At 42.2% G+C, this 58,338-nt stretch overlaps 3 protein-coding genes across 3 annotated transcripts; 1 reads left to right on the top strand and 2 right to left on the bottom strand.

Moving 5' to 3' along the window:
• Positions 1–7,241: 7,241 nt before the first annotated feature.
• On the top strand, positions 7,242–22,193 carry PPEF2 (protein phosphatase with EF-hand domain 2; the record flags this gene model as incomplete). Its single annotated transcript, XM_079534098.1, has 15 exons — positions 7,242–7,302; positions 9,914–10,041; positions 11,264–11,321; positions 12,419–12,594; positions 13,656–13,770; positions 14,186–14,232; positions 14,689–14,973; positions 15,065–15,214; positions 16,023–16,358; positions 17,695–17,880; positions 18,526–18,668; positions 19,328–19,434; positions 20,650–20,813; positions 21,395–21,482; positions 22,012–22,193. The coding sequence occupies 15 exons, from the start codon at positions 7,242–7,244 to the stop codon at positions 22,191–22,193; spliced, it is 2,226 nt and encodes a 741-aa protein (XP_079390224.1).
• Positions 22,194–24,027: 1,834 nt separating this feature from the next.
• Positions 24,028–35,333, bottom strand: NUP54 (nucleoporin 54; the record flags this gene model as incomplete). Its single annotated transcript, XM_079535135.1, is given in 13 exon segments — positions 24,028–24,175; positions 24,497–24,607; positions 24,805–24,924; positions 25,268–25,375; positions 25,882–25,975; positions 26,294–26,348; positions 27,427–27,623; positions 28,192–28,379; positions 31,224–31,445; positions 32,135–32,280; positions 32,410–32,493; positions 34,734–34,895; positions 35,282–35,333. Coding segments are annotated over 13 exon segments (1,668 nt in total). The 3' UTR covers positions 24,028–24,046.
• Positions 35,334–36,813: 1,480 nt separating this feature from the next.
• On the bottom strand, positions 36,814–56,625 carry SCARB2 (scavenger receptor class B member 2; the record flags this gene model as incomplete). Its single annotated transcript, XM_079534978.1, has 12 exons — positions 36,814–36,852; positions 38,537–38,695; positions 39,348–39,399; positions 40,776–40,849; positions 42,176–42,294; positions 42,854–43,032; positions 43,961–44,080; positions 44,822–44,913; positions 45,657–45,845; positions 47,266–47,413; positions 50,317–50,474; positions 56,509–56,625. 12 exons carry the CDS (start codon positions 56,623–56,625, stop codon positions 36,814–36,816), a joined length of 1,446 nt encoding a protein of 481 aa, XP_079391104.1.
• Between the last annotated feature and the right edge of the window lie 1,713 nt (positions 56,626–58,338).

Genomic DNA, 58,338 nt, shown 5'->3' with positions numbered 1-58,338 from the left:
AGTGTAGGAGTGAACATAGTGAAATAAAAATACGCAGCTGATTGCTTGATTTATGGAAACCTGTGGTGTTACTGCTAATGTCATCTATATCTGACTTGTATGGAGTCTGTGGTCATTAGCCCAGCGGCATCACTCAGTGCCCACAGTGAGCTGACATGGGTGCTGCGGAAGCTGGCAGACCAACAGGGTTGCTGCAGATCCTGAGACTGTCTCAGCCTTTGGCCATCCTGTCCTAATGTGCTCTGTAGACCTTGCTCAGCACAAAAATTACTGCATCAGTGCAAAGGAACGTGACTCTCCACAGTGTGAATACCGCTGCAGGTATCTTTCCTCTTCAGCTGCAGTTCTCCAGTGCACAGGCTCTTCAGCTGTTATTTCTGGGCTTCTGAAAGGTGTCTGAGAGTCATGTAGTCACATGGAGGTTCCCAAGTGATTTGAAGAGTACTTGTTCTCTAGTAGTAGGTAAGATGTTGGATCGTAGAGATTTTCAGTCTGTATAAGGAATAATTTTTTGGTGTAATGTAAGGAAATGGGGCTAGAAGGAGTAGCTGTATGCATAGCCATAGGCTACTGAGCGTTTACTTATCAGAAATTGGGAGTTGTTTAAAGAGATGTGCTGATAAAGACTTTTGCCCCCTAATAGATGAGAGAAGCTTGTGATGGAATAGCAAGTGAGTTTAAGAAACGGTGTCATCAATGGAAACTTGACAACTCACTTTTTCTGGTGCAGACAGGTTTATTTCATTCTGGTTATGCTATGACTGCATACTATGAATTCAGGCACTTCCTGCAAACATCCAGAAATACAGAAGGATTTAGAGAGTTGAGACCGATGGATGCCTACATAAAGCTATTGGGGTACTGGATAAAATTGTGGTAAATACCTGCAAGAATTTTAGCTAGGAGACATTCCTGAATATGTGCACTGTCATTTGCAGTGGTTGTACTCCAGTTATGCAAACTATTCCTGAGAGAGCATTCTGGAGATGCGGTCCCCTTTATCTCCTTGTACTGAGTCTGGCTGAGTGTCATAACCTACTTACCTGCATCCTCTACTTCTGCCTGGATAAATGCGTGCCAGCTTTGCCTTGACCCAGTTAGTACAGCGATGTTAGCAATTGTATACCAGAACTGATAAAAGCTGAAAAACAGATGTTTCCCGGAGGAAGATGTAAATAACAGAGGCCAGGATATCTCCAAGATATCGAGATGGCAGTGCTTTAATTCACAGAGCAGTCCCTGACTCCTCGTTCCAGCAGGTTTTCGTTATGTAACTGCCACCCACAAGCAAAGACGAAATGATCCTCACAGGTATAATTTTGCATAGTCTTCTTGACCTCAGCAGTGTTAGGCTGATTACCTTCTGGTGATGGCATGCTGGGATTCTCAGTGATTTATAAAATGATACCAATGTATTTGTTTAAATGTATACAAACAGATCAGAGTGTATAAATATTTGGGATCTGTGAATTTTCAGCAAAAGTTGTCCACTCCTGTTCATGTCTATCAGTTGTTCAGAAGTTGCTCAGGCTCACCCACAGAGCATGTTATTGGAGGAAAAAAAAAAACAAAAAAACAAGTGGAGTACAGGAGGCTAGATTTGGAGAAATGCAGTTTTACTTCTGTTCCTTTTGCTCTTTTAAAATATTTTCTGGAAGATTTGTATTGCGTTTTATCACTGCATAGATGTCCAGGCATCCTGACTGCCAACAAAATGAAGCTTTACTGAAAGTATTTATTTACTGATTCCTCCAATCAGAAAGATTTACATAACTAGTTGAATTATATGCTAAAAAGATGAACAGTAAGTTTACAAGCCAGATGATTTAACCCATTAAATGTTTTGGGCTCTTTGTGTAAGAAGTGAAATCTTTTATAAAGAATGCAGAGAGACTGATTCTTATTTTATAGCTTAAAAAAAAAAAAGCCAACAATGGTGGCTATGTAAGAAAACATTAAATGTAGCACTGGTTATTTCTGGTGGGTTTTGGTTCTTTGTGAGATCTGCTTGGTTTGTTCTTTAAAAGAAAGGAACACTTGTAGTTACTGGAATTGCTCACTGCTCATCCTTGTCTGACATTTCATCTGCTTTGTGAGCTGGCTTTTTAGAGAATGGGAAGTAAAACAGCTTTTCTGCTTTCTCAAGACCAGTTTTATGTCAGAATTGATAAGTAATAAATAAAAACTAAGTGGCATTACCCTTGCTTCCTCTGTTCTTTCATTTCTGCAGCCCAGGCTCCTTAGTTATAAAGCACCAAAGACTTTTCGGCTCAACATGGAGAACAGGTGAAATGTTTATTTCTTTTTCTTTGAGAAATCTGCACTTAACAAAAAGCATCTTGAAAGTGTGTAAGAGCTCATTCTTTAAAATGAGAGAGGCCAACCTACCGTCTTTCTCATTCCTAATCCTCCTCAGTAATCCTAATCCATTTCAGACCTGTAACCTTTCTTAAGCATCACATGGGAGAACATTCTTAAGGCTGCTCAGAACAACTGCAGTAAATAAATCGAAGGATCTGCACTCCCTGCAAAACAACACGTGTTTTATTCTGCAGCTCTTGAAGGCAATGGCAGTTTCTTCTGCATGCCTAAGGGAACAATTTAATTATTCAGATATCTGAGGAGGAGTTTCTGAATCTGTAATCAAGTACTGATCACTTTGTTACTGAATGGAGATTATATAAGCAGGAGGAAAAAAAAAAGTGGAGAGCAAGCTGCTTTTGTGCGTATTTTAGCAAGTCCTTAAGCTAGCAATTGGTGGCAAGGTAAGTTGTATTTTTCTTTTCTCTGTAACAGGGTTTTTTGTTCAGAAGTAGTCACTCGGCACCCATAGTTTGAGGTGAAATGTCCTTTTATATGTCAGGGTGTATAAATCTATGGTTGGGACTTTCTAAGTTCTCCTTTTTGGCTTTGCTATAACTGTGCAGGTGCAGAGTTCAGCGCATATATAAAATAAATTGTTTCACCATCATGTTTCCAGCTATGAGCAGCGCCAAGACCGATGTACACGTGGGACGTGAGTATTTAATCTAGGAGAGAAAGGAAGGATCATCACTTTCTCTAGTGCTAGTGAGCATTTTATTCTTGTGAAAATTATTCGACTTTATTTATTTATTTCGTTGGTGGCTTCTAAGTGTCATGTTGATAAATTTTGTTTCACATCTTTCTTTCGCTGTTTTCTTCCTAGCAAACTCTAAGTGAGCGCATTTTGTTTTCTTGTTGCCTTCCAGATTCTATTTACCTCTTCCCTCAGTCACCCAAATGTCTGTAAAATGTAGTAGTGGGGACTCAGTTGTGCATGGGATATGAAAAACGTGTAGTCTTAGTTAGGAAACGTGCTGCTTTGATGTTAGCTCCATGTGCTCCTTATCAGGAGGCTTTTGATTCACGGGGGAGGAGCCCCAAATTCTGCACAGATCTGTAGTCTGGACAAGCTCAGTGCTGTTACAGTGCATAGAATTTGATTCAAAATGATGTCACTTGCATTGGCTTTAAAATGATTAAATTAATACTTGCAAAAAACCCACTTGCAATAGGCTTTTGTTGTTGCTGTTTTGGACTGGTAATTTGTTCACGTTTTGTTTGTGGGGTTCTTTGGTAGTTTTTTTCTTTAATTGAGACACGAGGATTTATGCAAGTTTTCCTTTATTTGCTTTTATGTGTTATTATATCATAGGGTAGTATTAAGTCATCAGCTTGTGTTGCAAAATCAAATATATTATCCCATGGCTTGGGAAATGCATGCGGAGTACAGCTGTTAGGTAGTTCTGCCTTTCCAGTGCTGACCCAGGTGAATGGGAAACATGCATGCCTCTTTGCATCTGATCTTCTGCTGTTCTGTTAGTTGTCTATATCCATATGCAGCTTTTCAGTCCATACGTTTTTTAATGTTTTAGTTCTGATGTAACTGCATACGTGAGGGCTCACCACCTGTTTTACTTAGCGTGTGTTTATTAGAGGATGCTCTATGCAGCACTGCATCCCAGGGGAGAGTCACAAGCTGAAGGCAAATGAATGTATTGCAGCTTCTCAAAAGAAATGCAGGAAGCCTGTTTCAGAAGAATTCTAAGTGCACCAGATAAAACCTCAGCATCTCCGCATGAGGGGAACAACAGGAAGAACAAGACAAGGAATAGGGAGCCAACTGTCTCACATATGCATCGTTTTATCTCAAATACATACATAATCTATATTTGAGGCAATGCCACTGTCATTGGGTATTTCAGCCTGCATTTTATGGGTCAACTTTTCTTTGAAACAGTTTTAGGTATAGGAAGGATGTATTTCACTGTGGGGTGGATGAGGAAAGATCACAGGTGCTGAGCAGTTGGGTTGACTTCATTTCTTCCTCACTCCTCCCACCCCTGAAGCAGGTTTCATTTCTTTGGATTCTCTGATTTATTGCATTGCACTCTTTTGCTCAGGTTGGGGCCCTCAGAAGAGTCTGAGACAACAAAGTCAAAAAGTGGCTGGCTGCAGGAATTGCTTGGGAGAGACCTTATAAACAAATAAGAGAACTAGGTAGGAGCACACTACAGGTGCTCCTAATACTCGATCATCCCTCTGTTTGGATGGCCAGAACTTATCCTTAAAGTAGGACTGTGCAATAGCAAATGGTTGAGTTGGTTGTCTGGTTTTGCTGGAAAGGGAGGAAATAAGGAAGAGTTTTATTTTGTGTCTCCAACAGTGATCTCAAATTCAAGGTCATATTTGATCAAAACAGATACGTGGTACCCCTGAACACACTGTAGGTATTTACTTAAAATGTGTTTGTTGTTTTTGTTTTTTTGTTTTTTTGTTTGTTTTTAACTGATCTGGCAGAGTTCTAGCTCCTGAAAAAGGAATTTTTCTCATGCTGGTATTTTTAAAGGTATCTTTAAAGCATCCACCTTCCTTTGAGGCTGGCAGTGTCAGGTCCCTGAGGTGCAGCTAGGCACACAGGTTGTGTTGTCCTGCCCTGTGGAGGAACAGTTGGCTGCACTAGCTGTCTTTCTGGGCTTTTTTTTTTTGGAACAGGCCTGAATCGGCTCCTGTGAATTAATTGCTCCCATTTAGTAGGCAGAGCATGTCCTCTGGTGTCATCTCATCTAAAAGGAACCCGTGCTGGGCTGTTTCAGATCACCCTGCCGCATATACCAGAATGCAGTGAGTAGAGATGGTTGGAGATGTCTCTAGAATGAACCATTCTTTTGAGCTGTTAGAGGATATAGCTCATAATTGTTGAAATCTTCAGATGTGTCTCTTTGGGAAGGCATTTTTGTTTGAATATCCATACGGGAATTGTAAGTCTACACATAGAAATTCTGAGCTTGAAAATCTGTTTGTTCTGAAGTGGGATGTGCCATATAGGAGGAGACAAGGAATGGCCTTAATTGCTTGAGCTTTGGATTTTTTTGTGTGCGCAATTGTCTGCTTAAGTAGTTAGTAGTCTGAAAAGCTGTTAGAGTAACTGTGTTATGGAACGTAAATACCGTGAAGCATCAGATGTATTTGGGCATAATTTGCAATGATTTCAGGCCACTTATGGCATTGATATTAAATAATAACGTTAAAGTAGAGTGAGTGATATTTTATTAGCAACATTGTGAAGTATTCTCCTGTTGCATCATCTGTACATCATGAAGTTGTGCAGTTCAGCATTCTGGGCAGGACAGAAAACTTCAGCGTTTTATCCATCTAGAAACTTTCTGTGCTGACATTTAGTTCAGTATGGATCATCTCCCTGAGCAAGGAGTGCACATGTACCTTACACAACACCGGATGTGTCCCTTCAATCAGTGTTTCTGCCCATCTGTGTAGCTATTTTGAGAGGAAAGATGTGGGCTGGGTAGAAAGAGAGCAACTAGGCAAAAGGGCTGCAAGAAGTGAGAAAAGGAGAAGGGATTCTCCCTTCTCTACTGGGAAGAAGTGCCTCTACAGTCCTACTGTTCTGGCCCTTCAGAAGCCTTTGAGATGTGGTCTCCTGCTAGCACCAGACCTAGCATTGATCAAGGTAATTTTTTCCTTCCTTTCCTTTCTCGGCTTTCTCCCCTGTACCCAGTTCTGGGTTAAAAAGCAAACAAATACAACAAACAAAACAAAAAAAAAAAGCACCAAAACTTTAAAATTCTTTGTGATACAGCCTGGAACTACTGTAAATAGTAGCACATGCAGTTTTATTTTTCCTATTTTCCCCTCCTCCCAGAGGAAATGTCTGACAGTGGAAGGCACCCTGACTGTCCTCAGTGAGAGGTTTCAGAATTTTGACCTGTTCTTGAAACAGGATCCTTTTGCTCTGAACAGAGCAAGCAGTGAGGTTAACACAAGTCTGGCTGTCCTGTCCCTTGATGCTGGCCAGGATCTGAGCAGTTGATGGCATCGTACGCCCCCGCACTCAAGCAGATCCGCGAGGTGAAGAAAAGCAGTTTTTATTTAACAAAGCTGATTATTTTCTTATGATAGCTAATTGTTATTTTAGACTTATCCCCCCCTCGTGCTGTGGAACTGCAAATAGATTTAAATACCATATGTGTGTTCATCCCTCATAACAAGAGTTATCCTTCACAGAAGGATTTATGCATGAATCTTTGCAGATACTGAAGAGCTGCCAAATCAACTTATTTACCAGATCAGTATAAAAAAATATTTTTCTATGTGCTGTACAATATGCAGTCATGGAGTATTTTAGCACTTTTTGCCTTATTCAAGTGCTTTAGCTGTGCATGCGTGAGGGAAGAGGTATCATTAGGATTCAGAGCTGACGTCTGTTCTCAGAGCTCAATCATGCTGATTTTCTGGTAGCATTCGAAATGGGGGTTCACATCAAAGGCAACCATATTGCTAAGAGTTTAGAAACCTAAAATTAAACATGTGGAACATTGTGTGAATACACAAATGCCTGATTTATCCATCTACTGTACAATTACAGTAACTAGATGTGTAACACACAAGAAGTGTCAGAATTACTCCTATTCATACAGCTGACTTGAAATTTGAAACAGTAAGACGGGAATCCTTGCGTCAGATGGTCTAAAAGACAACCAAGTAGCTGGAAATACATGTTAGCAGAAAAGATACTTTGGTACAAGACAGGACATCCGCTTGTTGATCTTAATAAGTGTTAATATATTTAATTATAGACTCAGCACTGTGGGACATGTTACAGCAGTTTGGATTCTGATCAAATGCTTTCCTGCACCTCTTGCGTGGTTTTGGTGATACTGGGCCAGACTGTGGCATTCTAGGAGTACCAGTTGGAAAACATGGGATCTGGTATTTCTGTAAATGCCAACTACAAGTACTCTCTACAGAAGTCTGAAAATGGTGAGTGATTCTTTGAAATGTAACCTTTCCCTGTCTGTTCCTGCACATGCTGCTGGAAGGTTGTGGTGGGATGTGTTTCATTTCCAGATTCTCATTTTTCTCAATAGTCCTGAGAGGAGGTTATGTCTTTTGGACATTCCTGTGATGAGGAATTTCAGATGTCATGCAGAAAGCCCACACTAGGCTTGAGGAAACATCAGCTGTTCAGATAAACAATACAAATCTGACCAGAAAGGAAGCAGCAAAAAGCCTTTCTGTTGGAACTAACATCAGACAAACCAATCAATTTCTGGCTAATGCGTGTGTGTTGTAACCTCATGTGCTGTCAGGGTGATAGATGATGATAGCACACTGCTCCTTTTGCTGGACCTGCCACTTAAAGACTATATTCGGGTGCAGAACTGATAAAGCAGCAACATTATCTCTAGCTATCTGCCTTTATTTCTGCAGTGTCTTATAAAGAAATCATACTCTGCTGGCACTTGCCATGCAGGAGACGTGGCAAGATTATTCTGGTACACAATTGCTTTGGTTATAAATGGTTTCAGAGAAAGAAGACAGTATTTGTTGACAGTTGATTTGTGAACTTTAGTGCTAGCATAAACAGGCATAATTGAGTTCAAGTGCTGCCACTTTGGCATGCTTTTCAGTTTACATGATGAGGTATGATTCCGTTTACTACTTGGATCCTCATAAAATAGATTGTATTATTTCAAAGAATATGTTTTTTGTTTATACACGTGGAGTCTTGACTACCAGTTTCTGCTCGGGATTCACTTGAAGGACACCTGACTCCTGCTGCAGTATTTGGATACTGTATCCTCTGTTAAGGGAATGTAACCTGTTTAGAAGTTAGGTATTTTAGAGTGATTGTGACTATGGCTTTGGCTGCATGCCAGCCAAATTGCTGCAGAGAGAGTAAGGCAGCTGGTGTGGAGGCTGCTACAAAGGAGGCTTGAAGAGGTAGCACTGGGGGAGCGCAATCTACAGAAAAAACAGTCAGCCTTTTTTCGTTTCCTCAGAGCCCAGCAGATCAGAAGGCACTTTTTCAGCCCAGGCAAAAACTAACACAAGTTATTCTTGAATTAAGGCTAACCAAATCTTACTTCCTTGTCCATGCCTACACTGTGACTCAGTTCCTCATCTGCACAACAGCAACAGCTCCTTCCTTGCCATGTTTTGCACCTCCTAATGGTTTTACAGTAGTATAAACTAGAAGGATTCTTACATTCAATACGTAAGCCATCAGAATATCTTCAGGTAAAGGTCAAGAAGTGTTTCACGCTGAAGTACATAGGAAATTAATAATACAAGATAATTAATTGAATGTGTTGTCTGTGTCTCTTACCAGAACTTAGAAGCCTCTGGGGCAAGGGTGAGAGGTATCAGTCAAGATTTTCCACCCCGTGCACCCCATTGCTCTTCCTGCTCTGGTGAACACAGCACTGCTCTCACAGACCATGTGCCAAGGGAATGCAAGTTTCTGCAGCTGTGCTAACTGTAGTGTCTGTTTGATTTTGGGGCCAGCCTCTAGGCAGAGCAGTTGTCCTTCCCCTAGCTGAAGCTTGATACAAAGAAGCTCTGTTAGGAAATGCTTTAAATGCAGGGCTCTAAATGAGAACAAGAAGGGACACAGAGCCTGATAAAAAGAGGTGCCAACTAGTAAAAGGCAATGTAAAGTAACCAGACAGTTCAAATAGTGGTAAGACCAGCTAAGGTAGATATAAGTGCTCCTAGAGAAGTACAATGTTTGGCTGCAGAATTCAGAGAAGTAAATCGGAAATTGTACCAGTGTACTTTGCTTTAAAGCACACACCCCAACTGAAATGATCTTGTAATGAAAATTGCTGGAACTGGAGACGTGCAGAGGAATTATGTGTTAAACACCAGGTAGTATGGCCATCGTTTGGACGGAAGAGCCTGGTGACAGTGTTGGCTGTGGATTGAACCATGAAACCACTTGGAAACCCCTGGCCTTTCATTCCTTCTGTCATTAAGCAGATGAAGAGCTGGTTTTCCCCTTTCTCTTTATTTTACTCCAAGATAATGAAACATTAACATTTAGACTAACACAGATCACTTCCTGATGTTCGACCACAAATGCAGAAGCTGAGGTACTTATTTGGCTTAAAGGAAGGGGGGAAAAATTTTTTTTTAGTTTTAAGGTTATGGAAAGGGACTCAGTGTCTTGTTTTATTCTCCAACATTTTGCATGGTCTCAGTCAAGTGCCTGGCCCAAAGCCTAGACTGTAAGGAGGGATATGAAAATGATGACAGTAGATAGAAGGGATTCATCTGTCTGTTGACGCTGAAGGATGTATACAGACATGCAGGCAACAGTAAATTGTTAACATGCTGAAGATCTGGTATTGATAGAAGTACTTCAGAGATCTCTGGGCAGGGTGAGATCACCTCTCGAAATAGAGTGAAAAGATGTGGGTGTTCTGTTATACTTAATGTTTAGGCATCAGAACACCTTTTCTGAAAACTTCCTCCTGGAAGAGAAAGATCTCTCTTCAGCTGTAAAGGTCAGGAAAGGAGCATAGCAGGGTGGTATCTCAGCTGGTGCAGCAACTGAAGCTCAGCAGGTTGCTCTGGTTTTGTTCCCTAGCTTTCAAGGCAGCTGTTCTGATCCAAAGGTGGTATCGGCGCTATGTTGCTCGCCTGGAAATGCGCCGACGGTGCACTTGGAGAATCTTTCAATCCATTGAGTATGCCTGTGAGCAGGATCAGATCAAGGTAAGGTGACAAAGAAAGGAGTACACGGGGAAAATTCTCTCTCCGTGAGGATGAGCCAATGACAAACTTTTTGTAAGGCAGGAATAGGCAGCTTCTTCCTGTGTGAGTGTGCAACACGTAGAATATCACAATTTCTAGGACACTGTAACCTATGAATCAGGAAAAACTTCTTTACAGAAAGGGTTGTTAAGCACCGGAATAGGATCCCCATGGAGGTGGTTGAGTCACCATCCCTGAATGTGTTTAAAAACCCTTTGGATGTGGTGCTCAGGGACATAATTTAGTGGAGGGTTGATAGGGTAGTATGGTTAGGTTGTGGTTGGACTTGATGATCTTCAAGGTCTTTTCCAATCTGAGCAATTCTGTGATTCTATAGATGGAAAGAAAAAAAAAACATTTTCCTGAGGGTCTGCAGGAACTGCTTCTGTAAAAGTAGCTAGAGGTGAATGGAGCAGTCTGGGGAGGAAAGAACATCATGTATTAGGGAGGTAAAGTAATCTCCATGCATCAAGAATTTTACAACTTTGCATTAAATGTGGAGGGGGTTGTTATTTGTGGATATGGAATATTATTTGTTTGGGTTTTGGTTTTTATTTAGTAAACTCTGTCTCATATGGAACTAATTCTCTCTTCCCTCTTAGGGGAACGTTCCTGGCCTGCCATTATTAGTCATTCTGGTAGGCAGGGCCTCCTCTCTGAATTCTCTGCCATGAGGATGCTGGCTTTGCCACTCGTTTCTGGCTGCTGGCTGATAGCCCTGCAAGTGCTTCAGGGCTGAGTTTCCTGCCTCCTTTTTACGTAAAGATTTCCTACCTGGTTGTGTGATATAACCCTAAGAAATTAGCCTTGAAACAAGCCCTAAGGAGCATTTAAAATCACAAGCCCTTTCCTGAGTCTGAATACAAGAGCCAATCCTCATTGGATTGCTTCGTTTAATTTTATTTAACATTCTCTTCTATCACTGCCTTTCTGCCAAGCAGGGAGAGAGCTTAGGGGTGTTCTTCCATGTGTATGGCTGAAGGGAAAGCTACTACTATTACTTCATTATAAGAAAAACAATACAGAACACATATAGCTTGATTTGTTGTACATGCCAGACAACATGAGAAGGGCAAGGATGATACTTGCAAAAAGAAGATGATGTTAATGTGCCACTCTGTAGAATTTCCAGTGAGCGCTGGGGATATTCCAGAGCAAATTATGATGAGCTTTCTTCTTGCAGCTTCACAACTTCTTCAGTTACCTCATGGACAACTTCACACCAAGCAGCAGTAAAGAAAGTAAGTTTGTATGTGTCTTTTGGAGATCGGGCACCAGCAGCTCAGAAGACTGCACCCTGTCCAGTGCTGCCCTTGGGAAGAGCAAGGCGGGGGGAGAGGGGGCAAGGCATCAGGAAACTGCAGAGTGAATTATATGGAGGTTGTCAGAGCTGTGCAAGGGATGTGGAGCTTCCTATTCCTTAGGAGCTGGAAGGGGGAATAAAACCTTTGTGTGTTTTCTAAGAACAATATTAAAAATCTGCCTTCTTAAAGTAAACCGTGGTAGCCAACGCTTTGCAGAATCCATTTCCGAAGGTACAGAGAAGCTATATCTAGGGAACTGTGCTCCAGAGTATCAACGTTACTTACATTTAGGCTCTCATTGTCTGGGGAAAGAAGTGCTGTTGCAACTAGTACAGTATCTTTCTGAATCTGCAGTGAGCATTACATGTAATTTCCTAATGCTGAGAACTTCCTAAGGAACTTATGTCTGAAATCTGATGGTGCCATGTCAGAATTAGCTATTTATGTAACCTGCTGAAGCACTCATTCCTTCCTTTCAAGCTGGCACCCTTTTTTCTCGGAGTCACCCGATATGTCTTAAAGCAAAGCCCTGACAAGGAAGGGACATATTTTTTTTTCAGTGTCTGTACAAAACGGCACAATAGTGCCCCACTGCTTGAGATGGGCTGTGACATCTTATGGCAATGAAAAAAAACCCATACATACTTATACAAATTTGGGACAATGCTGAGCATGTGAGTGGGTGCAGGCTTAGAAAAACAGTGTGACATGAAACAGCTCATTATACAGTTGTGCTTGCCATTGGAAATACCACTTCATGTAACCATGGCAACCAGTACCCACGTTTTTGTAGAAACTGGTGTAGCTGCCAGCACTGTTTGATGCATAGCATACTTGACTGAACCTTGACCCTGTAGCCCCTTCCTCACTGCAAATTCTGTGGTGTCAGACCAGGAGCTAGCCTCTGCTGCTGCACTAGCCTGAGCAACAGCTTGTCTTTATCAAAATACAAGAATGGCGTATTGAGCCAAATTAACTTTTCCTCATCTCTTTCATTTTAAATAAACAATGAAACCAACCAATCTGCCATCCAGGGGATTTTATCAGTCGCATGTTCATAAGTGGAGAAAGCTTCAAAGAGGCAGAGCTGGAGAAGTACTGTGACTATGAATCCATGGAGGTGCCAGACTCCTACACTGGACCCCGTCTCTCTTTCCCACTCCTTCCTGACCATGCGACTGCCTTGCTGGAAGCTTTCAAACAAAAACAAGTAAGGATGCTGAAAGGAACCACGCTTTCCCCTTTTGCATACAGAGGTGTGGGACAGCTGATTTGTGTTTGGACTGCCCAGCAGCTAAGCTAATTTGAACACAGCAGCTGGCAGGCAGCTAAACCAAGGGTTAGAAATGATCTGGTGGGTATTTTACAGTGCAACTTTTCCTTTCAGAAATACCGTTCTAACAAACTGCAAAATCTTTGTAGGTACGTACCACTGATAACCTTTAGCTTCATTTTAATGGAAAAAAAAACCCACAGTAGTCCATGTTGAAACATTTTCTCCTTTTTTTTTTTTTTTTTTTTTTCCAATGCTTTTATTTGTTTAAAAAAAAAAAAAAAAGTATAGGGTGGCCCAGGTGGAAAGAATTAATAAAAATTGGTTTTTGCTGTGCGTATTTGATTCATGAGATAAAAGTATACATGAAATGGGGAAAGAAAAAAGTCTAAAACTGTTTGGACTGTTTGTTTGTTTGTTTTACACAGAAGTCCAGTACCAATTCAGCAATTGTAACAAGAGAAACCCTTGTATAACTGCAGTGTTCTGTTCCCATCCCTCAGACAATGTGCTGAACAGCAAAATGTGTCAAAGCCTCCCTTACCCAAACAAAACAAGACTTCTAAAAACAAATTCTCTAAAGCCTGTTAAATGCTTTTTCAATGGCCTCCAGCAAACATACTTGTGCAGATCACATGGCAAAACCCGACTTAATGTGAAGAAAGCAAAGAAAAATTTAGAAGATAGCAGCTTCTTACCTGTGATACCAGTCTGGAATTTCTGCTGCTCCAGTGGATGGTGCTGCCTAGTGGATTGCATCCATCACAGGGTGTGAGGGCTTTTGGATATTGTTGCCACCTTTGCTGATGCCAAGGTGAAGCTGCTTTTGCCTGGAATTTGTGTTGTTTTGTTTGCAAGCTGTGACTGTTGTCACAGTGAAAGTTGCATGAGTCTCCCATCCAGGCTATTGCAGAGGGCCCTTGGGGCCTTTGCAGACAGCTGTTACTGTTTGGAAGTCACTGATTTCCTGCTTTAATTCCTTCACTTTCTCCTAGTAGCAGCTCCATGCTCGCTATGTCTTAAACCTTCTACATGAGACCAGGAAGCACCTCAAGCAATTGCCAAACATCAGTCACGTCTCCACCTGCTACAGTGAGGAGGTCACCGTGTGTGGTACGTCTGAGTGGGAAAGCACTGCGCAGTCTTTGGGGAAGAATTCTTGGTGCAAGGGATGGCAAACATATGATTTGGTACCATATGACTGTGGAACATAAATGCAGTCTGCATGTAAAATGTTGCGTTGAGAGGCAGCTGCAGCTTTCTCTGAACTATCTGGGTTTACCATACCATGCTGTATTTGATCTACAGCTTAGACTCTCCTGAACCCTGTAGGCAGCAAGATTCCGTTATGGCCTGGTTTCAGCTTGGATTGGAACAGGAACCTTGAACCTTATGCCAAACCTTGAACTTCCTCCAGTATTTTAGCGGTCATTAATTTATAGAGGAGATACTTTATAGGAAGTTATTTATCTGTATATTTTTCAGTTAAAGGTAAACACATTGTGACTTGTCTTTTTGTGCCTGTTAGGAGACTTGCATGGCCAGCTGGATGACTTGTTCCTCATATTTTATAAGGTAAGCACCTTGTTTGGTGCGGGAGAGGCTGGCCAGACATTATGAGAGCTATCACATGGATCATGCTAAGAAGCATTTGCAAGTTGGGCCCTTAAGATCTAATTCTCCAGGTCAATTTAAATGGCTTTACATAGCTAAAGCTCATTCCTTCACTTACTTTTAAATCTGTGAGAACTGTTGGAACATGCAAATACATTTGGGAAGTGCCAGTGAATGGTTTTTTGGTTTTTTTTTTTTTCTTCTTAAAGTCCTAATACCAATGGCACCGCCTTCTGACTCCCTGTTTTCACTTTTCAGTGCATTTGCCACTGGGAGCCTAGAGGATAAAAATAAGTTAGGCTCTGTTCTATAAGGTAACTTGGGGCAGGAGTAAGAGGGCATGCAGCTGGTGGGAAGGTATATGAGGATCATGGGGAAACCTTTCTTGTAACATAATACCTGTCCTTACTTTTACAGAATGGCCTTCCTTCTCCTTCCAAGTCCTATGTGTTCAATGGGGACTTTGTAGATAGGGGCAAACAGTCCCTTGAGATCCTCATCATCCTCTTTACCTTCCTTTTGATATATCCAAAAGAGGTTCATCTCAATCGTGGGAACCATGAAGACCACATGGTCAACTTACGGTATGAGTTCCTTGTGGGGCTAATGACAATGTCAAGGGTATTGCTGCAAAATCCCACTCAACTTCTGTTCTGTTCCTGCAGGTATGGTTTCACAAAGGAAGTCATGCAGAAATATAAGGTAGGCATGTGTTCGTGTCTTCTGCAGCAAGTGAAATGTGGACATTGAAGGCCTGAGGCTTCATCTTTGCTTTTCTGCCTTGTCCTCCTAGTTGCATGGGAAGAAAATCTTGAAGATGATTCAGAATGTGTTCTGCTGGCTACCTCTGGCCACCCTGATTGATCAGAAAGTCCTTGTTATACATGGGGGTGTCTCTGATACTACTGATTTGGACATGCTTGAGAAAATCCAAAGGAACAAAGTATGTTTTATTTCCTGGATGTTGCAAGAGCAATCTGTGTTGCTGATTTGTGGTTTGAGAGCTTACACCTATGTGTAAACTTGGCTGTTGACAAGAGAAATGTAAAGGATGGTCTTCGTAGTCAAAAAGCGTGTTTGTGTACGGTCTTGGAGGGCACTGATTTCATTTAATAGAATGTGTGCAGGAGATATGAAGGGAAGAAGTGTTACTGACTTCTGGAAGCTGAGAGTATGGTAGCCAGGTAAACGGTGGACAGTTACATTGTTACATGGGTGTGGTGGTATTGACAGTAATAACACAGCAATGACAGGATCTTGTCATCCCATAGGTCATTAGTCTTTTTTTTTCTTTTTCTAAGCACCATATTTCCAGAGGGATTGTGAGAAGTCATTTAATTTATCTGTGTTAAATGCGCTAGCTGAGAAAATACTACTTCCCTTCTCTAAATATAATGGCAAGCACTTGTATTAGTGATTTGTCTTTCCTTCATTCTTCTGTCTTGTTCCAAGTGCAGATTAACTCCATGCAATCTATCTTTTATGAAATTTCTGAGCAGTGTAAAGTCGATGAAGAAGAGATGAATCCATATTCAGGCTGTGTTTGTGGCCCCAGCTTTAAGCCAAGAATGGTACATCTGAGCAAGTAGACTAATAACCTCCTACAATTAATCTCCATTTCATAGCAGCAAAACTAAATGAAGCTTAGTGGCCTTGGTGGCTTGACAGATTTCTGTTTGAAGGTGTTAGAGCTAGAGATCCAGCTTTCCAAGCCATTTAACTATCTGTGCTTTCTCTCCTTCCTCTTGCAGTTTATTTCTGTATTGAGAGGGAAGAAAAGAAAAGAGTCAAACAGAAATGTGGAAATAAAGGAGATAAATGGGGAGAGCCAAGCAAAGCCTGATTCAGCAGGGAATGAGACAACGTCCAGCTTACCCTCACAGCCCCGACCAGCCCAGGCTCCCAGCATGGCCAACAGGGTGGAGTTCTCCAGGTGGGTCCGGCAGACAGTGCAGGAGCAAATCGAGTGGTGCCGCAAGTTGGTGGACATCAGCGATTCAGAGGAGGAGGAGCTCACTTGCTCCAGTTTGGTCTCCTTAACAGATTTGGATGGGCCGTGCTGGACTCGGCAAGAGGAGTGGAAGCAGGTGAGTGGTATAAGCAGGGCTCTGCTTTTGGTGCCTTCCACAGCTTTGTTCTCTGTTCCTTTGAGGAATCTTGCTATAAAATGTGTGGGTCAATGCACAGACCTCTTTGCAAAGAGATTTTTGCTGCTCTGCAAAGTAGAGTTAAGGAGCAAGTCAGTGCTGAAGTGCCATCAGAAGAGCTAATGGATTTTCTGACCAACTGCTCTGTTCTCTGCTCACTGGGGACATTTTGGTGGATTGTTGTACTATTTCCAGCCCATCCTATGGCATAAATCACTAGCAAGTGAAGAGCTGTGCATGAGATTCCTGTAGAATGCAGGCTGTGTGACTGGTGCTAGCTGCTGTTCTGCCATTGCCTTTCTCCTAGCCCTGCACGTCAGCTTCTCCACTGGGTTTTTGGCTGTCTGCACTCCAGGCTCTGTTCCAGCATTTGTACCTAGCACAGCACTCCCCTGTTGTATAAATCAAACTGTTCAGGCACAGAGTGGGGTGAAAGGTTTTTGTGATTCACTGCGGGGGAGATAAATGATAGGCAAGACTGATGATAGAGCCCAGTGCTTGTATCACTTGTAGTGTGTGCATGGGATATTTGAGGCCAGTGCTATGCGTGAACATGTCATTTGCTGACAAGGGAGTTGTGACCTTGGATACTAAGAACAGACTGATTCTCTGGTTTTATCCAAGCTGTACGTTGAGTACGTTGCTCTCAGAGCCTGGGAACTTGATTTCCGCTTTCTGTTGGACCAGACTGTTTGGGAGACTCTTTTGCGTGCTATGAAACCATTGTTCCTCACCACACATCGCAGATGACATCCTGGTATTACACACCTTATCAGCGTAAAGCTGTATATTCAGGTCAGGGTTAAAGAGATTAAACTTTAATCCACGTAGTGGTCACTGAGTCAGCACTTACAGTAGTGGAGGCTGCTGAACATCCAGACTGGCGTGCAAAGGAGTTTAGTACTAAGCTCACTCTTGGTCTGGAGATCTGCTGGGTCCTGGGACATGTTTTGGGCTGCAGGAAGACAGAAAAGTCTCCTTGAAATCCAGCAAGAGCAAAGGGAAAGCTTGAATCAGGCCGAATTCGTGGATCTCTCTCTTCCTCAGGTACTTTTGGTGTGGCTGCAGCTCTGGGTTAACAGTATCATCACTTCTGTGGTGGCTCAGGGCTGTGACAGTCTTGCAGAGCAATATGGAGATTCAGCTGTGATTCAGGAAAGATCTCTGCAATATGGTAGCAGCAGCAGTCCCAGCAGGGATGCAGAGATGGCACTGTATTTGCTTAGTAAATGTCAATGGGTACACATCATTCAGTGAACTGTTCTGATTATTTCAGATTTTAGACATCCTCTGGAGTGACCCCATGCCTCAGGAGGGCTGCAGAGAAAATACGGTGCGAGGTGGCGGCTGCTATTTTGGGCCTGATGTGACAGGGAAGATCCTTGAGAAGTACAACCTGCAGTTCCTCATCCGCTCCCATGAGTGCAAGCAAGATGGCTATGAGTTCTGTCACAACCGGAAGGTTGGTGAGGGGGTGGTGGAAGGATGCTGGGGTTTCCATCCTGCTGTTGTCTCTGTTCTTCATTTCTTCCAGTGTTGTAGGTTGTTGGCTTGGTTTTGTTTTAGTTTTTTTTTTTTTTTTCGAAGTATATATAAAATGATTGAGCAGCCATATTAGGAGTTACTGAAATATGCTACTAGCTGAGTACTTAGTTTGGGGCAGTCAGAAACAGTTTCTCTGTTGCGGAGAACCGTTACACAGGTAAAGCACATTTCTCCGATGTGAGAAAAGACCTGAATTCATTTGTGCAACTGCCTGCAATTAAAGCAGTTTCTGAAAATTAAATACAAAAGAAGTGATAATAAGCTGCTGCCCTAAAGTTTTGCTTTTGGAAGTCAGAGCGACTTCAGTGGCCTCAGCTGAACTGCAGTGGAAGGTGGAAATTTGTGGGGAGAGGGTAGAGAAGCTGCAGAAGCTCAGTATGCGGCGAGGTCGATGTAAGGCTGTTATCACCCCTGAGGAACTCTCACCTCACTCTTTGCTTTCCCTGTGAAAATGTTTCTTTCATCATCTGTTGATTTCAGACAGGATTAATGCACTGTTTTCATGATACCTATATACGTATAACAGAGGATGTACATTCTGACTGTAAATACCTTTCTTTAGGTACTGACCATATTTTCAGCCTCAAACTATTACGAGATTGGCAGCAACAGGGGAGCCTATGTGAAGCTGGGGCCAGACCTGGTGCCCCATTTTGTTCAGTACCAAGCAAACAAGACAGCCCACACCCTCACCATGACTCAAAGGCAAGGCTTTTGTTAATAAGAATTCACCAAGTCAAAATTCCCAAAGGGAAAACTTTGGGAGCTTTCAGAAAGTTTGGTTCCAAAGCTAAACTTTCATAGCTGGACGTTCTAAATCATAGCCCTAAGGGAGGTTCACAAGGGACAAGGAGGAAGCAATTAAGGAAGGTCAAAATAGGTACTGGCTGCTGATTTTCCAGCTTTTCTTTCCAATGTCATGTTTTAACTTTTGACCTTCCTGAAGTTCCTTTCCACTTTGTTACTTCACAAAATTGCACAGCTGCTAAAAGTATATGTAGACTGGTGTGACAGAACAACTGAAACAAAAATACATAAACAGAAACAGGTGTACCACAGTACCAACTGTGGAAGTTTGCTACGATAGGTTGTTTTTCCCTGGACTTGTACTAATTGCTGACAGCTTATATAGGCAAGGACAGGTTTCTGTTGCTTTGGCAGGGGTTTACTGCATCAGCTGTGGGAAATACTGCTCTAGGTATGCAGTGCCTTGTTACGAACACTGCAGAGAAGCAGTAGCTGTGTAGGGCTGTTGTGTGAGGGTGTGAGCAATCCATGGACGTGCCAGAGGAGTGGGATGTGCAGCTTCCCTTGCACTTCATGGCACGTCCTTAAAATGCTTCTTTCTTCTCTGCATGCTTCAGAATCAGCAGAGTAGAGGAGTCAGCCTTCCGAGCCCTGCGGGAAAAGCTGTTTGCTCACACCTCTGCCCTCATCAGTGCATTCAAGCTGTACGATAAAGACAATACAGGTAAATCAGCCATGAGACACTGAGTTAATTCTCTGGTGGGATGAAGTGGAAGAGGTTAAGGTGAGTGCATGTCTGGTTGGGAGATTCTTCACTGACAGCTGTCAGTGACTATCACAGGCTATGTCAGACCTTGCAACAATATTGGTCCCATTTGCTGTTATTCACTCTCTCTTCTGCTTTAATGCCTTATTGTTATGAGGGGGTGTTGGAAGAGAAGCGAGAGATGATGAGCTTAATGTGTAGCAGTTCAAACTTGGTGCAAGGAGAACCTTTTGCACCAGGAGTACTGAGAAAGCACTGTAAAAATGACCTGGAACACATCTGTCACTTGGCTGAGTGGTTTCTAAGCCTCTGCAATCCTAAAGTCTAAAATCTCTTTGAAGTGGAAATTGAGGAATCCCTTTTGTGCCAGCTACCGCTGTCAGTCTTAAGGAGAGAGCTGTGAGTTCATAATACTCAGGCTGCTTTTGCACCAGCCAGGAGAATCAACCAAGCTGAGCGGATCTGTCTGTATGTGCCTTGGGGGAAACAGGGACATGGCAGTCAGCAGAACAGCCTTCCTGTTGGGTATTCCTTCCCAGGCTGTGAAATTGTTCCCACAAGTCCAGTTTAACTCTTAGAGCAACTGCTAAACTGGGAGCTTTTCTACATTCCTGGGTTACTGAGGAACTACTCATGTAGTTGTGCAGGCCACAAGTTGCAGGAAAGGACTGGATACAGGTCACAGATTTGCAATGAAATACACAAAATTAAGTGTTCAGAGGTTTGCAGCTCCACACCCTAATTTGTTGCAATAGTCAAAAGCTTGCTGAGGCTGGTGGGAGCAGAAAGCACTCGTACTGTGCAGTGGCTGCTGTAGGCAGATGTCTGTAAAACTGTGTAAGGCCTTTACATGAACTGAAGTGCTCACAGGTGCCATGGAGAAATGGAGCTGTCTCTGTCAGCAGCGCAGTAGGCTGGGTAAGCATGCTGTTGTAGGTTTTTTGCTTTGGTGGCAGGGAGAGCATTAACTGCTTTTGCTGTGTTACTGCTTCATGACCCTACTAGCTAGCAGGGCACCTTGAGCGTTCTGTTTGGTGCCAACTGTGTTGCAGTTTAGCATAATAGATCTTCTGGGGTTGGTTTCTAGCCTGGCCACATATAGCACCTGGGAGTGACAGTCCTTACATGTTTTCAGCCACTGGTTTCAGTGGTCCCCATGGCTTTCCCCTACAGGAAGGATCACGCTGAGCAACTGGGCAACAGCAGTGGAGTCAGTCTTGCACCTGGGACTGCCGTGGCGGATGTTGAGACCACAGCTGGTGCGCAGCACAGCAGATGGCATGCTGGAGTACAAGTCCTGGCTTGATGATTTGGCCATGGAGCAGAGGAGCCAAGAGGTAAGGCCTCACCCCCTTCTGTCAAAGCAGAGCAGCTCACAAAACCTCAGTGCATTGGGCCAAGCATGGCAGGAAAGGCTAGGAGAGTGGATAGTTCCTGTATAATCCAAAAGCATAATGAAGTCAACAAAGCACTTGCATGAATTTGAGTATTCTAGAGGTGCTTGTTCCATTGTAGAAATGGATGATATGTATGAGATAAAAGCCCAGAGCTAGTTTTGGATACAGGTTTTTGAATAGGAAAACTGTACTCCATTCTGTGATTCACAGCCTTCCTGATTGCACTCAGCAGAAACAACTGCAATGGTTATAGCTTGAGTCCCTTTCTCCTCTGTTGACTTGAGAAAGTGGTACAGTTGGAAGTGACAGGTTGATGGTGTGCTTTAATTCAGAGCTGCATAGAAGGCTGAGACATCATGAACTCATTTCATAACATATACACAGTGCAAAGTGCACTGCTGGCAAACTCCCAAGAGCCATAAACATTTTTAATTATGTGAAGATTTGCAGCTAGTGATCGGAGCAGAAATACAGACCTATTGAAAAGGGTAGAATGAGCATGACAATATGTTGTCTTTCAGCACATCCAGTCGAGCTTGCTGGAAGTTATCTATCGAAACAGATCCAACCTGGAGACCATATTCAGGATCATAGATAGAGATCATTCAGGTAAGGAGGTGTATAAGGTGTGTTGGGCACTGCGTTACATTCCATTCTACTTTTGGTCTTCCTTTAGTATCTACTAAAGGATTCTGATTGAACAGTAAAGGGCATGTATCTTCCTTCTTGTATCAGCCTCAAGAGCTTCTATATTATCAATGCATATGTCCACAAATGAGGCGTTTCAAAGGAATTGTGCAGCTGATTTTCTTTTTCCGGAGGAGTTCAGCAGAAAAAATGGTTATGAGAGCAATGATAATAATACAGCGTCTCTGGGTTCTGAGTTATCTGCTCATGAGCAGTTATCTCCACCAAATCACATTAGGGAGGAGAACGGACAAGTCTTTCTCTTGTTCCCACACATCGTTTTATGTCTCTTTGCCACTTTTATTTTGTAGTTTATCCATTGTTCCCTGTGCTAGGAACTTTAGCTGCAGAATCTGAAAGTCACTTCCTTCCTTTAGGGTAGCAGGCAATGAATCTGAGCAGGTGCTGGCAAGCCTTGTACTGATGCAGCTGTGCCTCTTCTGCCTCACAGGTCTCATCTCATTTGAGGAGTTCCACCAAACCTGGAAGCTGTTCAGCTCCCACATGAACATTGAACTCACAGACGATGGCATCAATGACTTAGTTCGCAGCATTGATTTCAATAAAGATGGAAACATTGACTTCAACGAGTTCCTAGAAGCCTTCCGCCTTGTCAAACAGTCCCAGCAGTGAGAACCCAGGGAAGGTCATCACATCCAATGCCTTGTCTGCAAAGCCAGGACTGCTTCCTACCTAACTGCAGAGCGTGCCCGCAGCTACAAACCAGAGGAAGGGAAGGCAGGTTCCTGATGCTCTTCATTGAAGACTGGGACCACCCAGCCAACAGCTGTGATCCATTTGGGGAAGGTAATGATAAAATAGATAAGTTATACCTCAGTTATGAGTGCATTGTAAAAGGAACTGTGTTATAAATAGAAAACTCTGCTCAAGGGGAGAGGCAAGTTAATTTCTCTCATCAATGCATGTCATGACATTTTACAAGTCTATTCAAGTTGAGTAAAATTAAAGTAAAGGTATTTCTTGGAGGGACTGCTTTACTAGCTAGCAATTGCTAGAGCACAGTCTTCCTTAATAATAAACTTTTTTCTAGATGCCTTGTTCAAAGCTGTTCATCATGCCTTCTCTAGATTTTCAGTTCTACTATAAACAGTACTATTTCTGTGACAACATCTATTTCTCCCATTGTTCCTTTGCTTCAGTAAGATATATCTACTAAAATACGCAGTGGAGCAATGCACAGAAAAAATAAACTGCCATCATCTCATATTTACTGAACAGTCTCTCCCACACGCTCTTAAATCTGCCAAGGGTACCCTTTTGATACTAACTACTCCCCAGCTAAAGCAATGCTGCTTTATGCTTGATGTTGTTCAATTTTTGAAGCATGATGCAACTGCAGCTTAAAAACCAATGGGAGAGCATTTAAATTTTTAAATAAAGTGTAAAGGAAACACAAACTCTCTTTCTCTCATACCTGCAGCAGAATCATTCTAGCAGGGGTGCTATGGCCTTGATAATCAACTTCTTGGGCTAATGAACAAAATTCTATTTCTAAGGTGAATTCTAAATGTGCTGTACAACCTTCTCCTTTAGGGAATTAGGTATTTTTGTTTCAGTTATTTTCTGTGGCTTGAGGCAACTTGAGGACAGAAAAGGCGGTTCTCCAGTGCCTCTAGTACCACTCTGCAGTACTTGGTACCAGGTAGGATCTAAGGGTATTGGATTTTAGTTTGGGGACTGAAGCTGTTAAGGAGTGCTGTGGCATCAAACTGAATAGCTCGTTACGTGCAGTGCCTAGAGGAAGTGAAATGCATTAACTTGAATTTGTTGGAAGCTTCACAGCTTTACTGCCATAGCTGAAAAGAAGCCAACGTCATGCACACTTATTACAAAGTCAGACTGAATTTATTATTTTCCAGAAATTCAAAATAAAAAAAAAAAGCAGAAGACAATATCTAGACACTGTTTTTAGCTGAGGGGCAGAAAAGCACTGTAAAATTCATATATGTAAACAGTCCAAAGGAAGGGCATACCCTGGAAATGCCCCAAAGAACTACCAGCATTACAAAGACCAACATAGTTCAGACATTTCTGTAAAGATTTAGATTAGCTCTTTACATAACATTACTCAGCTGTTTTGACAAAAACATGGAAGCAGCTAAGCTTCCACAAACCAAGTCACAAGTGGAACAATTCCCTCAGCACTGCACTTCTAAGACAACTCTGCTGTAATTAAAGAAAAAAAAATGTACAATAGTACATATTGTTTTATAGTAAAACAGTATCTGAACAGATTCAGTTTTCTTTCTTTCTTTAAAGCGTATACAGCTTTACAAAATATAAACCTTCCAAAGGTCAAATTCAAAAGCTTAGAAGAGGCTTTGCAAATTCTAAAAAAAAATAACAGCCAATACACCATTGCTCCTGAAAGATGCACATTTTATTTTACCTCACCAGTTTTGGCCTTGGAAGGTGAATGATAAACTCGAATAACATTCCATGTGAGCCCAGCAGAATCCTGCTCGTCAACTGAAGAAACCTCCTCTCATGGGAATGCTCTCATTCAACTCATGTTCTATCAGTTTGATGTCCTCCAAGTCATCTTTTATAATGCTAATTAGGTGACTCAGGCCTTCTTGCTGCTGCTTCAGATGCTGCAGGTAGTTTAAAAACCAGTGTGAGTGTTGTTTAACTTCACAGAGTTTAAGTCAGATTTCTCAAAGTAGTCATATCTAGAAGCCTTAGCACATCAAAAAACACAGCAAATTACTTTGTAAAGAAGAAAAAACAACACTTTCAGCACTAACAGCTTAATTCTAGCTTTATACGACCTTGAAGCATTGCAGTTGAAAACAGGAAAAAGGAGTTTACCATCAAACAGCCACAAAATTCTAAATACATCTCCCAAATTATTGCCTCGCTGGCATAAATTAGGAAATGGAAAGTATCTCAGCAGTCAACCAGGTAATACATACTTGCTTTATTTCCCTTAAGAGGTCTGAATCTATGTAATAACGCTCTTCAGCCCTCACTGCTCCAAAGTGGTTTTGCATCCTGATTTGGGACATGAGCTCATTCAGTCTGCCCTATGAAAAGAGAAGAGAGAGACTTGAACTAAATACTACTTATTTATACAGAATCATAGAATCCTTAGAGTTGGAAGGAATCTTTAAAGGTCCCTTACATCTGTCAGAGCACATGCATGGTTTGGAAAACTTTACATGTAGAGGAAAAGAACAGGGTCATCGGTCAAGTTCTGGGCAAAAATCTTTCCACTACTTACTCTGAACTGTGTTGGCGCGTTAAGTTCACACTGAATTATATCTAACTGTACACGAAGCTGTTCTTCATCTGCCTGAATGGCATAGCCACTTTTCCTTTGGATCTCTTGTTTTATTAACACCTGCAAAAGAAGCCTTTGAGGTTTGTTAGAGAATACTTTGCTCATCTCTTTCTCTACCAGCCCACCCCTCTCTCTTTCTGTTCTTCCACCGGTAACTCGCTCATGAGATTTATTCTGTCATTCCTTCTGCTGCTTTAAGACTTCACAGTAGTCCCACAGCTTCTGAATAAGCTTTCCCTGACAGCTCTGCACGTTAATTCCATTTACAGGAAGACAGAATTTCATTTTCAATATCGGCCGTGCACATGACTGCACAGGTCATCTGGGACCCCATCCCCTGTTGGTTTGCTTTCTGACACCTAACTGGTTGTCAGAATGAGTCACTTAACAATGCCCGTGTTACCTGTAACGTTCTGTGAGAAAGAGCCATCAGTTTCCTTTTGTATTGTGCAATTTTTGCCATAGTTGTAGTCTGGTTTTTCTGCAACTCACTGATATCTTCTGATATTATCTGCAGAGGATACAAATTACTTTGAAGTTGTATAAGTTTATGAAAACAGACCACAGTAGTCCTAATTTGAAACCAGCTTGAAAATAGTACTCAGTTCAGCAACTGAAGGTCCTTGCAAAAGATGCTTTCAGTAAGTTTTTTGCTGGGCCGCTGCTGTTTGTTTTCATCTGCAAGTGGGATTTCCAGAAGGCATGAAAAATATGGCTATCCAAATTAAAAGTCTGAGTCAATGCAACTTAATTCAGCCATTTTGAAAAATCCAAGTTTGATTTAGCCTATAACAACACAGTAAACTTGAGCCAGAAAAACCAAAACCCAAAACGTACTTTTGGCCAAAGTATATAATTAAGTAATGTATTATGGAATAGTGAGGTGGAAAAAAAAGTCACCACAATCCAATGCATGTTGTTCTACCTTCAGTTTTTTTAGCATACAGAAGAAATGCTCATTTTATAACAAATCCTTCAGCAGTAGCAAGTAACCATGATAAAACTAAGACAACTTACATCTAAGCGAGTTTGATGCTGTTTGGTCATCTGATCTTGGACCTTCAATCTTCTCAACAATTCCTTGAAACCCACCATGGGCACAGGAATAAGCCTATAAGTAAGTAAGTATTTAATACAAACGTGTTGTAAGAAATAATTAATGATTACAAGTGATCTTGGCTGTTGATAAATTAAGATTTAAAAAAAAAAAAAAAAAAGCAAAAGAAAGTTCTTCATCCTCACTCTTCTTTAAGCACCTGGAACTAGGGCAGCCATTTCTAGTTAACTTCATTTCTTCAAATTATATTAGCACTGGACAAAGTTGTCCTATAAGGGGTTTCTTACCAGTTACTGGAAGACTACTACACTATATTCTGCTTTTCTCCCCTCTTTCTAGGTACTTTTATAATAGTCAGACTATCAGACTTACTTGTCAGGATCAGGATTATCAACTTTGGCTTGCTCCCAAATAATAGGATCAACACCTAAAAAAAATAAATAAAATTATCTGACTAGATAATGTAAATAATGTATCTTACAGCTGTTAAACAGGTAAAATATTAGGAAATACACAAACCCCAAGAAGTATGCTTAATGACAGTTGTACAAACTAAGGTTAATCAAACAAGGGTAGCTCTTAAAATCTTGGTCTTGGGCTGGGTGCCAAAAGGCACGCTCCTGCTGGCCTTAAAGGGCAGGGAAGCAACGATCAACAATTGATCCAAGCAGACAGTCATGCTTAAACAAGAAAAATTCCTTATTATTTCTGTAAACAAAGACTAACAAACTGTGCCCAACCACCATCCTTATGACACATCTCCAACGGTGAAGACCATCTTGCAACACAATGCCCCCTTCCTTAGCGCTGCAGCAATGAAACTCTGCTGCTCATCCCCACCTGCAGCTTGGCTGTTCTGCCCAAGTACTTGCAATCCAGGTGTAACAACTGCTGTGTTTCAACACTGGTCCTAGCAAACACACTACACAGAACCTGTCACGTACCATGCACTGCTTTCCCTACCCACCAGAGGGAGTTCACTGCAAGTGCCACACATAACATTTCATTGATATGGAGCATATACTAAGATTATCTTGAGCAGCAAGCTAAAATACTCATTTACTATCTGTAGCCATGTGACATACAGATATGGGCTAAGAGACACCACTTTCACCACTCAAAAAAAAAAAAGCCAACAACCGAGGAAGCAAAAAAAAGGACCTGATTATTCTGACATATAGCTTTTTAAAACAAACAGCAGAAAACAACTTCCATCAGACAAGTCAAAGTAAGTGACAGTGGCAGCCAAAATCACATATAGTCCATGGCTGTGTGGCATACCACTGAAAAATTAAGCTTTTGCACAACTGTTTTAGCAGACTAGGTTGCACTTCAGCAGCTAAGCTAGCTTGTAATTAGAACAGGTCAGCACACCAGAATGCCTTCAAAACACCTGCAGCTTTAAACGGTGTTTTCCAGTGGGCTGACACCCGCATTTTTCCCAGAGAACCAATAAGCCCCTGGCAGAGGCCTGACCGTGCCCTGAGGAGCCCCCGACCACATACCAGCAGGGGGGTTTTGAAGGAGCTGTTTGACTTGGGCTGGGGAGAGCTCTGTTCTGGCCATGGAGAAGCTGACCCCCAGCTGCTGCAGGGATGATTTTATGTTGGCTTGTTCAAAGTGGGCGTAGAGGGTGGTTGCTGGAACTCTCCTTGAAGTGCCATTGGGTGAACGCTCAACAACATAAATGATCACTTCTGTCCTGAGCAAGACAAACACATACTGTGAGACAAAGAAACAGCGTAGAGAGGCTAACTCAATGGAGAACAAACCTGAATTGAAGTTTGCTTTTCCATGTTGATGGTTAACTTTAGCTAACTGAGATATCAAGTAGAAATAAATCTAGGGTTTAACACAGCGCAGCAGAAAATAGCCTACAGGCACTGTAAATAGTCTACAAAATATGGTACCCCCAGTTTTAACAGCCATACTACACAGTGACACTAGTACTGCGTTAAGAATAATGCAGTAGTAATGAAACAGTAGCAAAGTAACAAGCAGAAATATCGGAGTCATCTGAAAAGCTTATTTCCTGAACTGAGCTGAGGGTTCTCAGCTGTGCACTCCAGAAAAAACAAGCCACATACATAAGAAAGATAAATGGGCTTAATGCCTGAAGTAAAACAAGATGCAGTGAGACCAAGTTAAAGAGATCTAAAAATTACTAAGAGTGGAAGAACCACTATCACTTGGCACTCAGATTAGGTGCCATCCCTTTTTATAACGTGCAACCCTGAAGAAAAAAATCAAACTGTGTCAAGTTCACATACTGGTCATCTGGCATCGTTTTAACACCTTCTACGTTGACAGTAAGAGTCTGGTTTCCTCCAAGAATTTTGTGTAGTGATTCCACAAGCTGCTGCTGCTGGCTTCGAATATCTACTTCTTTTCTGTTGAAGACCAAGACCACAAGGCCATCTTCATCTTTGTTGTTGGGCATTAAACTGTAACCCACAGCCTGCAAATGAACAGACAAACAAACAAAAATACATTACTCAGCAAAACACATCATGTGGCATGAAGGGGAGGGACTAAATCAAGATAAACCCCTCAATTGGTTCCAAATGCAAGTCACAACATATTTACATATGCAAAGGCATAATATCAATCTCTCTATGTAAGTATCCTCATGAGGCCACTGGTAGAATACCTTTCAAAAAAGAAAAAACAAAAACCAGAATTTTCAAGAAAAGAGTTTCTAAGCGTCCATTCCTCATTTTCAGTAAACCAGAACTATGCACTGGGAGATGGCAGCTTCAAGAAAATTCACTAGAGAATTCTAAAAAAGCTTTACATTTCCAGATGTCTAAATAAAAATAGTTACTGACATGCCTAATTGAAAGCCAGCCACAAATCTTCATGGATTTCTTAACATTTCTAATCCTGTTGACCCAGTTTGCCTGGCAGTATAAGTCAAAACAAAAAGATGAAATATTCCTGTTAACTAATACACGCACCAAGTAAGGTTTTTGGGCAAGAATTTAGGATAGCCAGTTTTCCTTACTTTGTTAATTGTCATTTGTTAATTTGCACACTTGCCTGTAAAATTTATCCTGTGATAAAGCTGTAGTAAGGTTAGATGTTTTAATCCAGCATCACAGTCTAATAGCAGAATCCTTTCTGCTATCTGTGTTAAGTACTGTGCAGTCTCCCCAATAACAAAAAAAACACTGTTGGGCTCCAAAATTAACTCCTCACACTTGTATGGAAGACCTAAGCTGATAACTCATTGCAAAGGACAACTCATTATAAAGGGATAGGCATGTTTCATTTCATCTTGCCTCAGAATCGCTGCACCAACCTATTGTCAGTGACATGCTGTGACAAAGGCTGCTTTTTAAGGCCTCATCAGCGCATGTGGATGACTTGTATCTTTCCAAACGTGCAAGTCAAGCTGAAGAGAGAAACAAGCGGGGGGTGTGTGCCAAAGCCTGCTCTCTGTTTGCAGAGGGTTGTTTCCCACAAGGGTGAGCCTTACAGAACTTGGCTGGGCTGCTGTGGCAGGGAGCACAATAGCCACAGCTAAGGAACAATTCAGAACAATAGGGACAAAATCTCATGTTTTTAAAGAAGGGACCTCCACGTTACTGGAGCTACATTTTTCCTTGATGTAAGCCCTTTATTTCTTCTGCTACCTCAAAAGAGAAACATACTATCACCTACTTTAAAAAAAAAAAAAAAAAAAAAAAAAAAAGCATCCATTTCATTTCCTTAGTTCTGAACAAAGCCAGCCTGTGGGAAGAGACTCAACAACACAAGAAAGACTAAAGCCCATTATACACCAAGGTAAAGTACTAAGCAGTACCATGTTTTACTACGCAAACTAGTACTAAGACCACATATATGCCACTCCTCCAACAGGTCTGTCTAAAAATAAATAAATAAATAAATAAAGATTCCTTTTCAGGATTTCTCTACAAAATTAAATATTTTCAGGCTGGCACGGTTGTTTTGTTTTGCCTTGTTTTTTTCTTTGTCATGGCTGTTCACATGACAAGCTTTATACCATACCTTAAAAGCACACTTTTCTTGGTTAGAAGTAGTTCTTATTTGTTCCAAAACAGGAATTATGCACAAATGAACTCCTCAGCACCCATGGAGCCCTTCCAGCAACATTTCATTCCTGTCAGATGCCCAGCGTGTACAGAGGTGAAAAGCCAAAGGAGCTTTGCTCCAAGGCCTATACTAACAACTTAACTACTTTTTTGTAGGCATCTGCCACGGCCAGCAGACAACTGATTTCTCAGCATTTCACATAAGGCATGGGAGTTCACGATGGCAGTGCCAATTCTCACATCACAAGAGTAAATGCAGTATGTGGCATTCCATGTCTAAGTTGAAATGAGAATTTCCTTATTTTAGAAAACAGAACTCCAAGATTACCAGTTTGGTATCACATAATTTATACTTTGCTGTTCTTTGAAAACTCATAAAGCTTTAAAGCTGCTTTAGGTGATGACTTCCAAGAAAGTAGGCTTTCATGTGCTCCATCATCGAAATGCTCAAGATAACAGCTAAAAAGAAACCAATGCATGAGAAATCAAATGGTTGTTAGGCATACACTGAGCTGACACAAATATTTTATTAAAATGTCACAACATGAACACCAAAACTGACCATTAACCTACACTCAGGTTAGAAAGTTTGCCCTTCAATGGATCGCCTTGGGAAAAGAGTATCACCATGCCTGGCCTGACCCAAATCCACAAGTCCAAAGCTTAGCAAGAAAGCTTAGCAAGAAAGTCAGCAGGCACAAGATTTGTGGAGGATCAAGATATGCAGGCTAGTATATTTAAGGCTGATATACAAAGCTGATACATTTAAGACAGTGTGCACTGACCAGGCTCTTAGTTGGTTTTAATAAAGGAGACAAAAACCCCAAACACCCTGGAGTTTCTGTTCCAGATACTGAAAGATGTGAAGATCATTTTTAATAGTTTCTGTAATACTGTAACCTAAACAAATGCATGTTAAAATTAATTCCTGGAGATCTGATCCACACACACTAATCTAAGTGCTGTCATAGAAGAGGTAAGTTTCATAATCACTGAATGTTTCATGAGCCACATATGCACTTCCTATCTAGAATCTCAGCAATATCTGGACTTTTAGCATCTGTACACCTTCAGACCTCTTTATATTAATACATGCATCAGCAGTGCAAAAATTATCCGGAAAAATGCTTTCATATTACCCTTTGCAGAAATAAAATTAATTTGATATTTGTGAGCTATTCAGACAAGGAATCAGCCAGCAGAGTAATCACTTCAGAACCGTTTGTGAGCAGGTGAAAAACTCATACCTTAAATCTGCAAAATGGGTTTTCCTGTGTGAACTCCACTGGAGCGATGTTATTGCTGAAGTACCCCTTGCCCGTTCCCCAGAAGGCCTGCAGCTGGTTCCATTTTGCCAAGATGGCATCTCTCTCATCTCCCAAGAGTGTCGGAGCTGAGAGAGCACTGGCAGTATTGATGAGCTGGTTTGACTGGGCAGGTGTCTGAGCAGGCTGGCTGAACAAACCGCCTCCTAATGCTGCATTGGACGGAGAAACAAATGAATTCCTTTACCAACAAAGACAGGCATGCTTGCTAATACATGCTGTCTGTGTATCATTGGCACTACTTCTTTTCACATTTTCAGAATTAAAATAAACACACAATAAGCATAAATCAGTGGCAGTGCTTTATGCAAGCACCTTTTTACACCCAATCTTCATCAGTAAAAGAAGTTCCTGTCAGCTGAGTTAAGAGACTTACTCTTTCGTATTTAAATAAGACAAATACATTCACACGTATACATGATCTGGTACCCTGAATGTCTTAATGCAAAAGGTAGCTTTGCTGTTATAAATTCAGCAGGCTCAGAGCTTGCAGTCATTCATAATCCAACTTGTTTAAATTGAACAGTTTCCCTCCTCCTTCTAACAAGGCCATGGCTGCTTGACATAATTTCTGAACCCACTCTCTCCCACCACTAACTCTAAGTGGCAAATACTGTCACCAGAAACTTGTCTAAGCTCATTCAAGGAAAGGGCAAGGGCTGAAAACGTAGGTATTTCAAAAGACAGATCTCTGAGAAGCCTCCATTCAGCCTAAGTTCAAGTGTAACAGGCTCCCTTTATGGAACACTTCAGTCTTACCACTCAAGCTCCAGTTGCCCTCTAAGTCTTTCTTTGGCAGCCAAAGCATAAATGAATAGAAGGCTGTACTTACAGGTCTGCTGCTGCTGCTGCTGCTGCTGGGTACCGAAGCCTCCAAAGCCTAACCCAGTTCCCAACCCAGTACCCAAGCCAGTACCAGTTCCTGTCCCAAAACTAGTACCAAATCCAAAGCCTTTGTTCTGGGAAGCACCAAACAGTCCTGGGAAAATAAGCAAAGAATTATTGAGAACAGGATAAAAATCCACGTGAGCTGCAAAACATTAATTATTATGAAGGGCTAATGCTACACTTCATTCTAAAGTGAATACTTTCAGATTTGTGCTCTTACCGCTGGTGCCTGTGTTGGTGGGAGCAGAAAAACTAAATGCTGGCGCTGCAGTGGTAGTGGTTGTCCCAAATCCTCCAAACGCACCTAATGAACAAAGTTTGCAGGTAAGGCAGGCTGTGTGCTGTGAGTGGCAGCTGTGCACAAGATGACAAGTAACTGCATATTTCAATGGGTGTTATGAGATGCAGACAGATGCTTTATGTGTTATTTTACAAGCATGTGGTTTTCTGGACACTGACCATGGGGACCAAGTTCATTATCCAAGGGAATGGGAAATAACACAAACCAGAAAGCCAATACATCCACGGTATGTCAAGAATGCAAACAGAAAAGCAGCAGTAACAAATGCCCTGTTACTTGTGGCAGACGCAACTTGCAATAATTTTTCTTAGAGTGGTTGGAAATATTCCTAAAAATTAATATGGTGGCTCAGCATTTAATAAGCAATCATGTTTCATGAGCTTTTTTGACATTTATAAAATCCTAGGAGCAAAAAGAAAAGCAGCTGAAGTCTGAGACCAGGGTGCACACAATCACTGCACCCACACAAAAATGCTGCCAGAGCAATGATTTCTTTCTCACACAAGTAAAATTATGAAATGTCTTTTTTCCCCAAGGCTGCTTTTCCCATCATCTGGAAGTTTCCCCATCAACCCTCACTTTGAGGTTCAACTGTCATCCAGAGAAGAACACACTGAGCCTGTTGGCTTCCCACAGGTTTTCAAGAAAACCAGCTGCTGGCTAGCAGGAGGAAACCCAAGCACAGGCCCAAGCCCCACCATGCCTCCCAAAATCTTTGCATTTGTCCTTCTGACCACGCCATCTCTTTGCACTCTCTTTGCTGCAGTGGTGCTAACACACCATCTGACCCAATGTGCAGCATGTGAACAGCCCCATGTTTCAAATCCTCTGTGTTTCTGACAGATTTTACATATGTTCAAATGGAGATAGACAGTTCAGTACATACAATGCATCAAAACAAAGCAACGCTGCCAGTGCTTATTCACATGTCCATAGCAAAAAAAAAAGTCAGTTTAGACCTACTGCACTTACCGTCTTGTATATACATACAAAATAAAGAGATCAAATCAAAGCTGACGTGCAGCCACATTTTCTTTTAATTTAGCAAACAACATAACTAATTACAAGAGCTGCTCCCTGAAACTTTCAGGTTTCAGTCCTATCAGCAAGTGAGCAACCCTAGCAGGAATACCATCAGATGACACAATTTTTAGATAGATTCCTATTCACAGCAATTCAGCATCCTTTCTTAGAGAAGGACCTAGAAGTGCAAACTACTAAACTAAATAATGTATCCAAATTCTCTTGGATTAGTTTCAATTCAGCTCAAGAAATAGTCCAGTAGCACTCATACCAAATTAAAAACCAAACCAGATCCCTTGAAGTCACAAAACAGGCAGGAGTATTCTAACACAGGGAGTGACGATGCTGTGGAATGAATATAACTCCTATACGAGCAGCGGCAACGAGAACCAAGGGATAATCCTATATGGGAAAAAGCATGAAAAATCCATGCAGTTGAATGCGTTTTTTTTTTTTGTTTTTTTTTTTTGTTTTTTTTTTTTTTTTTTTACAGAATGGAAAAGACATAACTTGAAATTTATCAGCTGGTCACTCAGAATTGATAAGCCTACATGGGGACACAAAGGGTTTTCTCAACAAGCAGTCAGTGCACACCCTGCTGGACAAAACCCTCCCAGAGAATCACTTTGCAGGGACGTGCACCACGTCAAGAGGCAGAACAGTTTTAGGAATGGACATAACAGTGAGGGCTGTTCATTTTTATGCTGATCGTATAAAATTTGTTTCTCCACAGAAACAATTGAAGTGCAGCACATTCACGGTAACCAACAGAAGGCCGATGAGGAGACATGGAGAGAATGAAAACCATGACTGCAGCAGTCCAAGAATCTTACGTGAGGAAACAAGGCATTAGGGATCAGCCCTGCAATAGTTCTGATGGCCCAGACTTAAAGGCAGAACCAATGTTTCAGTTCTGCTGTGTGAGCAAAACTCAATTTTGGACTGGGTAAGGTTAGCAGGGTACCACGATTCATCTCCAGTTCAGTGTCTAATCAGGCATGCAGCCATTTTTCCTTAACAGCTATTTCTGGAGAATTTAGTAGGAAAAAAAATCCCTTACAATTATATGGCTCTACAACTCATTTCACCTCCAGAGCTTTTAAACCTCCAGTCTTCACAGGATATGAAGAAAGTTCAGCACAGATTCTGAGTCACAAACGCAATTCTTGGACCTCTGCTATTAACATTTATTACAGAACAAGTATTTGTGCAATATCTACCTGCACTTGCCAGACTGTTACCAAAATTGAATGGTGGAGTTGAGGTAGTAGAAACACCGAAATTCCCAATATTAAAATTCACTGCGGGATTAGCAGCTAATCCGAAACCCCCAAAATTAAACCCACCGGCGGTGGAGTTTGTGGTTTCAAGCCCACCAAATCCTGACAAGCATGAAGCAGAAAGAGAGCAAGGCAGCGTTAGTTCTGGGAGAAAGGCAGGTTCAGAAGTAACAGCTGACATACTGTTTTGGCACCAGAGACGAGGCAGGCTGGTTAATAACGAGAGTAAGGTATTAACTGGCACCAAGCGCGAATTACTAAGCACCTAAAAGCAAGGTTTAAGCCCGTTCTCCCCAAGTTACTAGTGGGATGGCGTTCCGAGCCGCAGGGCACGGGAAGCCCAGGGACGCCCAGCAGCACGCCGACGGGACTCGCTCCAGCCGCACTCACAGCCGCGGCTCCGGCGGCCCTTCACGGCTTCTCCTCCACCGCCTCTCCCTCAGCGGCCGCCGCGCCCCTCCGTTCCCACCCGGAGGCCCCGCACTCACCGCTGGGGTTGGAGGCCCCGGCGCCCGCCGCCGCCCCGAAGTTGAAGGCCATGAGGGGGCCGCAGCGGCGGGAGGCGTGCCCGCAGCCCTTACCGCCGCGAACAAACCGGCAGCGCTTCCGGTCCCAGCCCCACAGCCCTTCCGGCTGTTGCGGGACGCCGGGCCCCGTCCGCGCCGTCATGCGCCGCCAGGCGGCCTGGAGGTACTACTGCGGGCCGGGGGGCGGAGGGAGGCTGCCGTCGCGGCCCCACTTGCTGGAGGCGTTTCGCTAGCTGAAGCGCTAACGTTCTCTTAGAACTTTCTCGAAACTCGGAGATGACTTCGCTGGCAGCGAGCACGCTTATTAATGCGGATCGTACTAACGGCAAGCATTGTCAGCCGTCCCAGTTGGAACCAAACTTGAACAAGGCACCAGCGAGGCAAAAAAATGTCAACAGAGCAAACCAATGGAGAAAACCAAACAAATCCCACAATACTTCTAAATACTTTTAAACTTCTATTTAGAAGAAAATAATAAATTTTAAAATGTGTTTCATTATCTAGATCTAATTGAAATGCACCTCAATTAGAATACTCCATCAGGAGAAAAAAATCCCACTTTTGTGACTTTTTAAAAGCAAGCTTCCACTTGGCAAGTAAAAAACACGTAGAGCTTTTCCAGGCCCCATACGTAGCTCAGTCTGGAGGTTTTTAACTCGAACAACAGATGTCATTGACAAACCGACACACACAGAAAGCACAGTGCTGGTGGCTGTGATACCACCCGTGAGAAAAAGCACACCACTGACGTACCTTCCACCATCACAGTGCATGTTTGGTTTGTTTTCTCTTTTAAGGGAAAAGAACCCCCCAGACTTCAAGGATACCCCCTAAAGGCAATGGGATCAGAGCAGAGTCAGAACAGTTACAAGATCAGAATGGAAAAGCACTTCCAATCGTTGGCTTCTTTCTACCCGCTAACGAGAGATACTTAACGAATTTCACTCAGTGGTTTGGATGAGTTGTACAGATCCGTTTGTGAAAGGACCCATGACTTTAATAACAAACAGTCAGTGCAAACCCGTAGTAAGCAGCGCGCGGTACTTTACAGAAAAGACAACAGTGAGGCTACAGGAAACCGACAGGTGTGTGAGTGACACAGGAACCTGCTGCATCTCTACAAGGGTTCTTTGCAGCCCATGCTCCTAAGGCCATTTGCAAGTGTTACCCGTCGTTTCTATAACGAATCAGGCCATTTTATTTTCACCGATAAAGTGGTTATGATCGTCTCTGAGTGTCAGTGTAGGTACAAGAGAGCGCAGGGCTGAAAAAAGCAGGATCTCGAGCAGTTTTAAAATGTAGTTTTGTAGTTGTAACTTAGCTGCTAAGAAAAGTCTCCTCCCCTGATGACAGTGCGGATTCTCTTCCATCTTTGAACATTACACTTGACACGACTGTTTATCCACAGTGGACAACACTGGGTAGTGGTAGCTGGTATTAGGTAAGCTCTAATGATTTATTCTCCAAGCTCACATATTTAAGAAGATCTACTACTATGTCCTGATGAGCGGGGACCTTTCTTCTTCAGTGCTCTGAAAGAAAAAAGTTGCAACAAAGGAAAATTAAATGTGGCACATTAGAGCGCTTCCGTGGTGGGGAAGCTAAATTTCTTAAACTCCAAAGAGGAAAGGAAAAAGCTCTTGGCTCCTACTTCTAAGTGCAGATTTACTAAAGGAACCCTCACTGTGCAGGCAAGGTGCTGGAGGGTGGATGGCAGCTTTGGCAGGTACCGGCACTGGGACGATGCAAAGAGATTTCCCTGTGCCTGTGCAGAGGCAGAAGGGGATCAGGGTGAGTGGAGGAAAAGGGCCAGGATGCACTCCACTTAGGGTGCTGCATTCTCCAGATGACATGGGCATTCAGCCTACTGACATCATGCCTGGACAACGGAGATTGCTCAGGCTCCCTGTAGTACCTTCCACATGACAGAAGACCATAGTCACCCTGCATCACAAAGATAGCTCTGATTGGCAGAATCATTTTTACGTTTGCAGGAAAAGCAATAAAAGCAATATAGAGAAAATACAAAAAGTACGTGTACCTCTGTCATTTTATTCACTGTGAAGAGATGTTCAGGAACAGCCAAGAGGGCTGGTATGGAGCCATACATGTAGTGAAGGGCAGGAATGCTTGCGACAGGGCCCTCAGGCAATGGTATGGTTTTGATTTTCTACCCGAGTTTGCCTGTGACACAGTAGGCTCAAAAGCCCAAAGGAAAAAGGACTGGGCTCTCATGAAAAGGAACCTGAACTGTGGTCCTGAGAGCCCCTGGTGATGCAATGCTTCCTGGGTACCCAGAGGCATACAAGACTGAAGCAAAAGAGCCAGAGATCAGCTGCTCGAAGCCGCTGCTTGAGGAAGGGAGGTTGCACACCTCTCCGCCAAGCTGCTGCCACCGCCGCCGCATCCCCAGCTGGCACTGGGTCCCACAGGCTAGAAGTGCACACGCAGCACAGCTGTGCGCTCGGGGGGTTCTGTGTGCTTTCCTACATGGCTCTAAAGAGGTGCTTGGGTAGCATCATACAAGCAACACCACACTAAGATCACAGCAACTACAGAAAGAAAGCAGCCTACTAGAGTACCCAGTCTGTTCCTTCAACCAAAGAATCCAAAGTTTATCTCATCTGGACCCTTTTGTCTTAGGGTGAAATTTTGGCTTTCAATGTTGTTAAGTAATGGCCTTAAAACCATGACATTTTGAAACAGAATTTTTCATAAATAGGTGTACAAACTAGTATTATCTGGACAGAACTATTTGCATGCTGCTGTTTGTAAAATTCATCCATTCTTTAGTTATAAAATTGCATTATGATTCTGAAAAATAATCAACTGGCATAAGACAGTTTCTACTGAGAACACTGTCAGACTGCCTGTGACTATATCTGTTCATCAAACACAGTGGGCTTTTTGCACATTACCCTTCAGGGTCCTCTAGACAGGCTGATTTTTATTTTTTATATTACTATCAGCAAGGAAATTAGGCACAGAAAATGCTACCTGTCTTACCACAATTGTCTCTTATATTAGCTGCATTCCTTTGTTTTGGTGCTTTTATTCTGTGTCTATTAAAACATCCCTTCCCTAAAAAGGTCATTTTAAACAAAAACGACACATTAAAATGTTTCTGTGTAGACAATGAAGAAGTAAAATCAACTAGAAGAAAACCAAACACAGACAAACATACAGTAAACAAAGTCAAATTCAAGTGTTACTTACCTCTTCTCTTACTCCCTGAGACCTGCACACAAGCACACTAAAAACAATCCCAAAAACAATTCCTATTGCCATGATTACAAAAGGGATTCCAGTTACAACACTGGCTTCCAGCAGGACGTGCTTGAGTTTGTTGGCAGATGCTTCATCAATCAGAATGCTCTGGAGTAGAGAAGAGATGAAGAGAGAGGAAAAAAAGAATATTTCCATTCTTCATATTAGGCCATTTTACTTTTGTGGGGGTAAGCTAACAACACTCCCACGACTCTGCACCTTTGCTTCCTTGCATAATGTACCTTCCCTCTGAGAATCCCCAGCTATTCCTCTGAGGCCAGAAGGCAAATCTGGTCTGCATTTCTAAAGGAAGTAGTGATTAAAATGCTCCGGTTAGGAATGCAATAGCACTGGCCTGGAATAATGACACATATCATCACAGGTACTCTCCTAGAGCGTTCCCTGAATCCAGTGAATTCAGTGATCCAACACAGCACAGTTTGTACTACTACTGCATTTGCAGAAGTCCCCAGAAACAAAGATGAGATTCTGCACACATTCAGCCTCTTCACCCGAGCAGCCTTTTTCCTTACTGTCAATATCTTCACAATTAAAAAGACTACCCAACAAAGATTTTCCAGAACTAAACTTAATGCAGTGGTCAACAAGCGGCAGAATGATGTTAATAGGAAACAACTTCCTACTTATCACTACATAAAACAACAGGAAAAACATAATTTTTTCATGGCTAGCTCAAAGTCAGTAGTTTTGCAAACATAAACATCTCACAATGCTGCAGAGAATGAATGAAATTATTTACCTCATTTATATACATCACTGGGAAAATTAGTGTTCGGATGTTACCTGTTTCACTGTGTTAAAAAGAAAAGAAAAACAGCAATAAGAAATTATGCTTTTCCGTTCTTTCGACTTGAGGGTTCTGGAGACAGATTATAACAGAGCTGTGAACAAGGAAACTATCCCTAAAAAAACACTGGGCTGTTGCTTTCTAACGTTGGTTTTCACTTTCCTACTGAACTAGGACAATGTCAATCTCCAAGAAGCTAAATAATTTCTGGTTTGGGATATGGTGAGGAGAAAAAACAAGGGATCCATAAGAGGCTTGTTAGTAACTAACTGAGTGACAGATATGTCAGTCAACAGGAACACTAAGCTAAGCTGAGGCTGAATGTTACTCATATTTGTAAAACACAGAAACAGTTGTCTGTCACATAACATTCACAAAGAAGAAAAAAAAGTGTACATGAAGTAACAGCCTACTCCTAAACTGTGTTAATGTAACAGCTCCTGGGCACCAGAAAATAAGGTGGTGTTAGTCTGAAAAAAGTTTGAGCATCCTAAGAGGACTGGACTGATTAAAACACTTATTTTTAGTTGTAATATATAGCAAAAGCATGCTAGTAAGTAGCAGCTCAGAAGCTGAGAAGCAAAAACAGCTATTATATCTCACAGGCAACAATGAAATCAACAAGTCAGAAAGACACAAGGTAAAGGTACTGGTATTTCTACACAACTTTATCTGCAGTTTGTGGACAAGTCCCTCAAATTGAGACAACTAGAAAACCCTGCAGAATCCATTTGGAACAAAGAAGCAGAGGAGCTATTTTACGCACACATGTACTCCTTTACGCAGGATTGCACTGACTACCTATGTCGATAGAGGTTTCTATCCTTTATCATACCGTTGTAGTCACAGGCAAGGTCTTTCTCTCTACCTGATCAAACAAGCCCTTCCTCATGAGTGGTGTTTTAAAATCCACCACCTGATCTTCCGCCTTGAAGGGGTCATGTCTTCTCATATGGTTTTCACATGACCACTGCTGAGAAATGACAGCAGCTGCAGTATTTCTGCCTCCTAAAAGCAGTGAAGAGTAAGATGGCATTACTCACTGCAATCAGCAGCAAAGCCCCAAGTTTCTACCCTCCTTTTGCTGTGGCAGGTCCTTTCTGGACAGGGTCAGTGTGATATACGGATGCCACTACAAGGATTGTGTGCAACCTGTCTCCAGCAACTTGCTTTTCTTGAGTTTTTACTCTGCAGAAAGAACTCCAATAGCCTCTTGGGCTGCAAGTGAGGAGGATACTGCCATCTGCAATTAAGATTTGACTGGCTTTCTCTCTTAAATGTTCTGTCTCCAACCAATATTCCATCTGAATACAGCAGACACATTAATTCTGAATATCAAATTAGATCTGAGATATTCACCCAGCAGCAGAGAACACTTACAAGAATTCAGGTAATTTTCTGACATGAACATTGATCTGCATCCGCTTGGCTGCTTGCAGGACAAGCCCTGTCAGCTGGGGAATAAAATAAAGAAGTGAATTTAAAATAATAATAATAATAATGAATGTGAACTAATAGGAATTAGGAGAATACAACCTAATAGTTGCACTGATATGGATTTGCCAGAGTGGTACATGACTCCCTTGGAGTTATTATTTATCCACATTCACCAAAGGAAGACATTCTTATATTTTATATGCCCAGACTTCAGACTGCCTCCGAATTACATAGATGTGAAGAGGCCACAACAGAAATAAGTGTGCCATCATGGGATGCAAACCACACTTAAGCTACAGAGGAATCCCCCATCTCTCAGATCTAGATGTAGTTTTGGAAAAAGCTGACAACTAATGCTGCTTGTTCTGATCTCTGAATACGAGAGAAACCTTTCTTTTTGCAGATCTCAGTGAATAGGAGTGTATGGCCCCAGAGATGATAAGCACAAAACATTTCTCAGAGTATTGCCACCACAAATAAAAGTTTCAATTGGAGGCACAGAAGTATTTTCCCTGTTCAAGCAGCCGAATTTAGTCCGTGGTGGTGAGAAGGAGGCGGCACACAGCTCCTTTTACTCTCATACTTCAAAAGGGGAAGTAGGAGCTGGCTAACAGGAAGAGCCTGGCACCAAACCAGATGCCAAGAAACACGCGCATTAGACCTTCAGGCTTTGAAAGAAACTATGCAATTTCTTCCTGCTCATGCTAAACATAACAGCTTGATGAGTCACACTGTTTCTTTCTGCAAACTAGGCAGGCCATGGTTTTCCTCTCTCTCTTGATCTACCTTCAGATGTGGATCTAGAGGACAGCATAAAACTACAGATCATGAGTTGAAAGCTCTCTTCATTTCTGACATCTCACAGTGAGATTACTAAAAACTCTGCAAACTACCATGGAAGACATATTGACCATGGCTGTGTATCAATCTTTCTGTGGTTCCATGCTACCTAAGTTGAGTTCAACGTCCATTGAGTATATCTATCTGCTGTCTTAGTCTACATACCTAGCTTCAACTTGGGGAAATACAGACAGGAAAAAACCCCAGTGGGTTGAAAGCAAAGTGAGGAGAAAAAGCCTCATCTACTTCTCAGAAGTATTTTAACCCCTTCAATGCCAGTCTGATAGCATCACTAACTGCCAAGGTATGATAGGAAAAGCATTTTAATTCTTGGTACCCAGCAAAATTTATTCTATATAAGCAAATATAGATAGTTCCACATAAGCTAGTGAAGCTTCACTGTGATTAACGGGGACTACATTGATACACATCATGCAAGAAAGTGACCTAAGTCTATGAGCTTGGATTCATCTGTATAACCCTCCAAAAAAGGCTGTACTTACAGGATTGATATCCACAAATGTCTCGTGGTATTCCTTTGTTGGGTGCATGCCCTCTATGTCACTTATAAACTTTTGCTCTGCTTGGTAAAAATGTGGAGCTGACAGAAATATGGGAGCACCTGGAATGTAAAAACACAGAAAACCACAATTGAAAAAAGAAAAGATTTGAAGAAGTCTTTGAAGACATCAAAATTCTTTTTGGTACTGGGCATTCACAGAATGATAAGTCCACTCTGGGGCTACAGAGTTTACACTTTGACTCCCTGTCCTCTGAACAATCCAAAATTTTCCATGTTCAGCATCAGCACAGCTTCACGTCACAAGGCTGTATGCTTGTGTATTGCATTATTTGCATTCACCTAGGCACAAATGACACTACCTGCATAAGAGAAGACTATAAATACCCAAGCTGCTCAATGTGGATACTGGTTCTTTTGATTTCCCTGATTTAAATCACTGCTGGAGCTTATGGCATCTCACAGGAACATCCCCTCAGATCACGTCTTCACTACAGCAGTTTAACACCAACCAACCAACCACTTGTTGGTGACTGACTTCACTGAGCGTAGACGCATTTCTACAGGCCTCACCAAACTGTCCTCACATATTTCAGACAGAAAGGAGCAATACGCTCCCACTGAAGTCCCTCCAATCTATTTCCACTGCCTGGCAATATACCTTGCTTGCAGATGCTGACATTGAGGACACCAGCACCAGGGCAGTTTCCTGGTGGTACGCAGAATCCAGCGTTGTCTGGGTTAACAGTGGTGTTGGCAAACACCATAGGGGAGGGCACAAAGCGGTAGGTTGGGACACCTGCAACACTTCCTGAGCTGTCATACACCAGGTAAAGAGATCTGCAAGGAAGAAAAGCCAGACCAAGATTTGTTAGTCTTCAGCACATGCTGATTACCTGCTGCAAATGTCTCTGTTGATGCCTGTGCATCTATTTAAGTTTATAGGAAGCTGAAAGTTTGGCCTAAGCCCATTCCAACAATCTTCTGCATTCAGTGTAATATGTTTTTGATCTACACATGTGTATCTCATCACTCTGCTGCTGCACCAAATGGACAATACTGCACAAATTGTGCTGTTCCATGAACACTGATGCTTGCCTTCAGCATTTTGGGGGTTGATTCTGGTCCCTACGATGCTATTGTGTGTTGTGCAAAGCAGTGCTGGTACACGTAATTGAGGGGGAACACAGTGGGGCAAGGTCAGGGGAAGGCACAAATTTGGCAAGTCCTAGATTTATCATAATATACATCTGTACTGATTTAGATAGAGAATTTCAGATCATTTTTGTTGTCCACAGACAAGAAAACTTGGAAGGGAAGAGACCTGCAGGTGGAATGTCAGGAAACACCATGTTTTCCTGCATACTGTTGCATTTTAAGTAGCACTGTTTCAAGCCATGCATCTCTGAAGAAGGTAGTCTGTGTTCTCTAAAAAGCAGAGTCACAGGAAGATTTTCTAAGGAAAGAAGCTTCAGGCAAGGTTCATATAAATCCTGTTCCTCTCATTACAAGCCCCCCTAGGCAGTCCAGCCACTCTCCAGACACCTTTTTGATTTCCACTTTACCTTTCTTTAGAAACAACACATCTTTAACTTGATGCATATTGGGGTGCCTGTGGTTTAATTCTCTTGTCCTTCATAGCACAAACAAATACTGAACACTGATACTGTTAAATAAAATGATGGACTCAAAAATATCAACCTAATATGAAACCTCAATAGGAATGGACACAAATGCTCTGCTGTGAAGTCCAATTCCCTTTTCTTACCTGCAGAAATCAGAAGAAAATATATAAATGTTCTCATCTTTGCTAATCAATGGATGAAAAGATGTCCCATCTGTTCCATTGATCATGTTACAAGTCTTTGTTGTCCACCAGTTCAATGACCTGAAGAAAATTAAGCAAGGAGAATAAAGTTTAAAAGACCTTTAATTGGTGGTCAGTCCAGGTTATGCTCTGAGCAAAGGATTAACAGACCTGTATAGTGCTAAGTTCTATTTCCTCTACTAACAAAAATAGGGTTTAAATTGCATTTATCTCATTATTAAACCGGTGGCAAACAAGTAAGAATCCATCTGCAAGAGTTTCTCCCATATACGTAATTGATGGGAAATGTTTTATTTAATGGGAGAGAGTTGCTTTATGTAGTTCTTTGGCTTCTGTGTAATGCTTGCTGCCCTCCAAATAAGTGTCAGGCACCCAGGCATGAGCTTTCTCAGCCCCAGCTCTGGGCACAGAGCAGCAAGGAATGGTGCTGCCTGGATACGCAGGATGTCTGTGCCACAGCCTGCTGCTTTGGTACTTCAGCCCCACAGGGCATGCAGGGTTGTCCCAGAGGAGAGAGTGGAGAAGGGGCCACCTCTGCCACAGGGCACGCAGGGGCTCAGAAGTGAGTGTTCACAGCAGTCTGCTCTCTAAGGGCAGGGCTGTCTTTTCATAATTACATGACCCATGCTAAAATACTGGAGGCACAATTGAAGCTAGAGCTGCTAAGAAGTACCATCATCTCCAGAATAAAATAACCTTTTTTTTTTTTGGTAAAAGAACATAAAGATGAACATTTTTGCTCATTAGAAGTATGAAAAGAGGCAAATTTTAACAGAGGCCTAATCACACTGAAAAACTTACTCTTTTCCTTTCCATTCCACAATTCTTGAGAAGTTAAGGTAGTTCATTTCTCCACTGAGGAAAACATATTCTCCATCATCAGTTCCATTCATCTGCAAACACATAGGTGAGTTTTTGTTATTCCACTCACCTTGTTAACACTTGGCCAGTAACTATATCAGAATGACAGGAGTCTGAGTTGTCATCACTTCAATTCCACTCTGGGAGCAACTACCTTGAAGTGCGTGCAAATCATCAAACTTCACCTTGTATATGAAATCAGGTGGCAGTGGCTGTGCTAAATTCTCACTCCTCCTAGGTGAAGGGGATCTAACATTAAGTTAGCTCTTCTTCCCCTTTGAAATTTGCCAATAGCAAAATAAACCCACAGAAAACAAATTGAGTACTGCAGATAATCTCTGAGAAACAAGCCCAAGCTGACTTGCAGTCAGAGACACTGAGGAAGCCAGCAATGGATATTGCTCAGAAATAACATACAGTCTCAACTAACTACTACTAAGGAAATCTTTCAGGAAATTTTCTTTCTTTCACAGTGCTGGTGCAAATAAGACCACATTATGAAAATGAGCACAGTCAACAGTAGAGATGTTTATATCCACTCTTGGAAAACTCATGCATATATGACAAAGGGAAGAGATAAAACACTTGAAGTTGGACCACAGGTAAGAGCCTAGATAAAACCAAACTGAAGAGGAAACTTCCTTTTGCTACCTCTGCAGCCTCAGTCTCCACAGCCTCAGTTTGTGAGCAGCCTGGCTGGCAATGACAGTCCCAACACTGTGGCACTGACATCACTCCCAATTTAAAGTGTCAGGAAGTCCTGCACAGTAATTACCTTATTAAAGAAGCCAAACACCGGGTCGATTTCAGGATGCAAAACATGAATGGTTGACAGGAGTTTGTCTTTGTAGCCCCACAGTAATTCATGCACTGTGCGAACTGTGAACAGGGATTCTTGGTACAGGAGCAATAGCACCTCCGTGGCAAACTGAAGAGATGTTGCCCTGGTCCACTCCATTGCAGTCTACCAGGGGATTAGAATCAGGGATAAATGGTCAGATTTATTGTTGGATAAATAGTAACAGCTGGACACAGACAGACACATATCAGCACTGCACATGTTTCACTTGTATTTTCAGTTTTGTTACTTCCACTTGTGGCAAGTAACATGCAGGCTAACCGGTTCTTCAGCAATTCTTAACATGGAAGTGCTCCTACAGGTTCCCCCTCAGCCAGACACGGCACACACCCAGGTTGGTTTCATGCCAACCCCTTCTGTAGTGTTCAGAGTGGATTTTAAGTGAAACTGGCAACACCGCTTTCTAAACAGTGGGAACTGCTGAAGATGTGCTCTGGATTTCAGCCTGAGGAAGTCATGGTTTACATTTTGAAAAACAAAGTCTATAAAGATAGGTAATCTGCAAAATAGAAACACCAAAAGCTATTTATTTCGTAGCTGGAAAAGTGATTTAATGATATGTATCTAAAAAAAAAAAAAAAAAAAAAAAAAAAAGGAAAGAATACTCCTTCAATGAACCAAACTGCAGCTCTTCTAGAACTACCTGTTACAGTATATCTCAGTCAAAAAATCTGAACAAGAGAATATTAACACTCAAATGCCTGTGAAGAACTGTAAATACAGACTGTACTGTTGGCAAATTTCAGTAAGCTGCATTCTATCAAATACCACATAGAGTACATTTATGTATTCACCCAAATCTAAACAGACATTTTTAGAAATTCTAGGGAAAAATTAATAACGGACTTCAATTACAGGGTATAAATGAGCATAAGGAGTAAAGGCTTCGTTACACAACCAACAAGTATTTCTGTACTGTCTACTTTTCCTTGCAAGGTATAACTGCTTTGTATCTGCTTGTTCTTGAGCTGTCAGTACCTGTGTGAGATCAAAAAATAATGGTCTGCTTCTGTAGTCTGACCTAAAACAGAGCGTGAGTGCCTGTCTTAATTGTAATTGGTAGTACCTTCTCATTCACTGGCATCTGAAATCCCTCTTGTATAATTTTTTTTCCAGTTTGTGATGCAGACTTTGAGGTGATTTTTGAAATTTTGATTGAAAACAACAACAAAAATGCATTCAAATGTCAGAGTTCCTCCTATGTGTTTGATTTCAGTAACTCCCTAATTTTGTTTAGTCATGGAAAGCCAACAAGCCTGATTTTTGCTCATTTCCAAATTGTCGGCTCTCAGACAAGGAGTGAAAAACTGATGCTACAGAGGTGTTTGGCGAGGAAGGAATGTAACAAAAAAACCACAACAGTTCAAACCTAAAATGAACGCAGCATCTATCTTGATATAAACTGCCTCTTGAGTTCTTCAATCATCTTTATCTACCACAAAAGGGAGAGGCAGTATGGAGCAACAAGCTGGTAGGTATAACACGAGTTACACCAACTCCCAAGCAGAAATGGAGGAGAACTCACCACTGCAGGAACATTAATTGTTCTAATCAGATCCACTTCAGGGTCTCCAACTGACTTCTGAGGTTCAAATACATACGTCTTTGGATTCAGAGCAGATACTTTGGTGCCGTTGTCCAAAAACTGAACATGCACTCTTGGCCTGTATTCTCTGAAAAACAAGAGTTTGCTCTGTAAGCAAGTTAAACGTGTACAATTAATGCTAACTGCAATCAACTTGTGGCTATTGTACTGCTCTAAGAAAGTGAGCTGCTCATAGCCTCAGAGGTGCTTCTGGTGCTGTCTAAGCACTCAGAAAAGCAACATAAAACTTAAGATTGCTGACAAACAAGTCCAATTGGAAGAAACATCAAATGCTACCTGGTCCAGTAAGGTCTAGTAAGGAAGTCAGATCTTAACTACCATGAAGCACATGTCATAACCATAATTTAGTCCATGAACAATAGCATTTTGCAAGCAAGAAACACAATTCTATAGAACCGGCTGGCTTAGGTTCAAAATGAGATACATATCTATCTTCAGCAAATGAGAAAGCAGAAGTGGCAGGTTGTCTTCTCATGACATTATCCTTCTGGCATATGTCTGAGTTTAAATGGACTGTACTGCATGAGCATACATTCATGTAACAGCTTGTTCATTTTTACAATGCTTTGCTTCCTGAGTAAATTCTAAATCCAAAGATGCAAAGGTGAATTATCCTGCAAGACTCTGTTACAACATTTTTCATTCACTGCAGATCATAACTCCACTCCTGGCTGCACTAGATCTTTAATGCAGCTTAATGACAGGCTGTATTATTTGATTTTGTCTTTCTAATTTAAATCAAACTGGAAAGGTCTACAAAAATCAACCATCTCCCAACATTCCTACAAAAACAGTGTCATCTACCACTTCTCAGCATCCCTACCACCTATGAACATTTTGGTCTGGGTACTTTCTAGTTTGATTTGGCAAAAGCCTCTTCTACATTAATCTACTCTATAGCCTGACGCTTGAACAGAAGGGGTGGGAATGAACAGCTGTGAAATGTCTTATCTAAACCAGGCTAGAGGTAACCTGAGAAGCCCTTCCAGCTCTAAAAAGTCTACAGAGGAAAATAATACTCCCTGACTAAGGACACAGGTAGGAGCACAACGGATGTTAAAGACAACAATCTGTTCATGTGTGCACGAGCAGAAAATATTCAGCTGATCTTCGGGACTTAGCAAGCTTGGGCAGATAAGCAGCTTCCATTTAGAATGAATTCTTTTATTTATTGTAAATCCAACTTACAGGATATAAAAAGACAAGCGTGGCTGCATTTTTGTTTGAGAATCTACTTCTGCACTAACTGGGTTTACAATCTATGTTGGTCAAAACCATGAACTGTTTCAAACTTAATCACCTAGGATGAGACTATTTAGCCATCTCCTCCTCCTCTCTGTCACTCCAGACATTTTCCCCTGCCTGCTGGGGGTGGTTCACTTCCAGCCTTTCTACCTACTACCCAATTTGATAAAACAACTGAGCCATGCACTTCTTTTTAGAGTATTTTAGACGTTCTGCCACATGCTAAACCTAAATGGCTCTTGATTACTTTGCTACACTGGGCCTGTGAGACAAACCTAGCATTTACTCTCTGGCTCTAGCATGCAGTATGCCTGCAACACCTCTTCCCCATCCCGCTCCTCCATCGTACCTCCTCCTTCCCCACCCACCGCCAACAGTTGGGTTCAGTTAACAACAGCAGTTAAGCAAGGATTAAAGAAAGAATCTACTGGGAAAGAGCACTTCGGTTTTTAACTTTCCTGTTTCTTCCATCCGATGGAGCACAGTACAGTTGAATTTTGTTTAGACATGACAAAATTAGGCAAACCAAAGACACCAGAAGCTGGAATGTACAGTCTGCCTCCCTTGGACAGCAATGAACAAGGCAGGAATCACCTGCCCCAACCTGCTCCCACACAGACAGCCTGCGGTGTGTGCTGCATGGGAAAGCTCTGCCAACAAGCCTCAAGTCAGTAACTCTCTATTTTTTTTCTCCAGTTCTACCAGTTTATCTAATAGAGGTATTCTGCCAAAGTAGCATAACTACTTTGCCAAGTCTTAACAAACACAGTAATGAAAAGGAGGAAATGGGAAAAGGGAGGAAGTAACGCAAAGCTGAGCTGTGGGAGGAAAGGAACAGAAGGGGAAGGCATATTGCAGAGAATTAGGCAGCCTGAGAGAAAAATGTCTGGATCAATGTGTGACAGTGACATTGGCAACAAGAAATTTACATTTCTGTCTTAGTTCTCATACCTCCCTCAGTTCAAAGGCCGTCATGTCTACTGCCACAGGACTGCTCCTGGTGTACATTACTGTGTGCAGAGGAGCAATATGAAACTGTAAGGGAAAACTTACTTGTAAAGCAGACTGAAATCTCTCCAGGTCCAGAAGAGTCAGACTGCTCAGTGTGGAGCCATATCATGCAGAAGGAGAGGCCAGGAGGATGGATAAGCTCCAACACTGCACATGGCCTTACTGAATCCTGCTGTCTGTAAAAATTGTAGATGTATCTGAATCTAAGTAGGTGAGGGCTGGCTGAGGGAAATCCCTGTAGTTCCATTCTGTAACTGGTTTTCTGCCCGCATTTTTACTGATATGAATTGTGCAATTCCAGCTAGGAACTAAGTTCTAAGTGAACACATGAATCACATCTTTACGCAATGCTCCTCTTGGAATACATCTCAGTCAATCAGTATCTTCCTCTCACAGTACAGTAGGCCATGATGCAGAGGGCTCCTTTGCATCCAGCTGCTGAGGAACAGCAGTGCAAAAGCAAAATCTTGCACAAAATCTGAGAAGATGCTGGCTGAATCTGAAACTGCTTGCAGGTTGTTGATGTGTCAGCCTATCAGGTGTACTATCCAGGTAGTGATGAATGAATCTATTCTCTGCTGAATAGTTTTTCAAGCACTCGTTAACAGCTAGGTTTCATCCTAGAATGGGATCCCAAACATTCTGAATCCCACTTTTTTGCCTCCTTACACACACCAGGTTTAGTGAAATATAAACACAGAAAAATGGTCCTACCGGTAGGTATATGGCCCTTTTTCCTCCACAAGAGGAGTAGCACCTTGAAGCACTTCTAGTGGATTTGTCACATTAAAAAAGTAAAACTGCATGTAGACTGGTGGAGGAGGATCTTCCCAAGCTTCAAAGGTTTCTGTGCCATTTTTTAATACTGTACCCTGAAATAAGAGAAAGACAAATAAGCCATTAGTGGTAGATGCTGAATGATAGTCATAGGAAAGGGAGAAATTCTATGCCCTCAGAAAAAAGCAGACATTAAGATTGGAGATCGCAACTCTACAGATACTTTGTGCTTTGCTTTGAAGCACATCACCAAATCAGACACATACAACTAATACAACTATACTTGCAGCCCAGGGGCATACTTTGTAGGAATTACTGATTTGCTTCTTCCTACAGACAGTTCTGCCTGACATCTTTCAGAATGAAGACTTACCAGCTACTGCACAATGATCCTCTTGCACTCCCTGTATGAGCAAAAACATAACCTGGTGTAAAACAGCACAAAACAAGCCGTATTACAGAAAAAAGAAGTGGAACTCAATAGTGTGAGGTCAAGAAGTCATAAACAAGGTATCTCAGGAGGAAAAAGGCCAGAAAAGAAGTTCATCTTCCTTGTGTTTATGATTTATTTGCCTAAGAATGTCAGATTCCAGTACAGCTGTGACACTCTGTCTCCAAAGCAATTGGACTTTGTTTCTCATTGGCCAGGGAGAAAAAGCTGCAAATGACAGAAATTTAAGCAGAGACTGAGATTCACACCTTTCTGAGGACTCTGAATAGGGCAAATGTTCTTTGCCCTCTGCCTTTAATTACAGCAATGAGAAGGTGTGCATCTCCAGACTACTTGTGTATTTTGTACTCAGCAAAACATGGGCCTACAAAGTAAGAGCTACAAATAATTATTTTATTACAGAAGCTCTTACATAGTGAATCAGTAATTCCTATATCCATGTGTCAGAAGGAATGGCACAGCTGTAGCTGTATGCAGCTGCCTTAAGAATATATAACATAGGTCTCAATCCCATATTTTCTTACCATTCCATTTTACATAAAATTCACCACACCTATAAAAGCATCACTAAGAACACCACAAAAATCAGGGCTTTTCCTATATTTTAACACTGCTGCGCCAAAGCTGCAGTAAAGAAAAACATGGCTTGCAGAATGGAATTTACGAGAATATGTGAAACAAAACTCTATCTTTGAAAAGCTTATCACCAGTAGGCGAAAGAAGGAGGGGAAATAATTTGCAATTAAATGGGTCTCATCAACACTTGCTCTTTTTATTCTTCTGAGAAAACAAGTCAAATATTGTTAAGCACAAATTCAAAAGCAAGGCAGGCTGGACAGCTGCCATTTCTTGGTTAACATCTATGAGGTCTTAACTTTTATCAGCCACAGTGCCTCAGGATTCTTTCTTGGTTTTCCCACTAAAGGAGCTGTTTTCTCAGCATGCAGCTTTTAATTTTGTATGATTGGATAAAGAGAAGACTGTTTAAAAAAAAAAAAAAAAAAAAAAAACACACATTGGCGGGAGCTTGGAATGGCAGCAGTATTCCTGAATAGCAAAGTAAGCCCATCCAGCCAGTAGCATTCTGCAGATGCAGAATGCTTTCCCCTGAGGATTTCAAGCCACATTTTCTACAAATGCCACAAATAACGCAAGCCATGTTTCAGGTGCTTTGTGCATTTCTTCTTCCTCACATCCACTGTTTCCTACACAATCCAATGCTCTTGATCTGCTGTTTTGCAATTTATGCCAACGCGGCTCAGGCCTATATTCAGACTGAGCCTTCCCGAAGTTGGTTTGTAGGATCAGAAATAGAAAATCTCATTAAATCAGGCACACTGTTTCCATGACACTGCCAGAAAGGGCTGGGAATGACACAGCATTGTATTTAATGAATCCAGAAATGACCACTATATTTTTTCTCCATATGCACAGTCAGTTATTTGAGAGGCAGTGGTGTAGTACCCTACTGATGTCAGTCCCCTTTCTAAGTCGTGCACAGCTCACATTTCCCACGTGCATGAAATACAATTGAGTACGAATGTGGCACCAATATTTGTATCAGACTACTCACACCCATCTTGACCTTAACTCTGGGAATGAGTACTATTCCCCAAGAACTAGTAAGCATTATCAGAGCACCTATTTACCACTCAAACTGCTCTCACATGAGGCAAATAAAATGAGAGATTGCTCAGTCTAAATGTTCAACTTTTTAAAAAAGTGAACCCGTCATATTAATTCCAGTTTCATGTTCCTGAGATTTTGAATTTTAAGTGATCCCCTGGGAGATGAAGTACAGAGCAAAAGGGCAGTGAAACACTGTCATACTGCGATTTATTTGCTGGATCTGCGTAACACTGCTTGGATCTCTCACAGAAATGACAGGGACTAATTTTAGCTCTGCACAGTGACAGCAGCAGTGTAAACCCACATTCACAAACTTCTGAGCAGGACTTAGATATATTCCCATAAAATTCTCAAATAACAAAATACAGTGTGCTCTTTTCTTCTGTTTTTCACCAAATGTTACCAGGAATATTTGCATCTGCCACACGATACTACATCGCCCAGTGCTAAGAGAAAAATTATGAGCTCATATTTGAACAAAACGTATGTCCATGCCCCCAGCCGAGTTTAGTTCTGCTGACTGATTCACAGCAGAGGAGCCTCTGACATTACATGTGTGGGATCATTTTTTTGACAGAGGTTGTGGTCACTACTAGGACAGGCAGGCTGCAAAATACTAGATTACATGACTGCTCTTTAATCTAAAGATATGTACAGCCTCACCTGCAGTTATTGTTGCTGTACTGTCAGAGATTCAGTCCTTCCCTCCTGATACATGCAGAAGTACAAAGCATTCAGAACCCTCAGATCAGACTCCAGTCCTGCAGGCAGTAGCCCAGGAAGGCCTGAGACTCTGAGATGCTGTCTCACAGAGACGTATGATGCACCTTCTGCAAGACCAGCACCTAAAAGCAGTGCACTACATGATCTTGTGTCCTCACATAGCTGTGCTGCACAGCTTCTTGTTTCTCAGTGGAGTCCATATTAATTTCAAACAACAAAAACATCTGTCCCACTGGCTTTATTTACTGTGACAGTCCATTTGCTGGTGTTTCCTTGCCTTAGCATCAGATCACAAAGAGGAAATATAAAATGAGCTTTTCCTCCAAAATGTAATTTTTACTGCTGGTGATAGTAGAGTTTTTTTCCTGAAACTGCAAAATGATCTAATTCCAGGACAATACATCCATCTGTGACAGAACTGAATCACAACTTCTTAAGGGAAGCAATAGGGTAAACGCTCAGGCCAACACAAGCAGATTTCTCTGACCCTGTGTTTTCAGAACTGTCTGTTCAAAAGGAGCAACTCAACTCCAGACTAAGCAGTGCTGAGAGTATTTCACATTAAGCAAAAGCTTACAGTGATCAATATGTAAAATAAGTCAAGCGATAAAATATCTTCCCTGACCCTCTGGGTCTTACATACTCCTAATAATTCAGCTCTAGAGACTGCTGGCAACAAAAGCCCATTGAAATTTAAAGGGGTTATAAGACTAAGCATTTTCTAAAATTATCAGCATAAGATATGTGGCATAAACAGAACACTTGAGTAAAGACACAAGGACTGATTGTCCAAGTTTTGCATTAGGTACACAGCTCAAGGGTTGTCATGTTCATAAACTGCACAATTAAGGCAGTAAAATCCACAATCATGCAACAGATATATACGATAAGACAAACATTGCTTGCAGCTAGGCAAGCCTTTATCCTGTGGGCAGCTATTTTATTCTCTTTTATTGCAGTTTTTTTCCCATGATTTGATCAGTTTCAGGTGCTACCCCAACAACTCACAGTGCTGGACTAGATGGACATCTGATCTGGCACAGCATTCTAGTTCACACACACAAAAAAAAAAACACTAAGACTGACAATAAGAAAACAAATTTGAATGCTTTCTGAGAAAGGTGTTCCCACTGTCCTCGTTTTACAGAATTGCCTGCTGACTTTCCAGGGAATATGAAGTCTGATGTCCTGCTGATTCCCCTGTCCTTCCCATACTTCCACTGTCTCCAGGAGCCCAGGAGGACTTCATGCTCCCTGTCATTGGCTGGAAAGGATGTGGCATACAAATTCCCTACTGCAAGCCAACTTATCATCGTTGCTCTATGGATTGTGAGTTTGGATACACATGGGCTTCAGAAGGTCCAAAATGCAGCCTTCCAATTAAGCTTACTTCACTGCTTCACTTACTTCACTGCAGTGCTGTTGCAGGACTGCTAGAAAACCCTCAATGGAGTATGGACTACCTGTGGAAGACAACCTCCTTCCCCTTCTGCAATTCTTCCAAAGGCAGGTGGGTGTGGATGGTAAAGAGGGGCCAGCATGAAACACGAGCACTGAGATGGCATTTCACATCCATTGCCCTGGACTTCAGAGCAGTGATAGAATTCAAAAAGCTCTTGTCTTGCCGCATTTCAAAGGCAAATTGAGATTTATGTATTTGTACAAGATTTTCTAAACTGTAGACATGGTTAAACAAGAGACAGTAACCTGCTAGGCCACACACAAACAAGAAAAACATGTGGAATAAAGAACACGTGGAAAGAAGCAGAATCAGCAGAGTGATGAGGAAACACAATGATTAGGGCTGAAAGCTGTTCTTCCACAGTTTGAATGCTTGGCTCTTGCAGATGGCCAGCAGGGTGCCACTGGCTTGTGTGGGGAGCAGGATGCTTGATCCTGTGCAACCCAGATACACTGGCATGAGCTGCAGAGTACTAAGTAGGAAAAGACTGAGCTCTAGGAACTGTTTCTTGCGTTACCCAAAGCTCTGGCAAGTGACTATCAATTTACTCTTATATAATCAACCACTAAGGGTAAGGAGCATGCAGCTAAGAGGTAATACGCATAAGGAGGATCACAACTAATTCCTGACAGTCCTACGCTATCCCACCAAACCTTTTTTTCTTTCTTCACCCCCCTGCACTTGTGTTAAGTCCATGAAATATTTGAAACTACAACTTCTGCTGTGATGCAGAGGATGACAGAATAGCTTGGTTTGCACAAAACTTTGCATACATTAACATTCACAGCAGTTCATTTCTGCCTTTCAGAATGCCTATGAGCTGACGATGGAATGACTGCAGAATAACCCAGGCTACACTCCACTTCACTGCCAGGAGGAGCTCCTGAAGAGCAGCTGACACACTGACAGCCCACACCTCAGCTCACCCTATGGTGGCCTCCTGTTGGCTACACCCCAGACTCAACAGAAACACCTGGAACTTGTTTTAAGCTGACTGCACTCATGAAATCAAATTAATTTAAGACACTGTAGCTTCTCAGTGAGGAAATGCCCACTATCAATGCCTTGAGGAAAATAACAGCACGTGGGTTAGGACAGCAGACTTCTGTCACCAACCAGACAATAGCACTGGTCACATCATGCGGTAATGCTCTTGGTTCCTCTGAGTAATACAGGCCATTACATTCTTCAGACTAGGAAGATTAGTTAATTTACATGCTTCACACACACTTTAAGGGAAGACAGCTACTGAGGAGTGCTTTTCATGATACGTAGGGGAGTTTCTAACACTAATGCAGTTGACCACGACAGAAATCCAAATGGCCAGCATTTGGATTTATGACCAACATGACCATAAGGGAGAAACAAAAACTGAGGAGGACCTCTGCACTCCTGAGGATGCCAAGACAGGTGTCCCCAGACCACAGCATGCAGCCCGTCTACTCCAGAGGCTGCAATAAATAGAGCAGCAGGGAAAAAGCTGCCAGAAATATATGATGGAGATGGGCAAAGGTGGAGGCAGGAGGAGTGCTTCAGGTGCTCCCTGCTGCCCCGTTGTGTGTTGCAGCATCTCCCCCCCCCCTCGCCAGATCACAGCAGATGTCTCACAGCCTGTAAAACTGTCTCAGAGCGCTTATTTTTACTCATATTGTCTGATTTCATGCAGCCCAACCCGAGCCCCGCCCCGGCCATAAAGGACCAGGCGTTTCGTCGCTGAGAGGTGCATGGTCCTCACCCGACCGCGCTTGGGCACCAAGGAACTGTACGGTGCCATTCCGCCATCCCCGTCCTCCCTCCCTCTGCTGCCCAGGGTTATTTTGAGAGGGAATAAACCCATCGGGAGGGACTGCAGCCGAGCTCTCACCTGCTTCACCTGCAGGTCCACCACCGTCTGAAAGACATGCGCCACCAACAAGGAGACGCTGGCGATGAGCAGCGTCAGAGCCAGGACCCCCACGGTGACGAGACACAGCGACCTCATGGCTGCCGCCGATGAGACACAACACCGCCGTCAGCACGGCCGCCGCCAGGCTCCGGGCACGGCGCAAGGGGCGGGCGGCCGCCTCGCCACGCCCGCCGCGGGGCCGGGAGCTGCGGCAGCGGAGCCACCCGCCCCGCCGGGCACCGAGGGAGGGAGGGAGAGTCCCGGTGGCGGGGGCAGCTCCGCCGCGGGCGGGGGCCGCCTGCGTGTTTCGGCGGAGCGTTGCGCGGCCTGGTTGTTGGTTCGTGCTGAAATCTTCCTGCCTGCTGTGGGCGCCTCCTGGTGCAGCAGTCACGTGTCAAGGGTTTGCTGTGAAACAAGTGGAAGAATAATTATTCTTTAGAGGAAAACTTGTAGGGAACAGAAACAGCCTCTAGAGCGAGTAAAGCTTCGTAGGGATCGGATTCTACCATAATTCAGTGCAATGCAGCTTCCAGTAGTGCAGTTAAGACGCATAAGAAATAAGGTGATGTATCCACTTCTCCTTTAAAAGGCAGCGGGCGCTCCTGCTCTAGCTTCCCACCCAAAATCACTTCCTGGAGCACTGCAGGAGGAGGGAGAGGAGCACGCAGCTGTGGCTTTCCCAGAAATGGACACTGTGCTATCTGCCTTCCATCACAGCCTCTGTATTTCACAAAAGGAAGGGAAGTCCCAGGGATGCAGGACCTCTGCCTGTCCCACAGCCACAGCCATGCTGTTAGCAACACTCGCACTTATTAAGTCTTGAATTGGCTCCCGCTTCTCCAGCATTTTCCAGTCATGGGGCAGCTGGCCATAGTCGTCTGGATTCAAGTAACGCCTTCCCTTAGGGAGAGCAAGTAAACTATCAGATAGATTCCCTGTTAAAATTGCTGGGGACAATGTTACAATGTACTTTTTTCTCTCATGAAAGGTTATGAGGTCAACTTTCATTAATTACTTGGGGAACTAGAACTCGTGTGGTTCCTCTTATGCAGTAAACAAAACCCACTGTTCTGTTAACAACTTTTAATTTGGATTCCCATACCTAAGTGGTGACTTCACTCAGTTTCATCCTCTTCTCTCCAAAAACAAAGCAACAGAATAAATATTAGAACCCTTTTTTTGAAGACTAGTTGAACTATAGCAATAGAATTCTCCCCTTGAAAAATCTTCCATAGGAATTTCCTTATGGAACCATAAACTCTCCCTTACCCCATAAAATACTGTTTTTGGTGGGGACTGGCTGTCATGACGACTTCTACAAGTGGATATCTCCTCCCAGAATGCATTAAACATTTTCCATGGCTTCTTGAATCAGTGTAAAGGAGCCCTTGTTCTTGCCTCACCTGAAGTAGTGCAACTGCTTTGTGCCTTATGTTTTGTCTTGAGGATATCCTGATGCATGTACTCCAATGTAAGTCAACTGGTCCACTGTCTCCAAATCAGAGGTTCAGAAGAAAAAAAAAAACAAAACACCACCAAGATAAATAAACAAGAGAACACTTCTCTAGTTAAACAAAGCCATTTTTACCATCTCTACATGTCACAGCCATGAAGCTTTTTTATTAACAAAGACCATGCTGTTTTTATACCAATACTGAAACCACAGAAAGTCAAAAGGAAGGTGAGAACATTTAACAGATTGTAGAGACCACATCTGAGTTATTATATACAAGATGCATGATTTTTTTTTATGTAAATTTGCTTTGCCATTGAGACAGATGAAAGATTTTTTTGCAAGCCCAGAGACCC

This window comes from Tetrao urogallus, assembly GCF_951394365.1.
Source record: "Tetrao urogallus genome assembly, chromosome: 4".
NCBI classification, from domain to species: domain Eukaryota; kingdom Metazoa; phylum Chordata; class Aves; order Galliformes; family Phasianidae; genus Tetrao; species Tetrao urogallus.
Note: the sequence above shows the minus strand (reverse complement) of the source record. Positions and strands in the feature narration are given on the sequence as shown.